Source organism: Peromyscus maniculatus, chromosome 5 (genome assembly GCF_049852395.1).
Source record: "Peromyscus maniculatus bairdii isolate BWxNUB_F1_BW_parent chromosome 5, HU_Pman_BW_mat_3.1, whole genome shotgun sequence".
Classification (NCBI taxonomy): Eukaryota; Metazoa; Chordata; class Mammalia; order Rodentia; family Cricetidae; genus Peromyscus; species Peromyscus maniculatus.
In genome coordinates this window covers 107549135-107621223 of record NC_134856.1, presented here as the reverse complement: position 1 = coordinate 107621223, position 72089 = coordinate 107549135, and the positions used below count along the sequence as shown (strand labels likewise).

The window sequence follows — 72089 nt, the reverse complement described above, 5'->3', positions numbered from 1 at the left end:
CTTCTTGCTTACTGCCTCAATATCACCAGGGATACCCCTCTGCACCCAGGAAAAGGAGTCTCTTCCTCTTGCCATCAGACTCTACCCTTTTGTGCCACCTCTTCCTTGTTGGTTGAGGACATCTGTCTCTGAAAGAAGTACAAGTGTCCAATCTTACAACCTGAATCTCTTGTTTATTAGTGTCTATGGAAGCTTCCTAGCAACTGACACCAAGAGGAATGCAGAGAGGCAAGAATCACCTTCCTACCCAAGCCATGGTTCCCAGGGTGATGACCCACACATCACAAACTCCTTCCTCAACTGACCCTGCTGCCCACCTATTGAACACATAATTTTTGTCATAGTGTGATTTCTATTGATGTGATCAAACATTGACCCAAAACAACTTGTGAAAGAAGGAGGTTATTTGACTTACAGGTACATAAACCATTAACAAGGGAAATCAGGACAGAAACACAAGGCAACAACCTGGAAGCAGGAACTGTAGCAAATCTTGAAGTGCTGCTTATTGGCTTGGTCTCTATGTCTTTTTTAGCTTGCTGTTTTACACAACCAAAGACTATCACACAGGAGTGATACTACTCAAGGTGGGCGTGGCCCTTCCACATCAATCATTAATCAAGAAAATGTTCCACAGATGTGCTCACAAGCCAATTTTATGGACACAATTCCACAACTCAAGTTCACTCTTCCCATGTGACTTTAGTTTGTGTCAACTTGACAAAAACTAATGAGCACACCTTCTTTAAGACACATGAGAACCTTCATGAGATTCTGTACTCAATGAAATAACAGCCTGATCTCCTGGAGTTTCATTATTTGTTTTGTTTGAGTGGTTTAAAAAAGTATTCCTGTATCACATTGAGAAAAGAGAATACAGCATAGGACTGGAGTGTCAACAACTCTTTGGAAGCCACACCTGAAATCAGATTATTGCTGAACAATACTAAACAGTCAATAACAACTTTATATGTTAAATTTTTAGTGTATTTTATGCTCAGTATCTTGAGCCTTACATTTTCAGGATAGGTGACATTTATAGTGTAATGGAATTGCAAGAAAGACAGAAAGAGTATTGACACAGATATAATTTTATGAAACAGCAGGGTATTTCAAAATAATTAAAAAAATATTGAAAATGAGGATTTATGTTTGTTATGTTTGTTTTTTCATGTTTCAAGTAAGAATTTCTGATGTCAATAATGAGAATACCATGGTAAACAGAAACATGTGGACTCAGAGTTCTAAATAAGGATGATGAGATTATCTAGCTCTATAGTCATCATATCCATAGAAGCTTGCATGAAGACCAGTATTTTGTTAACTAAAGGGCAAGTTATTTATGCTATATTGTCACAGGACAGTCACCATGATAAACTAAGGATTCCAGCAAGCAATCATGTCCATAAAGAATGGAAGAAAATACAGAGCTTCATTTGAGACCTAAGCTAAGTTATGACATTACGACATGTACTACTTCCTTACTGCAGCAGACCGTTCCGTGGGTGGTACGTTAGTTACATTACTTATTATTATGACCAAATATCTGAAAGAAGCAACTCCAGGGAGCACAGCTTTTCTTTGGCATACAGTTTCAGAAGATACAGTCCAAAGCTAGAAAGATCTGATTACTAAGGTGACTAAGTATTATGTTGTGGGAGCATGAAGTGATGGTTCCCCACATCTTGGAGATCAAGAAGCAGAGCTACATTAGACCCAGAGGTCAATATAACTTTCAAAAGCTGACTGTCTGTGGCCTATACATGCCAACTAACCCCACTTTCCAAAGTTTACACAATGGACCAACACAGTGTCACCTGCTAGGGATGAAGTGTTCAAACACATGAGCCCGTGGGAGTCATTTAGCTTTCAAACCATAAGAAATAACAAGACAGCGTGGATTAAGCTAAACAGAACAACTCACGCAGCAAACAATTGTTTTGTAAGATTCAGTCCATATTTTTTTTGACACATGGGGTGGGAAACGCCTGCATTTCTCTCTGAAAATATATTATTTTATTGAATTTATGTCACATAAACCTAATTGCACCCAAACTTTCCTGTGCAGGGTCACTAAAATGTTATCACTCACTATCACAGAAAACCAAAATCAGTTGAAATGCAGAGTTGTGAAGCCCATCCCAATGGATACATTTACCAAACACTCCACACCCAATACTCAGGGAACATTTGCTAAAGAGCAGGAGAAAGATCATAAGAGCCAGAGGATGGGGGAGTTTGCTATGAGTTTGTCCACTTGTAACACCAGATGTTACACACTAAAGTCTCACCAGCCTGACTGCCCAACTGTGAGCAGAACAAGAAGAACACCAGTGAACACACAAAGCTGAGCTGGGAAAAGCCCACATGGCCTCACTCTGCATAAAGAAATGTAGGCAACTGGGGAAAGCTGGGAGTGGGAGAGGTATTCCTCCTCAGGGGAAGAACACACCAATTTGTTGCCAAGTGCCAAATGGTCAGCCCTGAAAACATGCACACATGTAACATTATAGAGACTGTACAATTTATATTTAGGAATACATATATATATATACAGATAATACATTTTTAGTGAAAAGAGAAGCCATACTTTGAAGGAGAAGTGAGTAAGGTAAATAGGAGACTTTGGAGAGAGGGAAGGGGAGGAAGAATGTAATTATATTATAATCTCACAAGAGGCATCTGTTTCCAGATGATTATAATATACTGGTTCAATTCTTTGTACAAAAATCTCATCTTTTCATCATGTTTATACTACTTTTGTATCCTTGAAAAACATAACAATGGGACGACTTTCTCCCGAAAGTATCACCTTTCATTTGACTGCTATGAGCAAGTATAGTGCTGTTCATGCCCTGTACATAAAAGTGGCGTGTCTAGACTCTGATTATTGGATAACCCATAGAGACTGTATTCCAGCCTTCACAGAGTTTATCATTGCCTAGAAACTGAGTCAATTTTTTTTCTTGGACAACTAGTATAAACATTTGAGCCTTGACATTCACTATTCTCATATTTGGTGGTTTATTGAATCTGTTTGGAAATGAAGAGCGTTCACACTAAATTGTATTTTAATTGACATGGAGAGATGGGTTCACCAGAGTGGCTTCCTCTGGTTAATAGTATAGGAGGCTAATTAACAAATGTGACTCTACCCCCACACAAGAACCTTTACAATGGGCTGACTGGAGAAATAAAAAATGGCCACCCAGTGTTCCAATCCGGCCCTCCCTGTTAAAATACTTATACTTGTCAATAGTCAGTTATAATCATATGTAGTGGCTAATTGGAAGCACTTAGTTCCAATGCTGGCTTCTTGCTGTGATAAATATTTAATCACAGAGGGGCAAGCTCCTTTCTGAAAGCAAACTGCAGTCTGTGACTCTTAAAAAACAGAACAAAGGACTGTGTCACCCAGAATGAGCCTTCTCCCTCTAGTACAGGGTGGACAAAGGTGCCCCTAATTACCTTTGCTGAGAAGCAGTCTTTTGCTTCACTCTGTCTGACATTTAGATGTTTCTCCTCTCACCTCTCCCTGTCTGTGTAAAAAGGAACTGAATACAAAAGGGAAGTCCACTTTGCTAGCACATGTTCTCCCCATCACAATGCTAAGCCACCGTGATGCGGTCTGTCACTCTAACAGTGTCATTTTTCTCTCCAATTAAAAATAATAGATGATATTGGCCTGTCAGTATCTGGGGTTCCTGAAGGAAGAAAACTAGCTGGTATGTAGAAAGAGCCACTGTCCACTAATTTGAAGTTCAAGGATGGATGGCAAGCCATCTCCGAGTGTCTTTTCCACCTGTGTGTCACCAAGAATTGGCGCTTCCCAGGGTGATACTCTGACAGCTACCATGGTAGCTGACCCCCGCCCCCTTTTGTATTCGAGAACAGTTTTCGTGCAGCCTGGAAATGAAGAAATAGGGCTGCATTCTGGGGCTGCTCTACGGTGTCTCCTGCTGAAATGTCTGTGTCAGAAGCTGCCTTGTCACCAGGATGGCAACAAATTGTACCCACTAATTTCCCATAACAAACTCATTTTGAATAAAATTCAACAAGATGAATCTCTTCCCATGTCAAGCATTTGAACATAATAAAATACAGATAACCTTCAGTGGATGATGAAAATGAGTTATTTTACTTATTTATGCCCATTCATTTTCACAAGTCAATTCCAATTCAGAGGTAGACATTTAAGATTTTTTTTTATATTTACCCTTTTTAAAAAGTATAGATTGCCAACTTTTAGTGGAATAAATCTTGATAATCTAAATATTGGATAGAATAGTTCAAGAAGTGTGAACTACATTCAGTTAAATCCTTTAACCAGAAATAAACCTTAATAGATTAAAAAAAAAATCCATCCTCAACAGTTATTCCTATCTAGCCTTCAGGCTCTTCTCTTCCAAAGGTAATGCAGCTGCTGACAGATGTTCTTAAAGAAATGATGCAATGATGCACTGGGTTATAACTGAAAGCAATTTTCATTAACGTATGAAAGCCACCACTATAGCCTCATATCTGAAATAGCAAAATGATGGAAAAGGAAAATAAACAAAAAATACTATTCAACCCCCAAAGGATTTAAAAAAAAAAAAACAACAAACATTAACAGCAAACATCACCAGGCTATGGTACAGGTGTGACACTCTGGAGGGGAAAATGCCGACTGTTAAGCTAAGTGAAGTGAGATTGTTAACCTTTATGTTGGGCAGTGTTTTCGCACCATGTCTCAGTGCTTCCAGCTATCAGCCACAATAACTACAAGTAAGAAATACAATTAGAAGTAGACTTTCAAGATATAAAAAAAATCACAAACCAATTTAAATATTTATTTTAATATTTAAATATCTAAAACCATATTTAATGTATCTATAAAATTATGGCCAACTATTCAGACAGTTGTACCATGCTTCAATTTATTTAAAGATTATATTTTTAACATTTCTCACTCCTAGGGCTTCTTATGTTTATTTTAAGCATTTCCTAAAAGTTCACTTTGACTCATCCATTAATTTCCATTTTTCATAAGTCTCTTTAACTTTATAGTAAATATTAATATACCTGTGTCACATATATTTTCACAAAAATAATGAAAATTCAGGTTCATATTATAATGTACAAAGTAGTGAATTGAAAATATATGTTTTTATTTTAACTCTTGAAAACAATATTGCTTTGGAGATTAGAGGCTTAATCCCTAACTAACACTTCTGAGAAAATATACAGAAGTGTGACTTGATAAGAAGAGGACAGTATGTGGAACAGTTGCTTAGGGTAGTATTTCTTTTTTTTTCTTTTCTTTTTTTCTATTTTTTTTTACTATTTTCAATAGTTTTAATTAGAAAATATCCTGCGTGAAATCAAATTAAGCAACATTTCAAATCATTCATGTTTTTCATGAATTCCATGATGGATCTTGTCAGCTTGACTGGATTTGAAATCCAGAGGACCTCTTGACATGGCTATAAGGCTGTTTCCAGAAAGGTTTAACTGAGACCCATCCTGATGTTGGTGACACCAGCCCACGGGCTGAGGTTAGAGCTGAATACAAGTGTGAAACCAGTGGAACACCAGCATCCCTCTCTCTCCTCTGTCTCTCTCTCAACTGTAGATGCCGAGGGACCAGCTGCCACCTGCTCCTGGCACAACTCCTTCCCTGCACACACAAGCCTAAATGGACCATTCCTTCTTAAAGCTTCTTTGGCTGGGTATTCTGTCACAGCAACAGGAAAATTAACTTTACAAGCACCATATTTAGGCTCCCCACACCAAATAATGGGCAACATCCTGCACTAGTAAACTCCCTATATTGCTTGGCTCACTCTGAATTAAGACCCAGCTAAAGGAAGAGCCTTGTTAGAAATGTGTTTCATGAATCCCAGTTCATTAGTCTTTTTGTCTAGACTATATTTCTTCTTAACAGAGGTCAAATAAGTTAATTTCTTGGAAGAAATACTATGTTTTTAATTGTGCTTACAAGAAAGCTGTGAAGACCAGGCCTTACACTGAATCTTTAATGTAACACTATTATCAGATATGGAACAATGGCACAGATAATGCCTTTCTATCATCTTTCAATTTATTAGCAGTCACACTGGAAGCAGAATGCATCAGCACTGGGGTTCCACAATAGATCTTTGAATTGTATCCAAGGAAAAGGAATGGGAGGGAAGAACAATTTTTTCTTAGCATTTGAGAAAACAACCTAGCCATTCATCAGCCAGGAAAGGATAAACTGACTCAGTGAGGGTACCTCTTGGAGACGATCGGAAGTGTAGGAGAAGATGCTGCAAAGGAAGTAGAGCAGCCCCATCTCACTGCAAAGCCAAGAACAGAAGAGGGATTTAAAATGGAGCAGGTAAAACTTAAATGAGACATAAAAAATACAGTGTAATGCATTTGAAACACAACCTCACATTATTTTAATGTGCTGTGAAAATGTTTTCCCAGGAGATTGAAGAAATGCAAAAAGATAGAGGCAATATCTGTCTAGAGCATTAATGTTGATGTCTACATAAAGATAAGTTAGTGAATTCTGAATTTCCTCTCCAATCCTATAATACAGATTTTCAGGGGCTGAAATTGCAAAACCTTCAGGCTAAGCACGTCTCTCTTAAGATAAGACTTCACACGTTTAAACAAAGAGCAATAAATCATATGTAGGATCCATACAAAGTCAGTTAATTCAAACAGAAATAGAGTGGCCTCTCTTCCTCTGGAAACTAGTCAGAACAGAACCACAAAGGAATTTAATGTACAAAGTGAGAGACAGATACAAGAAAAATGACTTTTGGAATGTGTTGATTTTCATGACACATGTATTTAGTGGATACATCAATAACAACAACAAAACAACCACTTTGGAACAACACTTACTTTTACTTTAGTAAATCATGGTATTGCATTTTTACTCTGTAAAAAGAAAAAAACAACAAACTTATTCCTTTAGAATTAGACTCTAAATTTCTTTCAATTTTTAAATTGACCTTTATGTGATAAAGTTACAGGTCAGTGGCATGATATGATTGTCACATATTTGTTGACACAAATGCTAATGGGGAAGGTATAAAAATTAACTTTACCTTACACTGAGCTCTGTAGTTCATTCAATGAGCAAATAGAATTATTTTCAAAATAAAACAAACAAAACAAGAATCAGACTCTAATTTTTTTAGATGAAATCAAATTTAGGTGACATCTTATGTGCTGTCGATCCACTCTTAAGATTCATGGTTTTAAAGGGTTATAAAAATTAAAGTATGTGAAGGCAAGGCACTGATGATATGATGTTCTTTTATTCAAACACCATTCTCTTCCTTTCTCAGTTTCTGGAGAAGTCTCATTATTTAATACTTTCCCCTTGGAACAGCAATGGTATAATCCTGGTTCTTCTCATATGTGTTATTCTAACCTATATTAATGTACCCTCTTCTTTTTTATTAAGTACCCCTGTGATTACATTGACAGATACTGGAAAATCCTGGATAATCATCCTTAGATACAGTAATTATAAATTTTAATTCCATTTGTAACTTCCAGTGACCTCCATATATCACAGACACTTCTCTTTCTTTCAACAGAAAAAAAGGAAAAGTCAATGTTGGCTCGTGGCTCATGGGTGTTTCCCTATGATTGCTTGTCCTTGTTGCTTTGAGCCTTGTAGGGACTTTGTGACGTAGCAATGGCTCTTTTTGTGGCAACTTGGAAGTAGTCATATGTGTATTGACTTCAATACATTAGATGCATTAGAAAATGATGGTGTGGACAAGATGAGAAATGGACAAGATCTCTCTGTGGTATTTTTGCAGCAGTGAAGTATTTGTCATGATAGGGAAATGGTTCCATATGAACTTAAAGGGCATCAGGTCTCTCTGAATTAATACATCCATACTCAGCACAAAGAGACCTAACTGAAAGACATCTGGATTCAATTAAAGGGTTAGGCAACATCATTCAAAGCTATTGTCTCTATGTGAACAAATGGCCAAGGTGTGATTCACGGCAGAAGAGCTATAGAGTAATAATTTTTTTTTTTTTTGCAGAGACAAAAAAATAATGAAACTTGTTATAAATTATTTTCTTGCTTCTTTTATTGGTTATTCCTCAGGAGCTAATCTGCATTACTGTGTGTATTGAAAGGAAATCTTTAAGTACCTCTTAATTGAATTTTAGTTGACTAGCTACCTCATGTCACATAGGACAATGTTCAGTTTGGACCTTCTGGGACCCAAAGTTATTCATTTACAAATCACAGAGGATCTGCCAAAGTCAAATGTCACATTTTGTGTTCTTCAGAAGAAGAAGGTTTAACCAAATACTGAGACACTGAGGGTTCTACCAGTAATTTATAAAAACTAGAGTTAGGTGTGTTGCCTCATTGCTGAAAGGAATCTCAGCATTTGGGAGACAGAGGTGGAAGGATGTCTATGAGTTCAAAGACATCCTAGGCTACAGAGTGAGCCTATGTCTCAAAATAAAACAATAAAACAACTAGGCTTTGAAGAAAACATTCTGTGTAATTCAGAATGGTAAAGACTTCCTACAGGAAATGTGCACAATGCCAGAATGTCACACATGGCACTTGTTAGCATCCTAAAGTCCAGATTCAGATGCATCATCCAGCAGTTGCTATAAAAGCAGTACAGCCATTAAGAAATGCCTGTAGGCACTAGGAAACTAGGTAGATTTGTGTTCAGAGCTTTCTGTACTTCTATCTAAGGAAGGATCCAGTTATGCCAAACAATTTAGGTGCTTCCCTTGTTTTATAATCTGCAAGGGAGATACTGTTTCTATAGTGACCTAGAGTTATTTCCAATTATGCATTTCTCATATTCTTTTTATCATATCCAACATGTTTGTAGGATGATTGTCTTCAAATGTGTAATGCTTTGTATAAATATCAGCAACAAAATTTGATACTGAAATCACTTTGACACATAATGTATGGAATATTGAAGATTACGATGTCCAGACAAAAGTCATGGGTTTGTACTATGAGTAACAATTTTGAACATGATATATTTTGCAAACTACAAAGTTTAAATCCTTGTACAAACATTATATTCATTAATCCTTCTTCTTCTTCTTCTTCTTCTTCTTCTTCTTCTTCTTCTTCTTCTTCTTCTTCTTCTTCTTCTTCTTCCTCCTCCTCCTCCTCCTCCTCCTCCTCCTCCTCCTCCTCCTCCTCTTCTCCTTCTTCTCTCTCTCTCTTTATCTCTCTTTCTGTTTTTACCTGTTTCTTTTTTCTTTATAATATAAAAACTATTCAAGCTGCTTTGACCACCAGAAACATGCCAAATTACAGCAAGGCTACATTTACAAAATTGTATTTTGTTTTCTTTAACACATAATGAAAATGGCTTGACATTTAAGCAAGGCAAACTGATAAAATTAATAGTGACTTCAATATTTAGCATTTGATGAAGATATGATTCTATTTCTTAAATGTACTGAAAGGAGTCTTAAATCAGGGTTTTCTACTTTCTAGGCACAAAGGCTCCTCTTCTTTTAATAAAAGATGTAATTAGTCATATTGAAAGTTACTGAAGGGCCAAGATATACTCTGTATACTTCCTATTGAATAGCAAATTGTTCATCACATCCTCACCCATCTAGAACATTAAGGATACAGCTATAAGGATTGTGGATGGTACTTAACTATATCTTCATCACTCATGGATTTATATTTGGAAAAACAATAATCTTTAACATCTTAGGCATTAATACTTGGATCAAGTCTGAGCAGGAATAGTGGACCAGTGCAAATGGAAGCAGGAGGATCTCAGAACAGGACACCTCAACTAGAAGAAAAATGAGATGCAGACACACTCACAGCGTGTTCAGAGATCAGCTGATTGATTATATTGTATGTAGCAATGAGCCTTCTTGTCTACATTTTAAATGTCAGTGTGTTCAGTCCCACTTACTGAATTTTCAATGAGGTTCCCTCTACCTACCCATGAAGAGATAATAGCAGATACCACACCTTGTTCTAGTTTGGGAATATTAAAGAGTGTGGAGATGGAAAAATGGAGAGAAACTGAGATAGAGAGAGATAACCGAGGCAAAGTTCAAAATGTAATCAATGCATTTTCAGAATTTAGAGTTGTCAGATCATTTACACACACACACACACACACACACACACACACACACACACACGCACACACACACGCACACACACACGCGCACACACACACACACACACACACACACACACACACACACACACACACACACACACACACGTTAGCTGTAAGTTCCATTCAGTGGCTTTTTCTATTAACCCTCTGATCTTTGACCAGATTTCTGACTAGCTAAAGATGATGTCTCTCCTGGTAGTACAAGGATAACTCTTTTTAACATATCTGATCTTCTCTGAGATAAAGGAATGCTTTTCTGGACGGATGTCTGATACATACGAACTTGGATGGGTAATTATTTATTTTAAAGTTCTGGTGGTAAAAGGCAAATAATTTATCATTGAGCTATTCCTTCAGCCCCCAAATATGGAAAATAAGTACACTAAGATGGGAAACTATTTGTACATGCAATTTGAATTGTGTAATTGGATAACAATTGAAGACAGGTATGGTGGAATACATCAGTAACTCCAGTGAAAGGTGAGGCAGGAAAATCTCAGGAACCTTGAGGTTGAGGCCATCTTGGGCTACATATCAAGACAAGACCTTGTTTTGTAAAGGCTTAGTAAAAAAAAATGTAGACTATTTAAAGTTGAGCTTGCAAATTGTATGAAGTATTCTAAACAGTGAGAAGAGTGCAACAACTACTAAACTGCATTCTTTATCAAGCTATCTGTCTGTCTAACACCCCGGGCATCTCTGAATTTAGCTACATGATGCTTAGTTGTTGATAGGGGTCAGCCATGATGTGCTTAGATTCAGCTATATAAGAATATCTTAACTTTACAACAACCTTGAAATAATGCCACATAGCAAAGGGAAAGAAGATGCAAATGCTTTTGCCATGATCTGATGAGAGCCACGTGCATCCCACAAGGGGTTTCTTGGACAGCACAAAGAAAGAGTAAAGTAAGTACACTTCTAAATTTACCTGGACTTTAAGCCCTTTATGGGAAAACCATTTTTTAAACCTATACTAATCTTGATTAGCTTTTACAGTCAACCAAAATCCACAGGATAACTGTCCACTAATTCCTATGTGTGTTTTGCTTGGGCTAAATAGCCTAGGGAAATATGCTGTAAGAAATATTCTCTTGTAAAAATGCACAAATAAAAAGAATCTCTTATCCTCCTACTCCTCAAATGGAGAAAAATGGTGTCTTTGGTATGGACACACTCTCACTATGCCATTGTTCCTAGACCACCTTGAAGTAAAGATGCAAGAAAGGTTCATTTGCTGTAAGACTACAGCAATACACAGACTTAAATGGCTTTTCTGTGTTATTGCATTCACAGCAGATTTCTTACTGTGTGATATAACATGATACATTCAAGCAAAGAAAAGAATTCCCAGCCTGGCTTATCTGTTCTCTGGAACGTTAAGCTGTATTATGTTTTACTGCTTGTCTTGGCTTTTTATTGTTTTGATACACTTCAATGGAAATGGCATGCTATTGTTCTTTCCTGGCTTGTTTTTTAATCTTAACCCAAAGTAAAAGGAATAGTGGTCATTTGTAAGTCTTATCAGAACCACTCAGCCAATTCAAATGGATTTGGAAGACATTCGTTCATTTCCATACTCTTTATTACTTGGTCTGTGCTTTTCTGACTCTTTATTACAAATGAAATTAAACCTAGAAAAAAATGCTGTGGAAATGTATCATTTCCGCATGAATCAGTTGGGAAATCCTCATGAATATTTCATTAAAAATTACTACTCTTTTCAAAATAAAAACAACATAAACTATCAAATATCATTTTTATACTTACTAAAATATTTTTCTCAAGCTAAACTGTCAAACCGCATTTTAGACCTTTAAAGAAAAAGCATCGCTAAAAAGCACATTTAGTTTAAATCAACACAGGCCACATTGGTCTTGGAAACCATTTCAATGAAGGTGATCAATAGTACATAATCCTCAATAAATTTAAGTTAAAGTCTTGCTTCCATGATATATTTTTAAACTTTAATTATTGTCTCCATTTTTCAGCCTATTTTGATTGTTTGGAGGGTGCAAGAGTAATTGTGCTAATAAAAATAGCAGGCTGTGTATAAGGTTGCTGTCCTCTGCAGTGGGTTTGCTTATATAAATCCAGAAATGCTGGGCTCCGGGGATTAGCACCACAAGCCATCAGTCTTCAAGTGGAAACAACTGACAGAACAATGCCCAGCCCCACCTTCCTGAATCAGTGTTCTTGAATAGGAGGGTGGTACTCCATCCACTACTCTGCCTAAGAAAAACCTCTGCAGCTAGCGCTGAGCAGTTGGGAATGATGAACTACAAGCTGCTGCCTCCAAACACAGCATTTTTCATTTTCAGGGGATCATAAAATACGGTTTGTGATTTTCAGCAATGGGCAATGGGAATTTATCCCAGTGCACTGCATGCAACAATAACCAGGAAGTAACAAATCATTTGAAGAATTTTGACCAAACCACAGTGTTACCATACTTCTTAGACCCCAACAAAATGTCTTAAAACACCCCTAGGCTTTGAAGAAGGATAGAAATGAAGTCTTTTGAACTGGCATAAACACAGAAGTGCAGACTCATGTCCTGTGTCTGCTTGTCAAATTACCCAGCCTAGTGGGGTTGGGGAGTTAAAAAAAAAAAGGAAAGTTTGAAGAATAATCAAAAGATAACTAAAGATTGGTGCTAGAAATATGGCTCATTGCTTATGAGCACAGCTGCTCTTTGGTTCAATTCCTAGCACCCACATGGCAACTTACAACTTTCTGTAATTCTAGTTCTAGGGAATCCAGCAGCCTTCTCAGATACCTCCACAGGAACCAGGCACATTAGTGATATATATATACATACATATATATATATATATATATATATGTATGTATATATATCACTAATATATATATATATGTATATATGTGTGTGTGAATGTGTGTGTGTGTGTGTGTATATATATATATATATATATATATACATTCAAGTACAACACTCTCATGCATAAAAGTAATAATAATAAATACTTCAAAACATAATTAAAGATCAAACAAATGAGTTGGCAGGTACCAAAGAAACAAAGCAAAAGAGACTCAATTCAGGAAGGAGACAATGGAAGAAGAAATCAGTGGATGAATCAGGGCACAACAAATTCATCTTCTGCATGTCAGCTGTGCAAAGGGGAGATGAACACTCTACAGGCATGTGTTCACATGACTGTGGGTACAAGGCGAAGATGTTCTGAGTCTTCTAATTAGGAGCTTGGATGGAAGAGATGCTTTCATTTCCTAAGCATGAACCAGCAGTGCTAGCTATGAACAGATGAACAAATGTCATAGAGAATATGACATCTGTCAGTGAGGACAACAGGGCTGTGACTGCCCTGTCAAGTCACCCTGTCTTGGAGTCCCTTACCACTATCTGCTACCATTGTCCAAGCCCTACATTTGGAATCTGACACTTATAGACAGGACTGGGTAAAAGGAAGAACATGACAGAAGTATCCGTGCGTGCATGGTTTTGTACCCTACTCCTTATGGTTCATTTGATGATAAGATCATATATAAGAAGCTATAGTCTCCAGGGTTAGGAGTGGGTCAGCAAATAACTGTTGAAGTTCATCCATAGTACACTGATTTTAAAATCTATCATTTGTGGAAAGGGCAACTTATGACCCCATAAGTTATTAGAGCTCTTGGGTCAAGCCCAGAGTCTTAATGCCCAGGAACCCATAGAGGAAGAAGTTCTCTTCTTAAGAATTTTGTCTGTCTTGCACACTGTACAAATCTTTCTTTTATCCTGTTGTTTAACTATGTTTCCTTCTATTATTACAGTTTTAACACACAGTGTTCCTACTCTATGGAGAGTTCCCGAACTGCCTCCCTTGCTTTCCTGGGCAGGTCTTGTTTCATCTATTAACTATTTGAACACCTTATCTTTTAGTTCAAGTGCTGAGAACTTTGAGGAGATCTCATGAGTGCATCCCTGGAGAGGCCTGAATCCTCTGAATTTAATTTCCCATTCCTTCTTTGTAGACCATCTTGATGCACCAGATGCATTGAATAGGGTGCATATGATTGAGGCTGAGAATGTGTAATTCAAACTGTGAAAGGTAAACAAAATTGTATGAATGAGTGGGTAGGTACAGGTAGATATAAGATTGCTAGATGTCAAGGAATGAAAAGCCAGCTTAAGGTAAGTCACTTTTGTGATAGCTCATTCAGAAGTATGATGTTGATAGTTTTGTACAGAAAATCAATTAGCAAGGAGTCCAAATCATGAAGAATTGAAGACATTTGAGGATTTTAAGTGGGGGTGTGCATACAAAAGCAGAGGCTTATTTGCTATTTGCTGATGGTAGGAGAATGTATGGTGAGCAGTTACATAAAAAAAGAGGAGCAGTGGTACAAGAATGGAGACAAGATGTAAAGAAGACTCGGGATATTAGAAGCGCTGAGAAAGTGTAGGGAAATTTGTTATCTGAGGGTAGTCAGCTTTCCATGAGATTAAGACTAACTGAATGTTCAGAGAAGAAAGGTGTGCTATCAATATTGTATTAGAGTCCCGGGAGTTTAGGAACTGGATTAACAGACTAGGGTTGTATGAATGAATAACTGGAAGATAAAGTCTAGGTGGGGCAGGGTTAGAAGAAATAACATGTGATTTACACTCCAAGTGTCCTTTAGTATTCCACAAAACAAGGGAACACAACTGATGAAGTAACACTGGACAAGCTTCACAGTGCTCAGGTTGTAAGTGTGGAGGGTAGGGAGAGCTGCAGAATCATTCATAGAGAGGAAGTAAGTATCCTCAGGCACATAGCTGCCATTTGGGGTGAGGATTCCCAAGAAATGGCTAAGCATGCAATGCATGGACAAGCTGGACTCCAGTCAACAGCGGTGTGCAGAGCCCCTTCTAAATATGCCAGTGCTATCCTCAGTGGGTAGTGAGGTCTTATTTTGGGTCGCAGACTCTCTATTAACTGTTTCTGTTGGCAGCTTTCAGGCTAGTGATGGTCCCATAAGCGGGAATTATTACTAGTCTATTTTACGGTCTGTCAGCTCAATGGCTGACTTCATGATTTCCAAAACACTTTACTGTGTCTTCTGTGTTAAGACCCTAAATTGAATTTGCCAGATTCCATCCAAGAGTAATAAGAAAAACATCTTTTTTATTAGTAGACTATTTTAGTCTGACAACTTGCAACCTCCCTGGGTTTCTACCTGCTGTTTATTGTCACACACATTCTGTAACTGGGATTTTTGCTCTTGTACTGTGAATTGCTTCCATGTATGCCCTCTCTGAATTCGGCTTTGTGTTTGGTTATTTTGTTAAGTCTTTTGACTTGGTTTTTAATTAGACAACACTGACTATGGTCTGGCAACCTCCCTATCAGCTACTCTTGGGTTTGATCCATTAATGCTCTCTCCCCTGCAGTGACAGAAGAGTAAAAAAAAGCCTGCATATTCTGTTCTGTGGAAATCAGCTGATCCCAGCCCATCTGTGATGCAAAACACGTTTTACTCAAAGAGCTCTTCCTTGAATATAATAGACCACCACTGTTTTGTGCAGTGATACACATTTGTTTTCAGGGCTACTGTCTAACAAACGCACCACACAGGCCATTCGTCTTCAACAACAAAGCAAGAGCAACAAAGCCTAGGAGGTCATTTTGTGTAGTTACTTTATGTTTGTGACAGTGGCAAATGAATACAGGAATTGTGTTTGCTGAGTTGACCACAAAGTTATAGCTTCTCTCTTACTTCTTAATGTTACTGTATTTATCTGCATTTGCTGCCATCTTTTTATGTATAGAATTTACTTGTTCTTTAAGAATTTGTTACATTTATAAAAAGAAGTAAAATATTACTGATTTCAAATTGTTGGTCCTGGAAACATCTTAAGTAGTTTAAACAGCCCACCTGCATTGGTGGCCTGTACTATCTAAGGATTTAATATAAAAGATATATTAATAACTTACTTTAGTTATGTATATTATTTTTAAATAAATTTTGAGATCTAATGTCTAAAATCTGTTTATTCTTTAGGTATTTTATTATTTATCCATAACTTTCTAGAATCTTCAAATCTATTTCTTTTACTTTTTCTTTTGGAAAGTCTGGTTATATAGCCTCAAACTCATTATGTAATCTGGGCTGGCCTTAGCCTCCTTTGTGCTGCATTAGAGGTATAAGCCACTATACACAACCATTCAGGTTGATTTAGATAGTTTAATAAAGATACTAATCTCTAGTTTTTCTTAGTTTCCATTTTTTCCTTACTCAAATGTCTAAAATTCATATTGATTACAGGAAACAAATATCACAGAAAAGAAAAAAATGAGTTTAACTGTGTGGGTATTCTAGATATTGGGGAAATTATGCCAAAGGCTCTCTTCTCCATAATCTTTGCCTCTTTCAGTCCCAGCACCTTATTCACCAATGAGAATTGGAGTATGTATTGGTGTGGAGAAAGGGCAGGCGAACAATGCTATTTCTGAACCAGAACCTATTAGTTCATTTATTCAACAGATGTGCCTAGAACAAGTGCTATGAAAACATTCATCCTTCAAACCTCCACCACCAGTTAAGAAATAGACACTCTCCAGATGTTGGAGGTACAGTGATACATAGTCACAGGACACTGTTTTCTATTAAGAATCTTGAAGTCTAGAGAAGGCACAGAAAAATTAAGTGATCACAGAACAGTTAAACACTGTGAAGGTATATTAGACTTTTCTGTTAGAGTACTTAATTGACTCTTCCCTCTAACTTACATAGAAGAGGGATTACTAAGAGGATTTTTACTTAAAAATATTTTCTTGGTTAATTAAGAAAGAGTCCCCCACACAGCATATGCTGGCCTGGAACTTACTATATACCCCAGGCTGAAATTATAGCAATCCTTCTGCTCATACTCCGTAGTTCTAGGATCACAGGCAGATACCACTATATCTGATGACTGAAGAATATGTGAGCAGAGCTATCAGAGATTTAATACGGATTAGCCAAGAAAAGGAAAAAGGGGTTATAATAATTCTGTTGTGAAAGAAAGTAAAAAATGAAAATTTTGACTCATTGCCTATACTTTTTAACTATAAAAACAGATTGACATTCATTTACTCATTCAATAAATCCTTTTTTGAGTGGCTGCTTTGTACTGTACTAGTCATGGTCTTAGCCTATTGAAAAATATCAAATTTAATAGAAGAATGAAAAACATGGGTTTCTAATATTATAGACAAATGTGGAAATATTACTATGATAAGACAACCTTGTGATGGTTTATAGAGAGTCACTGCATACTCTGGATATATTTAGTAGAGGTTCCAGGTCTATTCAAAGATGGCAGAGGAAGTGATGACTTTGTGGATATTGAAACAGGACAAATATAAAGGAGACTGAGGAATGGAAACAAGAGATCAGTATGTGACAATGGGAAAAAAGAAGAAAGAAAGAACAAACACCAGGATGCCATTTTAAGGAGGAGAAACCCACCATGAGGCTTTATAGAACCAAGAGACTCTGCCTCTTTATGTTCAAAGAGCAACAATCTTTTACAGATACATGTTTCTTTTTTTATTTTATAATTAATTACAATTTACATATCAGCCATGGATTCCCCTGTCCTCCCTCCCCCCACCCCCCACAGACCCCCACCCCCAGTCTTTCTCTCCAAACCTCCCCCTCATTCCCACCTCCTCCAAGGCAAGTTCTCCCCTTTGGATTCAGCTTGGCCTTGTAAATTCAGTTGAGGCAGGTCCAGTCCCCTCCTCCCTGCACCAAGGCTGAACAAAATGTCTCAGCATAGGCCCTAAGGTTCCAGAAAGCCAGCTCATGCACGAAGGACAGGTCCCGGTCCAACTGCCAGGGGGGCCTCCTAAATAGTTCAAGCTAATCAACTGTCTCACTTATCCAGAGGGCCTAATCCAGTTGGGGGCTCCTCAGTTATTGGTTCATGGCTCATGTGTTTTCACTAGTTTGGCTTTTGTCCCTGCTCTTTTTCCAGTCATGGTCTCAATATCTCTCGCTCATAGAATCCCTCCTCTCTCTCGCCGATTGGACTCCTGGAGCTCCACCTGGGGCTTGGCCATGGATCTCTGCAACTGCTTTCATCAGTCACTGGATGAGAGTTCTATCATGACAGTTAGGGTGTTTGGCCATCTGATCATCAGAGTAGATCATCTCAGGCACTCTCTCGACCATTGCCAGCAGTCTATAGTGGAGGTATCTTTGTTGATTTCTGGAGACCTCTCTAGCACTCTGCTTCTTCCTATTCCCATGGGGTCTTCATTTATCATGATGTCTCTTTCCTTGTTCTCCCACTCTGTTCCTGATCCATCTGGGACCTCCCGCTCCCCTAAGCTCACTTTCCCCTGACACTTGCCCTCCATTAACGCCCTCATCCCCAGTTTGCTCATGTTAATCTCATCCATTTCTCTGTTGCTGGGTAATCCCTATGTCTTTCTTAGGGTCCTCTTTACTAGGTAGCCTCCCTGGAGTTGTGAGTTGCAGTCTGGTTATCCTTTGCTTTACATCTAGTATCCACTTACGAGTGAGTACATACCATGTTTGTCTTTCTGAGTCTGGGTTACCTCACTCAGGATAATTTTTTCTAGTTCCATCCATTTGCCTGCAAACCTCATGATGTCATTGCTTTTCTATGCTGATAGTACTACACTGTGTATATGTACCACATTTTATTTATCCATTCTTCAGTTGAAGGGCATCTAGGTTGTTTCTAGGTTCTGGCTATTACACATAATGCTTACATTACAAATATGAACATAGTTGAGCATGTGTCGTTGTGGTATGACTGAGCATTCCTTGAACTGTTTAGAAGGTCCCCAGGCAGTGGGACCAGGACCTGTCCTTGGTGCCTGAGCTGGCTTTTTGGAACCTAGGGCCTATGCTGAGACACTTTGCTCAGCCTTGGTGCAGGGAGGAGGGGACTGGACCTGCCTCAACTGAATCTACCAGGCTGGGCTGAATCTCCAGGGGAGACCTTGCCTTGGAGGAGGTGGGAATGGTGGGTGGTTTGGGGGGAGAAGGCTGGGGGATGGGAGGAGGGAGGACAGTGGAATCCATGGCTGATATGCAAAATTAAATTAATCATAAAATAAAAATATTTATAAAAAATAAATAAAAGTATTAAATAAAAAAAGAAATTATTGTGATTTTTTTTAAAAAAGGCATATAAACTACAGTTTTAAAACACAACATCAGCTTTCATTATTCCTATGTATATACAACTTCACTAGCTCTCTGCCTTATACCTTCAGGCAGGAAGAAAGAGACACAATATTGGCAGAAGAAAGTCCCTAGACTTGGCTGGGAGTGATGTGTTCCTGGCACTCTCGGATACTTAACACCTTCAGAGTAGAGGGAGGGTAAGTTGCTTTGACAACTTTTCAGCGAGGCACACGTGGAACAAGCTCCTGATTGAGGCAGGCTGTCAGCACCATTTGTCACTGTTGCTCCCTCACCCTATCCCATCCCTGTATGTACCATGTGATTCTCTCATTTAAGATCAAAAGTCTAAAATTTCATCAAAGTTTCTTCTGTGCCTCAAACTTATCTGCACAATGGTCTATAAAAAGAGTTTCTCTCAAAACAAATATACACAGATGAGTGTGGAATCACATTCATATTCAATTTAGCTGGTGAAGACCATATAGCACACTAGAAAGATATCAGGAATAATAGCTTTAAAAATTAGGTTCAAATAAAACAAGATGTTTCCCTAAGCTCAACCAGGTTCACAGTATTATCTCCTTTAAATAACTATCCTATAAGAACATAATATTTTATTATAGCAAAATCTTTATTGAGTTTCAGTACATATGCAATTAATAAAAAAAAATAATCAGAGCTGAAATCCAGTAGGTTGATCTCACTAATCAAGCTGGGACATATTTTGCTAAAATTATTCATCTGGAGTATGGCAAGCATGAGCTCAGATTCAATCAGATAGATAGAGTCCAAATCTTTAATGCCAAACTTTTTGGAAAATGATAAACAGATGGGAGCAATCAAATAAGACTAGATACAAGTTGGATCTATTCGGATGATGAGCTCAGTAAAGACTAGATACAAGTTGGATCTATTCAGATGTACAGTGAAAAGGCTTTTGCATATGGAATTAGCATATATGATATAGGTTTGAGGTTTGCTTTATTGGTTAGATGCTTAATTACTTAAGCATTCAATTCTCTAACCCTCAATGAATCCCAATATTCCTGACAGCAACCTGGAAACAACTTAGATATTCCTCAACAGATGAATGGATAAAGAAAATGTGGTATATTTACATAATGGTGTATTACTCAGCTATTAAAAACAAGGACACCAGGAAATTTGAAGGCAAATGGATAGAACTAGAAAAAAATTATCCTGAGTGAGACAACTCAGACCAAGAAAGACAAACATGGTATATACTCACTCCTAAGTGGATGTTAGCTGTAAAATAAAGGATAACTATGTTACAATCCACAGACCCAGAGAGACTAAGTAACAAGGATGTTTCATAGGAGGACACCCAGACCTCCCTGGGAAGGGGAAATAAAAAAGATTTCGAGAGTGGACTGAGGGCAGGTGGGGACGGGAACATGAGCGATCAAGTTGAGGAGAGGGGAATGGATGAAGGGAGAGAATACGGAAAGAGACTACTTACTGGAAACGGGGTGGGGCGTGGGGAGTGGGAGGGGGCAGGCACTTCAGAGTCAGGTAAAAACCTCCCTCAAGGCAATTTTCCAGGAATCTACAAGAATGACTGCAGCTAAGACTCCTAGCAATAGCAGATACATGGCGGGAACTGGCCGTCTCCTATGACCCAATTGGTGCCTAGTCCGATTTTAATGAGAGAGACTCCATCCAGTGGAAACAGACGCAGAGACCCACAACCAAACATTAGCTGGAGTTTGGGGGAATCTTGCAGAAGAGGGGGAGAAAGGAATGTAGGAGCCAGAAGGGTGAAGAACTCCACAATAAAACTCACAGAATTAACTAAGCTGGGCTCATAGGGGCTCAAAGAGACTGAACCGACAACCAGGGAGCCTGCATAGGACTAACCGAAGCACTCTGCGTATATGTTACAGTTATGTAGCTTGGTCCTTTTGTGGGTCTCCTAACAGTGGAAACAGGGGCTGTATCTGACACTTTTACAGGGTTTGGGGATCCTACTCCTTGGGAGATACTTAATCTTACTGCATTACTTGATATGCCATGTTTCGTTGATACTCATGGAAGACTTGATCTTATCTGAACAGAAATGGAGTGGATTGTAGGATGGATCAGAGGAAGGATGGGGGAGGGACTGGGAGGAAAGGAGGGAGGGGAAACTGTGGCCAGGGTGTTTAGAGTTCAAGGCCAGCCTGGTCTCCAAAGCGAGTTCCAGAAAAGGCGCAAAGCTACACAGAGAAACCCTGTCTCAATAAATAAATAAATAAATAAATAAATAAATAAATAAATAAATAAATAAATAAATAAATTTATTTTTTAATGGTAAATTAATACCTAGATCAGAGTTTTGATGGTTTGAAGTTTTGCTTTTTGTTTTAAAACATATATCCCAGGCTGGTCTAGAGCTCATTGTAGAGTGGAGAATGAACTTCAACTTATGGTTATTCTTTCTACATCCCAAATGCTAGGATTACAGGCATGTAATGCCAAGCCCAGTTTATGTAGTGTTGAGGTGTTGATCCCATAGCTCCATTCATGATAGGTCAACCTTCAGCTACATCACAACTTGAAGCTTTGAAGGGCACTGAGGATTAATTGTTTTAGCACAGTGAAGTGCTTATCAAGTACTTACTATATATAGGGCAAGTTTTCAATAATCATTGTTGCCAAAGAGAATTACTTCAACTGGGATACTGGGAAGTAAGTTTTTGTTTTTGTTTTTTTACCAGATAAAAATAATATGTGATAAGGTGTAAAACCTGAGGATCATTGGGTCAGTTGAAGTGTGCAGAGGGTAGTCAGCCTGTAATAAGCACTGTACTGAATTACTGATATGAAATCTATAGACTGCCCTCCACATTTTAGAAAAAGTTGGTATCTGACCAGGCCACTCAGGGGCCAAGAAAATCTGCGTGACTCTTGCACCGTGTTGTCTCAGTAACCACAAGGATAGCACCTTCAGAAAGGTGAAAGCACAGGCTGCTACTCCACAGCTACACCAACTGCACTCCACTCTCATAAGCAGTATTATGGTACAGCTGTACTGAGCATGAATAAATGTCATCAACGTATAGCATGATGTCATACAATGTAGCTAGAGTTTTCCTGCCTTGCCCACAGTCTGGGCAAATCTTTGTCACCAGCCAGTCCCACGGCCCCTCAGACCCAACCAAGTAAACACAGAGACTTATATTGCTTACAAACTGTATGGCCGTGGCAGGCTTCTTGCTAACTGTTCTTACAGCTTAAATTAATCCATTTCCATAAATCTATACCTTGCCACGTGGCTCGTGGCTTACTGGCGTCTTCAAATGTTGCTTTGTCATGGTGGCAGCTGGCAGTGACTCCTTCCGCCTTCCTGTTCTTTCTTTTCTCCTCTCTGTTAATGCCATCTATACTTCCTGCCTAGCCACTGGCCAATCGGTGTTTTATCTATTGACCAATCAGAGCAATTTGACATACAGACCATCAATACAAGGCAATGCAATGTCAAGTTAAGTGCATGAGAAAACCACAATAGGCAAGGGACAGCAGGTCAGAGATGAGAATTACTGAGAACAGTAGAGATTTTTACTACATTTTACAATTTAAGAATAAGGATCTATGAAGATAGAGAATTCCAAAGTATTAGAACTTAGAGTCTGGAGGAAGGAAGTAAAAGTATCACATCACAGAACATACTTTTTGTAAAGTATTTGCCATGTGGCTTTAGTGTTCCAAGTGTCTCCAATTACTCCATTTATCATTTTCCTTCTTAATGATTTTCACTAAAAGCTCCAAGACAAGAAACACCCACTTCTTCTCCAGCTCATCTTCATACCAACAGAAGCAACTATTCATTAAAGATAATTAGCTGAAAATCACATGCAGGCTATACAAAAAAAAAAACTGCTAGAGTGAAAGGAGGCATGAAATTTTTCCAAGCCAATGTTTCTTTGTATGTGGAGGAGATTTGGGATAAAGAGGTGGAAGCTGTGAATAGATAGAATGTTTTTATTGTGGTCTATTAGCATCTGATTGGTTCTCCAGGACTTACTTCGCCCTGTGCTGATGGGAGGTAGCTTCTTCTGAAAGAAGGTGGTAAGCTATGTGATAATAAAGTCACTGGGAGTTCAAAAAATTTGTTCCAAATATTTGTTTATTTGTTTATTTTTGAGGCATTGTCTCATGTAGCTGAGGCCGGGCTCAAACACTCTAAGTAGCCAAGGTTAACCTTGAGCTTCTGATCCTCCTGTTTCTGCACAGAGAACACTGAAATTACAGGTTTATGACATCATGCATAGTTTTATATCATGTTGGAAACTGAGCTTAGAACCAGATGCATGCTAGACAAGTACTCTCCCAATTGATCTCATACAAATCTGTTCTCAGCAATTTTAAACCATAAAAGTCCATGCTGTTTTAGTTATTATTTCAGTGAAATCGATTCCATTTCGAGGTGAGGACAGGGATGTAATAGCGACCATGGCACCTCAAATATCATGAATGCTGTGGTTTGGGTGCTACAGGGATAGGAGTGATACCACAGAGTGCCATTTGCTCACAGAGCACTGGATGGTAATATAGTCATACCTCTCCAATAGTAAGTTTTAGTTTATTTGGGCTTTATTGTTTGTTCTTCATCTTAGCATTCATTGATGTCCTTAATATACTGTCACATTTCTTTGAGAGTAGACTGCTTGAGGGTTCTGGGTGAACTGCCAGGAAGTGTCAAAAGCATGAATAAATGTGCTCCATGTGTTCTTAGTTGGAAAGGTGAGAAAGGTGTACTTACATACAAATGTCCTATCTAACACAACACTACATTTACTACAGTATTCCCCACACCCTTGACTGAGCTGAGGGCGTGATATCACTGCAGTGGAAATGGAAAGCTTATTTCTTCAGTGTCTGCCTTTCAAATCAAGAGACATGAAGCTTTCAAGTGGATGAGGTAAGAGGTAACCATGAGTTTTGAGTCAAAGAGCATATCCTAAAATATATGTAAGAAATATTATTGCACAGAAGCATAAATTCCTAAAAGTCTGTCCAAAAGCGTGACTTTAATAAAAGAGAAAAGTCATTACAGGAGGTTATATGGGATTACAGCCCAATCTGACAACTCAGATCTCAGATTTTGCTCTCCCCCTTCCCCTGTTCTTCCCTCTTTCTCCTCTGGCTATTCTGCCTCCTCTTTCTCCCCATCCTCCTCCTTCTCCTCTTCATCTATTTCCTTTTTCTCTTTCTTCCCCTTCTTAGTGTTCTTCATTTTCTTCCTTCTTTGTCTATTGACAATAGTCTCTCTCTGAAAAGAAGAGAAGCTGGTGTAGGTGATTTGAAATTACAGCCCAGCAAAGAGTTTACACTTGTATTGCAGTAGAGCTGTGAAAAGCATTCTGCATTTAGACTCTATTTCATTCTACCAACCTGATTTAAAAAAAAAATAGTCTGTATGCCTTACAGACTTTCTGAAGTATGGAAAATGTGTGCCAATTCACAGGAAATTGCAAACGCCGTACAGTGTTGATACAGTCCATTTTTAACAAATGCTGTTGAGGTTTGCTGAAGCAGCTGTGTGAAGCTCACGGATTTAATCCCATGTGAATAAAAGGCCCTCAGAAAAGATCATGGAAAATGTTTAGCTGGTTCAGGAGGGTGCTGGGTAGAGCAGGGATTTTATGCGCAGATTCTTAAATCTTGCTAGTGGTTGGTGTTCCTGTTTCAGGATGAAGTCAGGATAGAATTTTCTGTCTCATTGGAAAATAAAATAGTAATGTTCTTAGATGGTAGACATGGCTCTCCCTCATGAGGTTTGAAATGATGTTGTCATTATTAGTTGTTACTTGCTCCCTTTACAATCAAAGGTATACAATATTATTAAGAAACATCCAAGTTCAATAAGATACATATTATAAGCTAAGCATATCTCCCATTCACAAATTGAGTAAAGCAGCTAGTGGCTGTTTTTCCAATGGACAGTCTCAATTCTTGTTGCCATTCTATGAGTGTAGCATCTCCAAGAGAAACTAAAATTTGGAGGGTTGTATATGAGTTTAATTCAAATGTTGTCCAACCATAGGTAACTTGTTTTTTTGATTCAAGTATAGAAGGCATCAGCATGAGCCTACTGGTGATTAAATGGAATGAAGTAAATGATATCATAACAATTGTGACTGTCAAGTATTGGCATGTCGTGGCCTCTATTTAGAAGTCAGTCATAGTTGCTTGCAAGGCACACAAGAGAGACAGTTGAAGCCGTCATAATTGAGCTCACTTCTTGCTAGACGATGCTTCAGGTGTTTGAGATACAGTATGGAAACCACAGTAAGAAGAGTTAACATTTATTTAAGAGTGTTATACTGATCACATTACATCATCGACTTCAGAGATCTGCGCAATATTAGAGATGCACATACGAAAATATAAGCAGACATCCTGTGGTTGGATACAAAAGATGAACTATAACCAGCTTAATGGCAAGAGATGACCTCACTGTCTGAATTTTGAAAGAACACACACACACACACACACACACACACACACACCAAACACACCAACAAACAAAATCTTACTGGTGAGAAGAGATAACATATGTAATCCCTAAAAAAAAAAAATTGTCGTGTGTGTGTGTGTGTGTGTGTGTGTGTGTGTGTGTGTGTGTGTGTGTGTGGTGGAACTGGATGAAGTAAAGACATAGAAGGCTCAGGGCTGGTCTGACTTCATAAGGAAATATTGTGATCTCTAAGTCAAATCAACACGACTGTGAGGAGAGATGTTCTACTGGCTGTGGGCATGGTAACATATGCATTGGACAATTCCATGAAAGACTGACTGTCTGTCCCTGGAGCAAATCCCACCAAATCACTCGGCCTTGATGAACAAGCTAATAAACAAGTGTTTACAACAGATTACACTCCCAATCCATGATTCTTTGTGTATGCCTTCAGCCCTGTCCTTGCCTCCAAATCTTGATAGTTAGCTTCACTCAATTTGGGCAAACAGCTCTTGCTAGAAATATAGGCTTGAAGTGTTTTGGTGGAGTTTGCCTTGTCAGTAGTTCTACCAGCCAAGAGAAGAGTGTACCCCACATAACTCCTCACACTGGAGTGAAACATATGTGAAAGAATCTGGAAACGTGCTTGAAGTACACCTATCAAAATTAACACAGAGACCTGTCTACAGATTCAGATTAATTGGGAACAGCATTCTGTAGTGTCACATGTGTCATTAGTATAGTTGATACAAGGAGAACTAGCTTCAGATGCAAGCTGCCTTGAATAGAACCTGCCATCAACCACTTTCTAGCCAATAACTCTAGTTACATTTTTATTTGCACATAGCAAAGTATTTCCTTTGTAAAGTAGTGAGGCTTAAGCTTCTCCAGTATCTGTAAAACAGTGAATTGCTTGAAAAATTAGGCTTTGTTACATGTTTACAACGTTTCTACATCTACACTGAGTGAAAATTCCAGAAATTTTCACCCAACCTTCATCTTTAGTCAATTTTCTATAGGTGTTTTCTTTCTTTCTTTTCTTTTTTTTTTTTTTGTGAACACTATGACTTTCATTACCTCTGAATGGTAGTATCCTAAAGAAGAGCTAGGATTCCTACTTGTTCACTTTGGTGTGTTTGTAGATATCTAAACACAAGGCAAACACAACAGCCAGATATTCATCATCTCCTCGATAATTTTACTTTATTCAATAAACAATGTGAAAATTAAAGACAGACACTTTAAAAGACAATGATCTGGAAGAGTGATCAACAACTGCTGCTTTAGAAATTCTTCAAAGGAGAACACAGAGATTTCTCCAACAGAAAAATGACTTCCTGGCAAATATGCTCTTAAATTGCATAGGGACATTTAACTCATGAACTGTTAGAAAGAAATAGTGTTATCTCACTTGGCCCTCCAGAAGAAAATGTTTTATCTTGGATTAGGTGTCTTGATGCTCACAGCTTTTATCAAGGTTGATTCATAGGCAGTCCCAAGTCAATGCTGTCACAACACAAGCAGGTAGGTTGCAGAAACACAGGAGTTTTATGGTAAGGATGCTGTCTTCATAAAGTAACATTTCTGAAACATTCACTGGTTAATCCATGATCTACTAAGTCCATGGGTTAATGAGTCTAAAATATATACCACATATACAATAGTGCTTCCTCTATGGGAAAAATAGATATATGCTGCTATTATTTCCCTGAATGTCATGATGATCAAGAAGAAAATAACATGTTTACACACACACACACACACACACACACACACACACACACACACACACACACACCTGTTTTCCTTTTCCTTTCACCACAGTAATCAAAATGAATTATAACTATTATTACAGAAGAAATGACACTTTTCAAATTCTTTCATAGCTTGCAATGTGGTAACGTTGCAACAGTCCCTCCAATTCCAAATATATTTAAACCACAAATAGAACTCTTTGTTTATTAATTCAGTTATAGAGTAGTAATCCTTACTTTGATGAAAAAAATACAGTAGTGGAACAGTTGGTTGTAGTGTGAATACATGTCATCTTTGGTGTCACACTCTCACCAGTGAATACTCCTTCTGAGGGCATCAGAGTGAAGGTATTTTAAGTGCAAACATGTGAACACATGCACAATGCTCTCCAAGGCTGAAACTCTTCCTCTGTGGAAAGTGAGCTTGGCCACAAGTCAGCTGCAATCGAATTTCTAGGTATCTGCTTTGCTTTCATTGACTCGTGTTATTTTAGTCTGTTCCATCTGATCATCTTCATTGACTTCTCAACTCTTATTTAGGGTGAAATTTGTTCACTTATTCATGTTTTCTGTTTTTAAATAATAATTTTATTATTTTAAACTTTTACATTTATAGAAGGTATTTTGGTCATAGCCAGCTACCACTACAGCTTTCCCTAGTGGCCCCAACCCCTCTTCTCTCTCAACTTCATGTTCTTCATTTTGGTTGTAGTTATTAATCACCACTTCTTCTCCCCCGCCCCCCACGCAGCTCAATTAGTGTGTTTCATATGGGCCTGGATATGGGATAATCCACTGGAGTATCAGCAGCCTACCAGTGGCCATTTCGCACAGGGAGAATACCTCTTTTTGTTTGTTTGTTTGTTTGTTTGTTTGTTTTGGTTTTTTGAGACCGAATTTCTCTGTGTAGCTTTGTGCCTTTCCTGGAACTCATTCTGTAGCCCAGGCTGGCCTTGAACTCACAGAGGTCCACCTGCCTCTGCCTCTCAAGTGCTGGGATTAAAGGCGTGTGCCACTATCGCCCAGCTGGGAGAATACCTCTTACTCAACAACAATTAACTGACAATAGCTCTCGGCCATGAGGAAGGCCTCAGAGATCACTCCCCCATCCATGCTGAAATTTTGAACAGATTGATATTAAATAGATGTAGACATTTCGTATCTCCCTTTAATTTATTTTTTCTGTAATGGAGAAAAAATAGAAAATATGCCTTTTTTATTGTTTGTTTTCTTGAGACAAGGTTTCTCTATGTAGCCCTGACTGTCCTGGAGCTCATTTCATGACCAGGCTGGCCTCAAACTCAGAGATCTTCCTGACTCTGCCTCCCAAGTGCTGGGATTAAAGGCATGCACCACCACTGCCTGGCTGAAAATATGACATACTTTAGAAATATTACATTAACTACATCCAACAAATGAAGGCATGCCTTATTTTATTTTCATCTACTTGAAATTCATAAATACTGTGAAATTTTTTCTTTGCTCCATTAGTTACTTAATGGGCATTATTTGATTGCCCAATGCTAGATGATATTTAGGGGGTTTTGTTATTGTTTCTGATATTGGTTTCTAATTTAATTTCATTACAGTCACAAAACACAGTTTTGTGGTTACATGACAACCATTTTTTTAATATATTGACACTTTTATGGCCAAGTATATGGTTTATCTTGCTAAGAATTTATACTTTAAAGTATAGCTGTTCATAGGTGACCATAGTATTTGAATTTTGGTTTTTGAGCAAATGTTATTTCCCTATATAGCATTAATTGACACATTCAGATAAAATGGAAAAATATAGAGTGTCTCTGGGGGAAAATGAATCCTACAACTTTAGTGGAAGACAATTCTTATTTTAAAGAGAGAATCCCTAGCTTATGTTTTGGCCTGCTGATAATGGGTAGATGGAGATAATAATTCATCCTCAGTTGTAGTGAGGGTTAGAGATGTATTAAAGAGATCTTCATATGTAGTGAAAGTCAGGAATAGGTTAGACAAAGCTTGATAGAAAGGCATTGGAAACCGCAATGAATGTTTAAAAGTAGTTTTATTAGATATGCTATACAATTTCTTTTGTTACTATAATGAATTAACACAAATATATCTAGCTTGCCTATGCATTTTAATAAAAACATGAGGAAAATTATTTAATGTATGTAGTTTCTTCATATAATTTATGTATTGAGATTCACATTCTTTCTATGCACTAAAATAATTAGAATCATTCATAACAACTGGACAATGCCTATTAAAAGAGAATGGTTATCAGTTGTCTACCAAAGGAATATCCACTTGCTGGGGGATGCTTGGATTGGGAAATTTGTTCTTGCTGTTAAGTGCTATTCTAACTATATGCAAATAGAAATCTGTACCTATTACCCAGTGCCTCATGTGGTTCTCATGTTCCAGGAATGACAGTCTGACTGCCGGTTTCCATCTGGCCTCTCAATTAGAGCTCAACAGGACAAGTGCTTTTCTGCTTTTGTATGATAAGGCAATCAGTTGTATATTTCCATTCATTAAAACTTTATTTGATTATGAAATACTTTAATTTTTATGGCCACTTTAGTATGCACTGGGCTATTTTATGTTTACTATCTTTATCTCACATGCCAGTCTCATATCCCCTAACACAAGGCTAGAGACAATTTTCTGAATGATCAAGCGCTAGCACAAAAAATAAATATATTTGTTTTCATTGTGGGCTAAAACCAGATGGCTGAATAAACAGTGTTGAAAGGACATTGCCTTACATAATAATATAAATTGATTTTCTATACTTTAATATGAAGCATAACTACATGTTAAAAATGCTAATTTGTTACAAATTACTTTTGTTTTGTAAGATTCTTTAGACAGTACATAAAAGCATCATGCAAGTTTAAGAAGTAGTTGGCAAACTCAAACCAATAAAAACAGAGTCTCTATTTAATCTCTTACTATGTTGTTCAATGGACCACTAAGATCTTGCCACAGGTAAATACAGAGAAGGAGAGAGGGAGATAAGTCACTGATGATGGGTTAGTATATTTTAAAGAATATAGATCAGTCATCATAGCACATACCTATAACCCTAGCACTCAGAAGGTAAAGGTGGGGGAATCAAAAGTTCAAGGCCATCCTCATCTGTATAAAAATTCAAGAACAGTCTGGGTTGCATTGAACCTAGTCTCTAAAAAAATAAAAACTAAACAGTACAACAAGAAAAAATTATTAAACCAATTACAGAAACAAGATATCATGTTCTTAAAATATCTTTTCCTACTTCAAGAAAACCAACAGTGGACTTTGAGACTAATAAATTTATATAAGAATCTGAAGCCTCAGTCCAACAGGTAAGGTGAGATGAGCATAGTTAATATACTTGGTAAAGTAGACATAAATTGCCACTGTTCTTGGTCACCCACCAGGACTACATTGCTGTGGGATGTCTTTCTGTATGCAGTGAACATATGTGTTGCTCCCATTGGCTAATAAATAAGCCATCTTTGGCCTATGGCAAGGCAGCTTAGAGGCAGGTGAGAAATCCAAGCAAAGATACAGAAAGAAGAAGAGCAGAGTTGGGGAAGACACCAGCCCACCTTTCAAGCCATCCAAGGAGTAACATGTAATGGGATACAGGTAAAGTCATGGAACATGGGGAAATACATAGATTAATAATGGGTTGAGTTAAGTTATAAGAGCTAGCTAGCAAGAAGCTTGAGCCATAGGCCATACAGTTTGTAATTAATATTAAGCCTCTGAGTGATTATTTTATAACCAGCTGCAGGACCATGGTGGGAAAGATTCGTCCGGACCACGGGGCCAGGCAGGATCAGAGAAACTAGCAGCTATAGTACACGGTAAAATCCTATTGCTGAAGACACCACCACACACATGGGATATAGCATGTAGCACACAGATGAACCAAGCCAGAGCTATGCTATAATCCTCTATTCTTTTTTTTTTTTCCGGTTTTTCGAGACACTCTATTCTATTGGTTAGTACTCAGAGTGACATAAGGTTCTATAGAGGCTGTTGGAGAAGAAAAAAACATAATCAGATTTGCCAAGCTATGGATCATGATTACTATAATAATGGCATGTTAGCTAAGATGCACCCACTGGTACAACAATGGTACAGTTGTTTTGTGGGTAACCAACTACTTTCTAATTAAATTTGAGGCCTACTTGACAAGCAGCAGTATGTGCCTTGTATTCTAAACCTGGAAGAAAGCCTATAGCTGAAGATGTCACAGTAGGGCCTAACAATATTGTTAAGCTGAGAATATACATAGCCAATCTGTTTTCTAAATATTTACAATTATATTCTTAGACTATCATCATTCTCCTCCTTGGCCATGAAACTATATTTTTCAGCAGCTGATGGTAAATATTCACTGAAAATGAATGACGAGTGAGTGTTCAGCCCTAAAAAAGACATCCATACAACCCCTTTCAAAGACCAGGGAACATCAAAGAAAATGAGATAAAAAGATTGTTAAGAGCTGGCCAGTGCAGAGGAGTTCTGTGAAACACTGTCCTTCGGATAGGACAGGGACAATTGAATCCTGAACAAATAACTCTTACATCTACTTACACAAGACAAAAAATGTGATATGCAAGACAAAGAAAGAATAAATGGAAAGAAAAATAAGCTCTTTAGACATAGGAAGGGACACAAGAGGGTAATGAAGGAGTGGGATGTGAGTATGCACAAAACACATTGTATACATGCATGAAATTGTAAAAATTAAATAAGATATAGGTAAGCCAATATAAACACACAGAATTTTATTAAATTGATTGATTCTAGCCAATTGGCTAGAAAAATAGAATGACTGTGTACAAACATATACATTTTTTCCTCAGAGATCTAATACACTTACTTTCAGAGTATAATTAGGGATGTGTGTGTGTGTGTATATGTGTGTGTATGCATGTGTCTACTGAAACAACCAAAAGTTTTCCACTGTTAATTCTTAATGATATAAAAAGTATTCATGTATTTTAAATGAAATTAGATATATCTGTTTTGGATAACAAAGTCAATCTTTCATATGGCTTCTCAATAGAATATGATGAGACTCAGTCAAATACAGATATATGTTCTATGATGTCAATAGCTACTATCATTGAAGTGGATAGAATGTCCTGCTCTTAGACTTCTTATGCTCCCAAGTCCTGCTCAATGTAAATCATGGATAAAGATGGTTCTCCCTGATTTATATAGCAGCATCACTAAAAACAAGTCCATATAGCCTAGAATCAATATTAAGTCAAATGAAGTATGCACAAGAAATTGGACAGACAAGCATCTTGGATCCATCTTCAGGAGCAAATAGAATAAAATAACATTGTATATATAAATATAATCACAAATACATGTAGAATGTAACCACCATGAGTCCTCTTAACTCATCTCATGTGCCAGTGTGTTTGTACTCAAATATGGTAAATGGAGAGATTCTAACATTCCTGAGGCCAATTATGGACTGTGTCTATAAACTGTCAATTTACCAGGATACTAACTTGCTCTACTTCCCGGTTTTAAAAGGAGATGTTATGTGCTTTCCAGTCAAGCCTAAAATAGGTCACACTGAAAGTTTAATGAGATTTCTTCTCATGAGGAATCTCTCTTTAAAGACTCCAAGGACACTCTTCAAACCAAGCTGCAAGGATTGTACTTTATGTCCAATGATACAGCATCACCTTCTCAATAAATCACTTATCCAGATATTTTCTACATGAGGCCAACTATCTAAATGCCACTACCTTTCTTATGCTTCATCTCACATGAGTAAAGTAATTTCACGAGCCTGTGTGGGTCTAGACTTGTGAGTAGGCTCATGGTTTAAATAAACCTTTAAAGTTTCTTTCCCCAAGTGGAGCTTTAATAGTTGTCCAAGTCTATGCTGATCTTTGGATCTTCACTAACATTTACTGGAAAAAAAAATGTAAGAGGGCTAGATTTTGACTCTTTGCTTTTGGGAAAACAAAACAAACATCCTGGGCAAATCAAGCCCAAGAAAGTCATGTTCAATCATGCATGATTACATTTAGGAAGTCTGGAATTTAAATAGTTTGAAAACTAATGTGTGCAATCAAATAATTTTGCAAATTAACAATATCCTCTGAATTACCTCCTAAAGTAATTGTAACATTTATAATCAAATAAATGTGCAGATTTCCCATGTTGCTGTCTGATAACTCTTCCAAAGCCAAAGTTTGCCTACAACAGGAAGTCAGAATGTCACAGTCTATGACTCTTCAAGTTTCTGATTTTAGTGTAGGAAAAAACTTTAAAGATTTCATATTTTTGTTTTTTTACTAATTAGTTTTTCTCTTAGTATCTTTGCATATTTATTAACTAAAAGCAGACATGTCATAGCCTAACAAAAAAAAACTTAAATGCAGTAAAGAATTATGAGGATGTAAATGTCCAGTTAAAAATCACTGATCAATGCTGTGGTCTTCGTATTTATTTAGCTTGATTATTTTTTATGAACTTTGCACCTGAAAAGAAATAAAAGGACATTTCAGAAATAGTATAAGTTTGTTATCAGAGAATTGATAAAATATCAACTCAGTGGTTCCTAAATCCTAACAATGACTCATCCACTCAGGGACACAAGAATCCTTATAAAAGAGCAAATGCCAGCTACGGACATATGTGGGATAACCAGATGCCCTTAGGAAACAAAGTATCTGAGCATATATTATGTGCCAACTATTTAGTGGCGAACCTACAATCACAACAGTCATATGTATCTTGAGAAATAGTTCAGATAGTAGTGCCCTAAATGTCTGTGGCTCTTTCCTCAAGACTACAATGTCTTGTTGGTTATTCTGACCCTTGGTACAGATAACTGAAGGAGTCCATTGCTCTAGAGCTTGGGGAATAGACATTTTTTGCTTCCTTCATGGTTTAAATATTGAACCTACTCTTTATTTACTGTAACCTATTCCATCTACTGCATCTCTCTGTTATTTATTTTCCTGATCTATAAAATGACTGGTAGCACCTATTTTGCTTCAAGGACTAACTGAAATAGCATGATTCTTTAGTGCTTTAATGACTGTGATCTAATATAAATGTCAACTGATTATTCTGGCCATAGGATTAGAATCCATCTCTGGTGCATGGGAGGGCTTTGTGGAGTCCACTGCCTATGATGGGACACCTCCTGCAGCCTTGGGGTAGGGAGAAGGGCTTGGACTTGCCTCTGCTGAATGTGCTTCCCCATGGGAGGCCTTGCCTTCTTGTGGGAGGGAGTAGGAGTGGGTTGGGAGGGGAGGCTGGGGGAGGGGCGGGAGGAAGGAAGAGGGGATCTTTGGTGTGTAAAATGAATGAAAATTTTTTCTTACTTAAAAAAACATACCTAAAAAAGAGATAGAGAAAAAAATAAAAGGGCCAAAAGAAGCTAAAGGTGCCCTTGAACTCCCTTTTCCTGATTATTCCCTCCATCCTACTCCATTTAACTCTGTTGGACCTGGCAGTCTCTAATGTATCACCTCCTTCATTTCCTTCTCCAGTACTCTCTAACACGCCACACCATTTCCGTACCCTGGTACTAACATACCACATTCATTTTTTCCACTAATAATTTGTCGTTTTCTCTCTCAGACACTGCATCACATAGAATGGGTATTGAGCGCAAAGGACTCTGTGTCTTTTAGTCTAGAGAGGTGCTTTGTATAATCTAGATACTTAAAAATGATTTGTATAATCAAATAATAAATGAGAATGAGTTTTCCTCTTTTTTTTTTTCCACTTTCCTTTTGCCTGACTTGGTTTTTTTTTTTTTTTGTTTTTTGGGTTTTTTTTTGTTTTTTTTTTTTGTTTTGTTTTGTTTTCTTTTTTTTGTCATCTGTCCTTCTTTCTATTGCAGGACCCTTCATGGGGCAGGTTAATCACTCTTCCCAAAGAGATGCAGCCAGGTTGAGAGCCTAGGCAGCCTCTGGGTACTTCCGAACATAATCACTCCCCATCTCTCTGCTGCTACAAAATAGCTGCACAGCAGTATGCCTTTGAGTGAGCATCCAAGAATCTCTGAAGAACACTGTTTTCTTTGTAGTGTTGTTGTGGGGGGGGGGCGTACCTCCACCCAACTCAGTCTTGCCAAGTGCTATGATTTCTCTCCTTTTCATGCTCTGCAATATAGTGTCAGCTCAAGATCCACTTTTCAGGCATTGCTGGCAGTGTCTGGCTTCCTGTCCATCTATCAGACACTGGAACCATTCTCTGTGGAACCATACTAGATTAAGTCTAGTATGTTATGTAGTGTCCAGCTTAATTGGTGCTAATGAGTTAGAAAGAGGCTTTCCACAGCCACACAAATGCCTCCTAGTACATTAAAACAAGGAAAATGTTAGGAGAGGGGATTAAATAGTGAAGTTTAAAAGGTTCTTATACATACATATATGCAAATGTACCTAGCACACATATTTACTCTATAAAAAAGTGTCTATAATTCACACTTCCCTCCTTTTTCTTTCTCTTATAAAGAAATATAAGGAGACTCAACAAAGTTAACAAGGAAAATAAATGGGTCCAGAGAGAAAACATGAACAACAGTTGTTTGTTTTCATTTGGGCAACAGGATGACAAAGCTCACATCACAGAATGTGTGGGACAGATATGATTGCTAACAGATGATTTATTATATTCTAATATACTGTGGGATAATACCTTTGTACACTGATTTAATAAAACACTGATTGGCCAGTAGCCAGGCAGGAAGTATAGGTGGGGTGAGCAGACTAAAGGAATGCTGGGAAAAAGAAGAGAGGAGTCAGGAGTCACCAGCCAGATACAGAGGAAGCAAGATGATAAGGCAGAACTGAGAAAAGGTACCAAGGCATGTGACTAAACATAGATAATAATTATGGGTTAATTTTAAGTGTAAGAGCTAGTCAGTAATAAGACTGAGCTAATGGAGGAGAAGTTATAATTGATATAAGCCTCTGTGTGTTTACTAGGGGAACATGAGTGGGAGAGATTTGTCCTGACTGTCAGCCATCTGGGACACAGAAAATCTTCTAACTATATTTTGGTGCCCAAGAAGAAAAGGAGATAGTATAGATATGATAGGATGAAAGGGTAGATTATTGAACCTACTTTTAAAGAGCAACAACTTGTTTAAAAATGTTTAACATTGCTATGGATTTTAGTTTATTGATACAAATTTAAAGTTAATTTTGTGATACTGTATGTATATTTCTATTCTTGTTTAAAGTATTTTGTTTGTGTAACTCATTTGAAATTGTAGTGTATAGCTGAGAAATACACATTAATAGTCATCTATGATAATCAAACTTATAGTCATGTTAGTTTTCTAGATATACATAGATATATTTAAATTAGGTAGGTGATCTTCAAACACTTCAAAGACCTACTGAATATGGTATTTTAAATGTTTTAAAAACTCAGACTTTTCTGGACAGTGAAACGCATCTGCTCCTGGCAGCACCCATTTACTTCAAAGAGGAAGATTGGTGTCAAACAAATTCTATATGGAGTTTATCTTCTTGGCACAAAATGGCCATTGGACAAGAAACTGTTCTTGTCTGGGCTGTTTGACAGGATGTTATATAAACTAGATATGCAGGACCCATGGGAAGGTGATCACTAAACTTTGCAAGGCGAGATGGTCCTTCAGATTCCTGCTTCATAGAAGAAACTGCCAGACATTCTACAGGACATAGAGAGAAGCGACTGAGAGACTCTAGGCCTATAGACTGAAGAAGGATTCCCCAACGTTGCAGAGGAACTTTGGATGACTGTCCAGGTAGCCAGCTGTCTCTGTCATTCTAGATTTTTGTAAGTTGCTTACAATGCATTTCCTGTTTACTTAGGCAATATTACATCCTTCTTGGGTCTTTGATGTAGTTGAAAACTAGATAGCTATAATTTTCCTTGGTTATGATAAAGATAAGTTAAATATGAAACTTCAGACTCACAAATATAAGATAGATGATAGAATATTTTCTTTAAATTTGCCAAATATAAATAGACTAGATATTGTAACTGTAATTCTTGTTTGATAACTGTTCTATTATATGTAACTTTACTATGTTAAAGTTAAAACCTTCCTTTTTGTTTAGACAGAAAAGGGTAAATGCTGTGGGATAATGCTTTTGTATACTGGTTTAATAAAATGCTAATTGGCCAGTAGCAAGGCAGGAAGTATAGGTGGGGTGAGAAGACTAAAGGAATGCTGAGAAGAAGAAGAGTGGAGTCAGGAGTCACCAGCTAGACACAGAGAAGGCAAGATGACAAGGCAGAACTGAGAAAAAGTACCAAGGCATGTGGTTAAACATAGATAATAATTATGGGTTAATTTAAATGTAAGAGCTGGTCAATAATAAGCCTGCGCTACTGGCAGGGGCAGTTATAATTGATATAAGCTTCTGTGTGTTTTCTTGGGGGACATGAGTGGTAGATATTTGTCCTGACTGCCAAGAGGCCAAGACATAGGAAATCTTCTGACGTTACTAATAAGCTCCTATTCAATTAGAATAAGTGGACCCACAATGGTACTATCTGGCAATTCTTTTATAAAGAAGAGGAGAACAAACAAAGTAACATTATCAACTAATTCTTAGAAAGGATATTGTTACTTTACCATTTTAATAAATTTAAAGTCAGGAACTGTCACAGGAAAGAACTTCATGTAGGTACTTGGATGACCCCTTTCATATTTAAATATTTCCATGTTTTGTGTGCTTATGTGATGACTAGTTTGTGCATCTGCTTGCCTGAAACTCTGGTATCTGCTTGTTTCTGGGTGGCTTTGTTTATTAAGAGAGAGTATCTTGAATGAGATAGCATTTAGATCACCTGACTCAGTAAAACAGGAAGCTTTTCACAATGCGAGTGGTCACCACCTGATATATTCAAAATATGAGGGCACAAAACACAGAAATAAGTGTCCATTAGTTTGCTAGCTGCCAATTTGAGCTGGATCATAGTTCCCTGCATCTCGTGCTTTCTCAGAGCACATTGTGGATCTTCTGTTTCCATAATCATACAAACCAAATCTCTTAATAAGTCATATATATAACCATATATATGTGCTACTGGTTCTATTTTAGATCTCTGCTTTTCTATTAGATTTGCTCTTAAATTAAAAGTGTATTTCTTATAAATTTCAAACTCTTTATCTAATACACTAGGGCTTTCACTGTACAATACTTACCACTGTCAGTAATAAAGATGATACATCAATGTAGGTAAATTAATATGCTACGTGCATATGTGTATTATATGTCTTCACATTTTGTAGCCTTGTTTGTCAGCATTTTGCAGAGACCTGAAATGTAGATGGCAATCTGTGTCAGCTAGGATAGTAGGCTCAATGTCCTCCAAATGCCCATGAAAGATTTCCAGAGCAGAATGGATACAGCAGGAGCTTTCAGTTTTCCTCCAAGCAAGCTAGATGCCCTGTTGTGATGTGGATCACAGATGTGTAGTCCTGACAACAGGGCTGTGTTATATTTCTGAATTAGATGCTCATTAAGGGATAGGGGTTTACATGAGCTTTAGATTAGGAGTTTAACTCTTATGCTTTTTAAACCCACAGGAATCTTCTCCACTTTTTTTTTTCTCTACTGACATTCATAGACATGAAGCAAGCCCTTGAAAGTGAGAGCTCAGTCTTATATCTCACTGCATCATTGGATATAATTTCTGTATCACCTCTGAGCTTGAGGCAGAATGAATTCACACAACTTATTAATATAGTATGTATTCATTTGCCATGAACACAGGTGTATATTTCAAGAAAAAAATGAAGTTCTGTGGATGATTGATTGATAAATAAAACACTGATTGGCCAGTTGCCAGGCAGGAAATATAGGTGGGACTAGCAGAGAGGAGAATTGAGAGAACAGAAAGGTGGAGAGGAGGAGACACCAGCCTGCTGTCTAGGGAGCATGATGAAAGGCAGCAGGTAAAGCCACAGAACACATGGCAACATATAGATTAACAGAAATGGGCTGAGTATAAGAGTAAGATCTAGACAATGGTAGGCCTGAGCTAATGGCCTAGCAGCTTAAATAATATGTGTCTGTGTGTTTATTTTATAAGTGGGCTAAGGGACTGCTGGGGCTTGGCGAGACCCAGATAGAAAAACTCTAGCTACAAATGGCACACCACATTAAGCACCAGAAATTGGTGAAATTATTATGGCCACTCCAAGTAGTTATAAGGGAGGTCTATTTTGTGGAGTAACTTACAAGTGAAGGGATAGTTTACAGGGCCTGGGAAAAGTGTAGTACAGTCCAGCGGTGTTCTCTGGAGAACTCTGCTCGGTCTACCTCCAGTATCCAAGGTCCAGGAACCAAGAGAGCCCACGCATCTGGATCTTGGGTCTTCAGCGTCCTCTCTCAGGCCTGCCTTGTAGGCGTGACCATTACTGAAGCCTCAATGGGGGTTGGAACTTCCAGGTCAAAGCTGGAATGGCTACCCACTACAATGAAGGATATTGGAATAAGGCTTTCTCACCTATCTATCTATCTATCTATCTATCTATCTATCTATCTATCTATCTATCCCTAATGTGCTGACACTGTGCTTTGGTAGGCAGGCAAGAGAACTAAGAGCCCAGAGGCAAACTCTTGAATGTTCCAGAGTCTTTGTTGCTCTCTTGCCTTGTAGAAATTGTGAAGGGATGGCTGACACAGCCTCCTCTATTTACAAGCCTAGGTTCCAGTTTGAAACCATAAGTCAAAAAAAACCAAGGTGGATGGCTCCTGAGCAGCTACACCAGTGCTGAACTCAGGCCTCCATGCATACATGCATAGCTACAGTCTCCACAGCCTCATAAAAGAGGTAGTGGATGATATTGCAGGATGACTGTGACAAGCAGCTAACCATGACCTCATCATAGAAAGGTATTATCCACATCATGAATAACATGATGATGTAGCCTGAGACCTGGACACTCTTGGGATTATTATCATACTCTGGTGGTGTCCTTATTGCTACTAAGATTCAGGTAAGCAAATCTTGACTGGAGTGAAAAGCCCTTCTAGACTATCAGAATTGACTTACCACATTTTTAAGGGCAAAACCAATGATATGTTATTGTGTCACACAACTTGATACATGTGCCAAGTGGGTCAAGAAAACTCAGAGGTCTACTGCAAAACAGTATGGTGAGACAGACTTGAGCCTTAAAAATCTTCTTACCATGAACATCCGATACCTTTAAAAGTGGCTCTTGAATAGTACCATCTGGTAGAGAAGATTAGTAGCCCTCTACTCCAGTGTCTCCTAGACTGTAAAGCTAAAGAGTTTCTTTCTGGGTCTCACCAAGCCCAGGCAGTCCCATAGCCCACTTGTAAAATAAACACACAGATGCTTATGTTATTTAAACTGCTCAGCCATTAGCTCATGCCACCATTGTCTAGTTTTTACACTTAAACTCAGCCCATTTCTGTTAATCTAAATGTTGCCACATGTTCCTTGGCTTTACCTGTTGTCTTTACATGCTGCTCCCTGGATGGCAGGCTGGCATCTCCTCCAGCTCCCACCTCCCAGCCTCTCTTCTCTGTCCCGCCTATTTTATACTTCCTGCCTGGCTACTGGCCAATCAGTGTTTTATTTATCAATCGGTCATAGCAACATATATTCACAACATACAGGACATCCCACAACAAGACTGTCTGTACAGAACAGATCCAGGGCTGACTGCTAATTTATGCACATTCATCACCAGGAAGCAAGGGTAGACTTATGAGCTGAAGATACAAATACTCTTAAGGAATAAAGAAAAGTTGGGATGGAGAACTATGTCTTACTTGAGTTTGTAACACCTTAATTCTTTATATATGACTTTTGTGAACAAGTTTTTAATTGAATTGTAATTTATTTTGTTCTGTAAGGCTGGAAGGTGGTTAGTGGTGTGCGATGTTCTTTTTGTTTTTCCTGGAAGATAGACCAAGAATCTGGAAAGAGATTGGAACTGAAGTCCCAGCTTTATGGACTCTGTACTGTCTAAAAAGGAAAAGGAGATTATTATTCCAATTTCATGTGTAAAAAAATGAGACATAAATATTAACATCTACCTATGCCTATGAGGATTAAGTGTAATGAATTTGGGTCTCCATTTTGAAGCTTTTTTTTCTGAGCAGCAATGGATTAGGGAATTTTAAAATATTAAGTGCATCTATCGAAATGTGTGATTAAATTTTTTTCAAAGATACAGTATGATATTTACAGCCAGATAAGAATGTGTTTTAAATTGATCCTTGATCTTATTTTCATTCTTTTAAACTTGTTCTGCCTCATTTTCTCTGTGATAATAACTGTAATTACATCCATCCCTCACCATAAAGCTGTTCCTTTATCTTTTCTGACATTCTGCAGCTCCTGACTAATGACGGTGAAGCTATCCCTGCAATTATTTATAAAAGTCAGGAGACTGAGAGTGAATGGTACATGCAGTCCACAATTCCTGCTTTATTCTAATTTCTTACCTCCAAGATCATTTTTTTTCTGGATGACTGTTTACGCCCATTTCAACACGTGTCACCTTCCCAGAATCAAGTCAAATTTTCCTGTCCAATTATGCCAATGTGTCACCTGTTCTTAACATATCAGAGTAAATCTATCACCCACTAACCTTCCTAGTTATTAAAATGTCATTTTCAAGATTTTTTTCTTTGTCTTTACTTATCTTGAAGTCCTCAGTAGAGATTTTAGTAGAAACCAAACTCTTTGGAGTCTAAATTAAAATTATAGCTGTGTGTGTGGCACTTACCTTTCATTCTAATACTTCTGAGACAGAGATATGTAGATCTTCCTGCATTCAAAACCAGTCTGGTATAGATACCCTGTCTCAAAACAAACATGATTCTGTTCGAGTGAGTGTGATATATGCATTTTCTGCATATGTGCTAGTATATGTGAGTGAGAATATTTGATGTCCTGTTCTGTCACTTGCTGCCTTATTTCCCTGAGACAGGGCCTTTCCCCAAATGGGGAACTAGGCTGGTGGAGCCGAGTGATCTTGTCTCAACCTTTGACATGCATAAAGCACGTGGCCACTCTACATTTTTACATGGGTGCTGGGGATTCAAGTTCAGGTTCTCATGCTTGTATAGCAAGTGGTCATACCCACTGTATCATCTTACAGCATCTAAAATTGAAGTCTCCATTGAAAGTCTAAAATAATTTACATATGCTGTGGAACAATCCTCTTATACGCTGTAAAGATTTGTCACTCGAATTGGTTTAATAAAAATGCTGATTGGCAGGAAATATAGGCTGGGCACCAAACCAAGAATGCTGGGAAGAGGAAGGGTTGGAATCAGGAGTCACAAGCCAGATGGAGAGTAAACAAGATGAGAATGCCATACCATGAAAAGGTACCAAGTCACATGATTAAACATAGATAAGAATTATGGGTCAATTTAAGTGTAAGAGCTAGTTAGTAATAAGCCAGAGCTACTGGCTGAGCATTTATAATTAATATAAGCCTATGTGTGGTAATTTGGGAAGCAGCTGCTGGGTATTTGGGAGTTGCTGGTAGGACAGAAACTTCAATTTATGTTCATACTTAATGCTCTGAGCAATAGTTCTGTTAATTATAGGAAAACAGTCAAATCTGCATAAGGAGAGGTCACTATGATTTGTTCTATCACCTGCTATGAACTGCCTGTTAGAGATGACCTTGAACCTTCTGACATCTTTCAAGTGACTGCTTTTAGAAGAACAATCCTGTGTCCTTAAATTAGTTTATCAGAATGTATCTCAGTGCTGGACTCTTAGTCACTGTCCTATGAAGAGACATCTTGACCAAGGCAACTCTAATTTAAAGAAAACAGTTAATTGGAAGGCTTGATTACAGGTTCAGAGGCTTTGTGCATTATCATCATGGCAGGGAGCATGACAGCATGCAAGAAGACATGCTTCTCTAAAACTAACAAAGAGTTCTGCACCCTGGCTTACATGTCAGAGAGAGAGAGAGAGAGAGAGAGAGAGAGAGAGAGAGAGAGGCATGACCTTTTGAAACCTCAAAGCCCACCTCCAGTGACACACTTTTTCAACAAGGCTACACCTCCTAATCCTTGCAATCCTTTCAAACAATTCCACTCCCTGGTGACCAAGTATTCAAATACAGGAGCCTGTGGGGGCCATTCTTACTCAAACCACCACAATGACTGGATTGAGTTTTTTTTTCTCTCTCTTTACAACGCTAATGTTCCTGTACTTCAGTAATTGTCTAGTTCATGATAAACAATCCACTTTGTGTTTTTCAATTACTTCAAAGAGAAAGCAATTCCAGGGGAAATTTTTGGTATTTTTATACACATTGAAAACTTAAAATATGTTTCACCTTCTTGCATTTCTTCCATGTGTAGTTCACATCAACAACCCCTGTCCCCTGTTTACTGAGGGGAGTCACAGCTTGCTTTTGCAGTCTCTACTGTTACCATATATTTTTATATCTTATTTTCTTTAATCATTTCTTTTAGTCATTGGAGATCAGCATTGAGGATATGGATCTGTCATGCTCAATGTTGTAGATCACATGACTTTCACTACATATCTAATGATGTATAGACAGATAAATGCCACCTAATTTTTATTTATATTTGAAACTTAATCTTAATATATTAGTATTATCTTGATTCTTTTATTTCTCAACAATATCAATAAAATGGCAACAACTAGCTTATCTGTAGACAAACATGTCTAATTTGGGCAATGAAAGAATGACCTCAAAAAATAGAACTAATAGCAAAATGTAAGTACTAGAGAGATCATCTGAATCATTCTTCAAAACATTCATAATGGGTAGAGTATGGTAGCCTGTGTTTATTATCTAATGATCTGGTAGAGACAGGAGGATCGGGTGCTCAATGTCAGTCTCAACTATATATCAAGTATTAGGTCATCCTGAGTTGTCTAAAAACCAAACAACTAACAAAATAAAACGTTCATAATGGAATTTATTTAGACTGGCCTGTATTTAAGTACCCAAAAAAGACAGGCAGAATATTAATTTAATGTATTCATTCCCTAAAAGAAGAGATAGATATAAACCACTGAGTTTTCACATCTAAATTTATACTTATAAGACTTAAATCTGGTTCAGCTTAGTGATGACGTATATTAACATAGAAAACAATTACATTTGAACAACTTATTTTACTTGTTTCTGGTTCCCATAAATCTGATATCCTTGGTAATTCTATATTCATTCACATAAGCCTCCATGCCACATTGCCCAGCAAAGGTAAACCAGAGTAAACCATAGTTCCAACTATAAATTGCTTTGGAACACAATGGTACTGTGATGTTTAGTCCCCTATATTTAGTTAAAAATGGTTATAATGACCTCCCAGGCTATACCTTAAGCCAGTCCTTTTTTCCCTTATTGCCTGACCTTATTCCCTTATATAAATTCCTATTCCTTTTTATGTTATATGCTTGACTGACTGACCTCATTGGCCTATACAAACAATATAAAGGCATTGGGTCTCAGCTTTTCATTCTGAGGACAAGGTCAATGGCTTTGTCTACCAGGGAATAAAATGACCAGAAATGAATGCTACTTAGCAGACTCCAGCACAGATTGCTTGGATCAGCTATGCTGTGTTGAATGCAGAAAGTGGTCAATCAAGCTTTCATACATCACAGTTCAATTACATATAGAGACTTAAAGAAAGCAGACTAAATGCAATCATGATATCACATTGCATTTTCCATCAGCCTTCATAGAAACGGTCAGGAATATTAGTACACATCCTCAAAAAGACTAGATTTTATCTTTTAACACCAAATATATTCTCTGCTTAAAACTTTGGTTGCTTAACTTTTTTATTTTCTTTAAAAATGATTTTTTTGATAAAAAGGAAATGCATACTTTGAAATAAACAGTATATTTTTCTATGCAAGCTCTGCTGCTGCAAAAAAAAAACAGTATAAGAGAACAAAAGATACATAATAAAAACCCATTCTTTTAAAAGAGATTTTTGACTATTTGTAAATATATGCACATACACATTCAATTTGAAATACAACAAGAGTGGGTACTTGGGAGGGTTTGGTGGGAAGAAAGGGAAGGGGAGAATGATGTAATTATATAATATGAAAAACAACTTTGAGTAGCTTGAAGGTAATTCACTAAATGGTTTTTGCTTTCCTTCAATTTCAATTGGATCTTTATATTTGTGAAAGCAACAGGCTGTGAACTGAAGCCAGAGATGGCCCCACAGCTGCCACATCTCTTAAGATTTATCTTCTGTGAGTTCTTTGAGGCCACATAAATGCAGTTAGTAATGGAATATTCTTATCCTTGCCTTTGGCTGAAATACACGACTCAAATTAGCCAAAGAAGCTATACAATGGTAAGAGCCAATAAGTGATGAAGTCTAGGGCCATTTGACACCTCCTTAGGAAACAGCAGCCATTAAGGAAATGCATCAGGCAGAACTTCTCTGCAGATAACATTTGACACTCAAGAGTCAGCTTGAGTTTTCAGTGCAATGCTTTCTTGTTTAAAGTATAAACTCTAGTTCAGAGAGAAAGAGGATGTTAGCATTCTGTGGAGTAGCTGCTTAGCTCATTCCCATGATGGCTGTGACCTTTAGCACAATCCAGAGAAATTTATTTTCTTTCTCTTGCCTTTGTTTGGCCTATTGCACAAAGGAAATCTGCAAATTTTCATAATTATGAAAAATGTAGGACCTATTTTCCAATAGCAAAATGAAAATAAATTCAATTCATAATCATGTTTTATTTCACTATGTATCAAAATTTAACTGGAAACAAGACGAGAAATCTTTCAAAGTAAAACTCCAAAAGACAACAAAATGAGAATAAAATATGATATATACTGAGCTTTACATCATTGTCTCAAATTAAAGTTTATCATTCACAGCAACCAACAAAAAAGAAAGAAAAACAAAATAAAATAAAACAGAGAAAGAAAACAAGAAAGGAGTAGTGATGCCATTCCTAAAATTTCACATCTAGCAACAACATGCTACATCCTCATACCATGTATTCTCACTGAAACTGAGGAATAGATAACTACTACTTCAGGTAGCATGAGTTCAGGAGAAACCAACATTAAGGACATTTAAAAATGACAATGAAAGCACGTGGAGGGACCAGAGAGAAGACAGAGAAGTTGGGCAGTGGATCATCATTAACAATGTCAATGATTCAATTACTACAATCATCTACCGTACCAGCTTTCTTTCCTTTATCTAGGCATGGTTACGCAGAAGTTCAATGTTAATTTCTGTTTTAGTTGATAGCGTTTTGGAATAGACACCTGCTGTGGGATGTTCTGTATGTCCTGTGGGAGCCCATTCTCAGGTTCTTTGTGGCGTTACCCAGCAGGTCCGTATAGAGGATGATTAGGACCATGGGCCTGAGTGCAGGTGTTTGAGATGGTCTGCACTTGGCTGTGCTGGGGGATGGTCTGTATGTCAAGTTGCTCTGATTGGTTAATAAATAAAACCTGATCGGCCGTGGCTAGGCAGGATAAAAGGACAGAAAGGCAGAAGGAGACGCTGCAGCCGCCACCATGACCAGAGACGCTGCAGCCGCCGCCATGACCAGAGACGCTGCAGCCGCCGCCATGACCAGCAGCATGTGAAGATGCCAGTAAGCCACCAGCCACATGGCAAGGTATAGATGTATGGAAATGGATCAATTTAAGATAAAAGCACAGTTAGCAAGATAAGGACAGTTAGCAGGAAGCCTGCCACGGCCATACAGTTTGAAAGCAATATAAGTCTCTGTTTTTATTTGGTTGGGTCTGAGCGGCTGTGGGACTGGCGGGTGACAAAGATTTGTCCTGACTGTGGGCAAGGCGAAAAACTCAAGCTACATTGATATAGATGTAACCAACCATTTTATTAAATAAGAAACACAGAAATAATGCAAAAGAGAAAGCCGAGAGGTCAGAGCTCAGAGCCAAAATCTCACCCTTCCGCCTGCGGTGTCCTAGCTTCCCGAATGAGGGCCCCTTTTCCTGTCTGTTAGTCTATTTAAAGAGAGAGAACAAGCCACAGCTATCTCACCTCACCAGTTCCTTAGCTGGTCCTGTTTCCTCAGACTGGAAGCTTCTGTGTCCTCATCCCAATAGCTCTCAGCTGAACTGTGTTGCTCCAAAACCTGAAAGCTTAACCAGCCAAATGCTTCTAGTTTCTGGTCCTCACGCCTTATATATCTTTTTGCTTTCTACCACCACTCCCTGGGATAAAAGGCTGGCTTTCTGGGATAAAAGGCATGTGCCACCACCGCCACACTTTTGCTATGGCTCTAATAGCTCTGACCCCCGGACAACTTTATTTATTAACATACAATCAAAATCACATTTCAGTATAATTAGATTACCACCACATTTCCCCTTTTCTATTTTAATAAAAAAAAAGCAAAAGGTTATGACTAACAAAAGAAAAACTATATACAAAAGTACAATAACTATATACAATATATACAAATAATAAATACCTAAACAGGTATTTGACAAATCAGAGAAAATAATTCCATTATCTATCCTATTTTGGTAATTCCAAGATGTATCTAATGCACTTTCTATCCTAATTAATTTTTCAACTATAAGTAACTAATCTTCAACCATAAGTAACTAATCTTCAACTCCCTCAGAGACCCAAGAAGGAAATAATATTAGCTAACAAAAATAAAAAAACAGGAAGTGCATGCAAGCAACTTCCAAAAAATTTGTAAGTTGACAGAAACAGCCAGCTGCCTGGGCAGTCACCTGAGGTTTCTCCGCAGTGTTGGGGCATCATCTTCAGCCTATAGGCTTAGTGTATCTGACAGACTCATTTGTGAAGTAGGATGTACACAAGGTCAACAGTTCAATCTCACATTGGGTGAGAGCAGTCCATGTACCAGAAACACCTGAATTCCACTAGTGTCCTGTCATGATTCAGGATTTTAATTTCTGGAAATTGTTGATAGTTTTTTAATTCAGCTGTCCATTCTTCTTGGCTGTGTATATATGGCTTCATCTCAGCATCCTCTTCTTCTTCACATCCCTCTATTAAATGCCAGTCTACTTTTGAGAGGCATGAGCTTTCAGCTGCTGTTCCATTGTACAACAGAATCCATCGGCCCTCTGCCTGTTAAGCTGCCTTCGAAGAAAAGGGCACCGTACCTTTTCCGGATGCGAAGGCCACTTCAGGGATGGGGCCATATTGTCCTGGCCTCAGAAGATGCCTTTTGATAAAGCCATAACCACACTTGTTTTGGTAAGAATCAGTAGTCCATTGTTTCGTGTTCTGTCTGTCCATTTTGTCCTGTTGATTCGAGGATACTTTGTTGTCCAGTGGCTAACTTTTGCCACAAGGAAAGTTGACTCCATATGCAGTTTCTTCAATGCCCATATTTTCTCTGAAATAGATTAGTACTGCCAGGAGCTGACATGTCTCAAAAAGAAAAATTTTCTAAGTTATTAAAACATTTTAAATGCCATATTCTGTAGATCTCTGAAGGGTTTGAAGATGACCTGTCTAAAACATCTCTGCTCAATTTTTAAAACATATCTAATATGACTACAAGTTCTATTGAAATGTCTAACTACTAACTTTCATTTCTTTATATCCTAGTAGTTGGTAATAATAACATTCAAGGATCAGAAATTTGTATTACATTGTTAAATGAATGGTATAAATACAATTAGAAATATACATATAGCATTTTCTAACAATATCAGTTTCAAATTTGTATACAATGTAAAACAATTCAATCCAATGTAAAGTATTAGTGATTGTCTTTTTCTTTTCTTTCTTTCTTTCTTTCTCTCTCTTTTTTTTAAACAAGAACCTTAAATCTAATCTCCTTTGCTTAGCCTTTTTCTTAACCCTTGACAATAACTTGTAACCAGCCCCCCTAAATACTGAAAATTATCCCAGACCCAAAACCCATTAAAAAGACCAAAAAACCACCCACCCCACACCACCTCTTTGGGAATGTGGGCGATGTAGTCTTAAAATTGCTTCCTGCTGGGTATGGGCGAAGTTTTCTTTATCATGAAAGAATGCTCTGAGCACCTTGTAGTTCAAAGCTGATCTGTGGATGATGTTTGTCAGCTTAATGATATCATTATTGTCCACGTGGAATTGTTGTTGTTGTGGGGCCCCATCTTCTTTCTGGAGACTTCAGTTGATGTTAGGCCTGGCCATGATTTCCTGCAGAAAACTGATAAGAGACTCGAACACAAAAACATATATATGCAGCTAGCCTTTTTTCTAGAATTAGTTAGTACTCTATATGACCATTCATATCTTAACAAAGTCTAAAATGTATATATATCTATATATCTTTATATGTTAATCTTATAAATTTTGATATAAAATTCATACTTTAAGAAAAGTTTAAAGAATCAGAATAGAATCAAAGAGTTGAGATTAGTAATAGAATAGTCCCTTAATTAATTTTGTTTTGTCCTGTACCATAGCAGAAGATGGCTCTTATTCTGGCATGATACAGGGAGTTTGCATTTTCCTTTTAACAACATGCTTGATTTTAAAGAAGGAGAGAGCCATTCTCCAACTCCAAAGTCAGCTTTAAATTTTAATTGAACTGGGACTATTAGAAAACCAATAGTGTTAAATCTTTAGAGAAAAGCAGAAACAAACATTTAGGAAGACATAAAAATTTTTTAGATAATATATACCCATACACCGTTTCATTCTGTTTCTTGGGATAGATGATTTGTCCCTTTTCTTCAGTTGTCTCATTTGTCCAGTGTTCTTCAGATTCCTTAACCTTCATTCTCCTAAAAGACAAAAACAAAAAACCTTTCCCCAAGACTAATTTTGGGGATGTTTCCTTTTGACAAGTTATTATTTGATTAAATAAAAAGGCATGTGTTATTGATACCAGTTAGTTTAAATTAGATGTTCATGCTGGTTGATGAACTATCACCTCCTCTAATTAAGAGGTCTCTCTTGTTCAAATCGAACCTTTATCAATTTTGATGGTACCCACAGCTTATCTTCTCCTGTAGAAACAAAAGCAAAACCTCGTCCCCAATGTAATACATACCCTGGTTTCCATTCTGAGGTCAGCACATCCTTAAAGTATATAGGCTGATTTAATTCTGTAGTTTTTTCTATTATCCAATGTCTCTCTGCAGCTGTTGTTCCTTTCTCATTGGCATTCAGAAAATTCAAAGTTAGAAGAGCATTATGCAGTCTATTTCTGGGGGTTTTTGTTACCCATTTCTGTTTATTTAGCATATCCTTTAGAGTTCTGTTTGATCTTTCTATAACTGCTTGACCTGTAGGATTATGTGGTATGCCTGTAATATGTTTTATATTGTAATAAGCAAAAAACTGTTTCATTTTAACAGAGACATATGATGGAGCATTGTCAGTTTTGATTTGTGCAGGTATACCCATGATGGCCATAACTTCTAGCAAATGAGTGATTACAGAATCAGCTTTTTCAGAACTCAGAGCAGTTGCCCATTGAAATCCTGAATAAGTATCGATAGTGTGGTGTGCATATTTCAATTTTCCAAATTCTGCAAAGTGAAACACGTCCATCTGCCAGATTTCATTTCTCTGAGTACCCTTTGGGTTACATCCTGCTGGTAATGGCGTCTGATTGTAGAAGGAACAAGTAGGACATTTCTTTACTATTTCTTTGGCTTGTTGCCAGGTTATGGAAAAATCCTTTTTTAAACCTTTACTATTAACGTGATGTTTTTTATGAAATTCTGAGGCCTCCAGCACATTTCCTATCAATAATTTATCAATCTCATCATTGCCTTGTGCTAGAGGGCCTGGCAGACCAGTATGGGATCGAATGTGAGTTATATATAAAGGATGATTCCTTTTCCTGATTGTATCTTGTAATTGAATAAATAATGAAGTTAATTCTGAAGTATCAGGGATAAATTCTGCAGTCTCAATATGTAACACCACTCTTTCAGCATACTGAGAGTCAATTACTATGTTGAGGGGTTCTGAAAAATCTATTAATACCAACAGAATAGCATACAATTCTGATTTTTGAACTGAATTATACGGACTTTGAACCACTTTACTTAAATTTTCTGATTTGTATCCTGCCTTTCCTTCTTTGTTGGCATCTGTATAAAATGTACGAACTCCAGATATGGGTTTTTGCCGTACAATTCGAGGCAAAATCCAATCAGCTCTCTTTATAAGATCAATTCTATTGCTTTTGGGATATTTGCTGTTAATTTCTCCCAAAAAATTACTGCAAGCTCTTTGCCATGGTTCACTTTCTGTCCATAATTTTTCAATGTCCTCCTTAGTTAATGGTACGACAATTTCTGCTGGGTCTATGCCTGCTAATTGACGAAGTCTCAATTTTCCTTTGTAAATCAAGTCAGAGATTTTTTCCACATAAGTTTTTAATTTTTTATTTGGTTTATTTGGTAAAAATATCCATTCCAATATAATATCTTCCCTCTGCATTAATATTCCAGTAGGAGAACGCCTAGAAGGTAAAATAACCAAAATGCAATCCAGCTTTGGATCAATACGATCCACGTGTCCTTCATGCACTTTCTTTTCTACCAAGGCTAATTCTTTCTCAGCTTCAGGTGATAATTTTCTTGGACTATTTAAGTCCTTGTCACCTTCTAAAGTTTTAAACAAATTAGTCAGTTCATCATTTTTTACCCCAACAATAGTTCGTAAATGAGAAATATCTCCAAATAATCTTTGAAAGTCATTAAGAGTCTGTAATCTATCTCTCCGAATTTGCACCTTTTGGGGTCTAATTTTTTGTAGCTCTATTTTATATCCTAAATAATTAATAGAATCTCCTCTTTGTATCTTTTCAGGAGCAATTTGTAATCCCCAGCAAGGCAAAATTTTCTTTACTTCTTCAAATATTATTTCTAAAGTATCTGTATTTGAGTTAGCTAGTAAAATATCGTCCATATAATGATAAAGTATAGATTTAGGAAATTTTTTACGTATCACTTCCAATGGCTGTTGTACAAAGTATTGGCACAGAGTTGGGCTATTCAACATTCCCTGTGGGAGGACCCTCCATTGAAATCTTTTAACCGGTTGAGAATTATTATAAGTAGGCACTGTAAAAGCAAATCTTTCTCTGTCTTTTTCTTGTAAGGGTATTGAAAAGAAACAGTCTTTTAAATCAATAACTATGAGAGGCCATCCTTTTGGTAACAGAGTAGGCAACGGCATCCCTGATTGTAGAGAGCCCATTGGCTGAATTACTTTGTTAATCGCTCTAAGGTCTGTTACCATTCTCCATTTGCCAGATTTCTTTTTAACAACAAAGACAGGAGAATTCCAGGGGCTACTTGATTTTTCAATATGCTGAGCATTTAACTGTTCTTCTACTAGCTCTTCTAAAGCCTGGAGTTTCTCTGTTGTTAAAGGCCATTGTTGGACCCATACAGGCTTGTCTGTTAACCATTTTAAAGGTAGAGCTATTGGTGTCTTTGGAAGATCATCAGTTACTGTGCCCTGTTCTTGTATAATATGGATGGCTGGTGACCACTCATTAGAATAATATCTTCTAATATTTCTCTCAGTAACATGTGTTAGGTTATGATTTGTTTCTGAGATTGGAGGGATGTTAATCTGAGTATCCCATTGTTGCAACAAGTCTCGACCCCACAGGTTCATAGTTATGTTAGCCACATATGGTTTTAATTTTCCTCTCTGTCCTTCTGGACCTATACATTCAAGCCATCTTGCACTCTGTTTCACCTGAGATAATGTCCCAATTCCTAACAGTTGAACGTTTACCTCCTGAAGAGGCCAAGTTGGATGCCAAAATTCTGGTGCAATTATGGTAACGTCCGCACCTGTGTCTACCAGACCAGACAACAAAACACCATTTATTTTTATCATTAATTTTGGTCTTTGTTCATTAATAGAAGTTTGCCAAAAATTTTTCTTTATGTTTTCTCCTGAATTTTCTATTCTCTCTGTTTCATCAACCTGACCAGCATGATTTATTCCAATAGGCATTTGGTTATTTAATCGCTCTCCAGAGCAGGCATTTCCTCTATAGCTGCAGGAAAGGTTTGAACTGGATTTGCACTGGGGGCCTGCGCGAGGCCCCTCTGGGAGTTTCCCGAAGACTGAGGCAAAGGATTACCCTGTCTGTCCTTTGTTGATCTACATTCGTTGGTCCAGTGTTTTCCCTTACCACACCTTCTGCATACTCCAGAAGGAAGGGGCATTCTGTTGCCCTTGTTCCTTGAATAAACATTGCTTCTAGGAATGACCTGTTTACAGTCCCTTTTCAAATGTCCTTGCTTTCCACACCCAAAACATCTAACATTCCTCAAACCTTTTGAAATTACTTCTCCTACCCACGTATCATCATGCTCATCAACCTCAACATTAATTGTTTCTCTAATCCAATCTTCCATAGGTGCAGATCTTGCCCTTAATGGCCTGATTATTCTTTTGCATGCTGCATTCGCATTCTCAAAGGCCAAAGATTCAATTATTGCCTTACCAGCTTCTGAATCCGAGACCATTCTCTTTACTGCTGAAGCCAGTCTTTGTAAAAAATCTGTAAAAGACTCTTTTGGGCCTTGCCTCACCTTTGTAAATGACTCAGATTTTTTTCCTGGTTCCTCAACTCTGTCCCATGCATTCAAGGCTGCCGTTCGACATAAAATTAGGGTTTGGACATCATATAAACATTGTGTTTGTGCTGAAGCATATTGACCTTCTCCCATAAGCTGATCCTGGCAAACTTGTATTCCTTTATCCCTCCATTGTTTTTCTATATTTTTAGCCTCCTCCTTAAACCAAGTCAGAAATTGAAGTCTCTGGCTGGGTTCCAGAACACCTTGTGCAAGGTCCCGCCAGTCCTGTGGTATTATCCTATTATATGTTGACCAAGTGTTTAACATTTGCTTTACATATGGGGAATGCATGCCATAAGATACTATTGCCTCCTTAAACCTTTTTAAATCCAACATTTCAATTGGAGCCCAATTATTTTGTGTAGCCATCATTTGATCAGGCACCTGCTGTACAGTTACAGGATAAATTAAGGGTGACTGTGTGAAAACAGGCTTTCTTTCTACAACCTTATGATCCCAATTTGAAACAACTTCACTGTTAATTGGATAAATTAAGGGTGACTGTGTGAAAACAGGCTTTCTTTCTACAACCTTATGATCCCGACTTGAAACAACATCTTCTAAAGCTGTTATCCTGGCACTTAAATTGACTATCTTTTTAAATATTAAAATGTGGATTAGCATAGTGATAAGGTGCATAATTCCACCAATACTAATATTATATAGTTGTTCCATTGTCAGACTGCCTAATATTTCGAACAAAAACCAATTTTCTTCCAATGTACACATAAAGCCCATTTTTTTTTTAAATGTGGAAAAAAATTTTCTTTTAAATAGTTTCCTTTATGACTTACCAAATCTGCGTAGAACAGTAGAAATCCCAGTGAATTAAATCTGCGTAGAACAGTAGAAATCTGAGGGGATATTCAAAACAGCCACCTAGTGTCCCAGGTGTAAATCCAAAGAGAAAGAGAGAGAGAGAGAGAGAGAGAGAGAGAGAGAGAGAGAGAGAGAGAGAGAGAGAACAAGAAAGCGTAGCTGGCTAAAGTTTAAATGCAGCCACGTTTTCCCTCTTGTGCCGAGTCAAGGCTTGGGTCTGGCTTCCTTAAACTTTGACCACTTGCGTTGGCTTTACAGGCAGGGCCCTGTTCGGCAGGGCAGGTCTGAGTTGTTTGTAGCACCGGCTTTAAGCAAGTTGCTCACAGACCTAGGCCCGGGCCAGAAGCTGCCGCTCGAACTAGGAAGCCGGCAGCTCGGACTAGGTAGCCGGCAGCTCGGACTAGGAAGCCGGCCGCCCGGTCTGCCGCCCTTGCGGGAAAGCGGACCCGCCACCAAGCCAAGCGGTTTTCAATGGATTCTTGTCACGTTGGGCGCCAGATATAGATGTAACCAACCGTTTTATTAAATAAGAAACACAGAAATAATGCCAAAGAGAAAGCCGAGAGGTCAGAGCTCAGAGCCAAAATCTCACCCTTCCGCCTTCGGTGTCCTAGCTTCCCGAATGAGGGCTCCTTTTCCTGTCTGTTAGTCTATTTAAAGAGGCAGAACAAGCCACAGCTATCTCACCTCACCAGTTCCTCAGCTGGTCCTGTTTCCTCAGACTGGAAGCTTCTGTGTCCTCATCCCAATAGCTCTCAGCTGAACTGTGTTGCTCCAAAGCCTGAAAGCTTAACCAGCCAAATGCTTCTAGTTTCTGGTCCTCACGCCTTATATATCTTTTTGCTTTCTACCACCACTCCCTGGGATAAAAGGCTGGCTTTCTGGGATAAATGGCGTGTGCCACCACCGCCACACTTTTGCTATGGCTCTAATAGCTCTGATCCCCGGACAACTTTATTTATTAACATACAATCAAAATCACATTTCAGTATAATTAGATTACCACCACAGACACCTCCTTAATGATTTGGCTGAATAACCTAAGAGATCATGAGCTAGTATGAGAGGCATTGACTTGGAAGCCAACAGGCATGGTTCAAACCCTTAACATCATCCCACCATAAGCTCATAAGTCACAAGGCTTCTGACTATTTCTCCAGGTGACAGGATTTCCAAATACAAATGACTGACAGATGTGTGAGGTTCAGCCATTTGGCTCATGCAAAAGAAATGGAAGAAGCAAAGCTGTGCATGCGGGTGTTAGAAACATAGATTAAAATATAAGCATTGTCCCCCATCATCATCTGCCAGGTCTGTCACCAGGAAACCAAGTGTCATTGTGGATCTTCATTCTTCCAGTGAGCAAAATAGCTTTGCAGGGTAAAAGAAAAGGAAAAGTAAATCTTCACTGAATACAGTTCTTGTTTTTAAACTTGAGTCTGTGATAACTATTTGTCAAAATTGTTTTGTAGAGTGGTCCTGGATGGATGGAAAGAAAAGCTCCAGGCCTCTCCCAGGAGTGCTCTGTCCAAGTTGTACCAAATGGATTGCCACTGAAGAAAGGGCTGAACCTTCAAAGACCGCTAATATATTTAAGTGTGCTTCAGTGAAATGAGTCTCTGAAGGATAGAAACCCCAGTTTCCACATCTGTACCTCTGCCTCTCCTCCAGGACACACCCTCTTAATGGCTTCCAGTGGCAGAAATCCAAGATACAGTAATCCTCTTTGGTTGGTGACTAAATGTCCTTTTACGCTGGGAGGACCAATTCTAACAGTCAGACAAACTGAATTAGGGTCTAATGCCAAAACCAGAGCACTCTCTGGACTTTAAAGAGTAGTCTAAGTCATCAATATTTCCAGCCTAATTTGTGTCTCCCTAAAGGAAAAATCACTTTGTGTCACTTCAGTTGATTATGACAAACTTCAGGGAATATAATTGACTAAAAGGGCACTGAACTTAAAATGCATGTTGAGGCTCCTAAGAGCTAGGATCCATTTGTAGTTTAGAGGGAGGCCATACCTGATGTATGTTTTTCACATCATAAAAAAAGCAAGTGTTTTGGTCTGAATTGGCTTTAAATTGAATCAGAGTAATACATAAGCTTTTGAGGGGGGAGGGAGGAGTTGTCTGACCTTATTGTTAGCTTAGGGAAAATGATTAGGGTGTTTGTCTTGTTCAGAGCTTAGCTAGAATTCAGGATTGTGAAATCTTACTAATACTCAAGTCAATCTGCCATTCCAAACAAAAATAATAGAAAGAAATCCTTTTAGGGTGAATGTGATTTTACAAGGAGGTTTGAAATTGGGGGTTCTGTTTTTGAGAACTGCTTGGGCTTGTGAAGGATCAGGAACCTCATGATCTGTGGTAACAGTGGGAGAATTGGCAAAATGTGAGCCAAGTACAGAAGACAGTGTTGGGGGAGTCAGACAGACAATTTCTGTATCCAACCAAGTTTCATGTTCGTTTCTTCAGTTGAGTCCTGAGAAGACTTTTGAGATTTTTAAGGGGCAATGTTGAATGACATTATCCTCCCTGCCATTCTGAGGGGCAACACTCTGTAACATCAACTGGTATTTTGGTCAAATAGTTGAATTTTAAGTTATCATAGTTCTTCAAAGAGTAAGAACAATATATGTTCTTATTTTGTTTTATTATTAAAATTTTAGGTTAGTGTCCAAAGTGATGAGTTTCATTGTGGCATTTTTATGCATGTGTGTCATTATGCTTTATTTGATTTCATTCCTCTTCCCTGCCATCCTCCCCTTTGCTTCACGTCCCACTTTGAATGGTGCCCTTCCTTTCTTACATAGTCTGATCTCTCTCTCTCTCTCTCTCTCTCTCTCTCTCTCTCTCTCACACACACACACACACACACACACACACACACAACTTTCACGTCACACATATTCCATTTTTTAATTGAAAGATAAATATTTAAATAAAAATTTTTATCTTAGAAGCTTGGCTTTACTTTTCTCCTTAACATAGACTCTCCTCTAGTTACAAGAGAACTATCCAGCATTTATTCCCAAAGACCCCAAATTCCTCTGTTGTTAAAAAGGGTGGTACACATCTTGGCAACACTAAGTTGACCCAGAGGGTTAAAAAGAGAACTTATGAAGTTGGAAGAGGAAAGTTGGAGGTGAAAAGGGTAGTAATTAGAAGGAATAGGAAGTATATTTGATTAAAACACATTACATACACTTATGAAATTCATAGAATATGTTATTTATATTGAAAAATGGTAAATCACCATTTAAACATGTTCTGAATTAATCTAATATTCTTACTGAAACAAAATACAGGACAATTCAATCAACTTGGGACTCACATGCCAAACATAAAGTATGACCAGAAAGTCCTACCTTCCTCTCAACAGCCCAAGAGCCTCAACCCTCAGCATTGTACCTCATGCTATTTAGAGGTTGTATTGGCTTTCTCCAATCTTGCCAACTTCTCACCAAGCTTTGAATTATCATTATTTGTTCCTATTCTGAATAATTTGTTTATTTTTAAAATATGTGGGATATAAGATATTAAATCAGAATATTTTATGTAAGTATAACATTCATTCACAATTTGCTAATCTTTTGTTTAACTCCTACATCTTTATGAGTCATTGGCCTATGGTAATACAAAGGCTCCTATACATTACAGGCTATTACCATTGCTATTGTTTAGCCTCCAAAACTTGCCAATAAGACCCTATTGATGAATACACCACATACTAAGTCATCCAACATGGAAAAATCAAACTGTTGTTCAACTAGAAGTTTTACCCCTACTTAATAGTGATCATATTGTTGGAAGGTTGCAACTACCAAAGGAGAAATATAATCAGTCCCATTCAGATATGAACCTTGCACAGTATGATAGCAGCTTTCATGTAAGATATACCTACTGAGCATGATTATAGTGACACAAATTGATGGTGTAATCAACTACTTTTATATTAGGTTTAAGGTAAATTGTATAATGTAGAAACCATACCTGGCATGCTAATGAGGCCCAGAACTTGAGATTAGATAGGGCATGTTCCCTAGGATAAAACCTACTACAATTACTCTGATAAATGAACATAGCAATAAAATGAAGACATATTGCTATCCCCATAAATCAGTACATTGCTAAATACTCATCCCAGAAGCTTTTTCTTGCAACAGATGGGAATTAACATGAGAATCACAACTGAACAACGTGCAGAGATGAGAAACTTTGGAATACTAAGCCTAAATAAGATGTCTGTGTCACATTCCCCCTCTCAAAGCTCAGGGATGTATGTGGAAAAGAAGGCAGAGAGAATTAAGAGCAAGAGTTGGTAAACAACTTTGAGGAAATAGCATTTTCCAGACACAATGGGGATTTGCCCATATGAACTCACAGAGACTATGGCAGTATACATAAGATCTGTACAAGTTCAAACCAGACAAAATCCCATGATAGGTAAGGGGAGGTAGGCAGTTCCACATTTAGCCCAGAAGCTAATTACAACTGATAGACACTGGGAGAGGAGGGAAAATCAATTATCTACAATAGAAAAATTCGGAGTCTGTCAAACACACTCAAACCTAGGTACATGCTCTAGAAGAGTTGCTAACACAGAGTCCAGGTTTTTTGTTGTTGTTGTTGTTTTTTTTTTTAACTAGTTAGTTTTGTTTTGTGTGAGGGATTTCTCCCTCCCCAGGCCTCCCCCCTATGGTTTTTAATTGGCTTTGTGTTAGTTTTCATTTTTCAAGAGAGACAAAGAACATGGAGTCAGGTCGGTGGGAATGGTGGGATCTAGGAGAAATGGAGGAGGAGAAAGAACATAACTACAATAAATTGTATGAAATTTTTCAAAATAAAAAATGATAAATAAGTAAATAAATAGGCATATTTCAAATGGCCAAGTGTAATGTTTTTATTGTTACTTTAAAATTTTCCATCTATATTAGAATGCATATTATTTCACATGTATGCATTATTTCACATGCATTCACACACTAATTAGAAAAAAAATTGAACATATTTCTTTCCCTTTGGGAATGGGTGGGACAAAAGTTTGGAGAAGATGAAGACAAAAGTGCAGGGGTGCAATCTGGAGTTGTGTGCTTTCCTCCAAGGTGCAACAAATATCTTCATAAGTACATATGATTTAAAAAATATATGGATGTCATTTATTTATCAATTCTTCCAGTAGGAGACAAATCTCAAATAGTATATTCTTTGATTTATGTAATTTCTCTATTTCTCATAGGCATCTGGATCAATATTTATATTTATGTCTGGTTATAAAGGAACTTCTATCCATTCTCAATCAGGGTTTAATTAAATTAAAAGATATTTGCTTCTTCTTCTTTATTTATTACCTTTTAATCTAATTTATGCCTAAAGCTGAAATTAGCTGGCAGGTAGCACTAAAAATGCAGCTTTACTATACAGCAGAGTGAAAACTGATGACATGTTTGATAAAGAATTTAGCACACATGCACTTCTAAAGAAGGCAGGTGAATCTGGGTTACATCATTCAGGATGATTTTTTCTAGATCCATCCATTTGCCTGCAAAGCTCATGATGTCATGTTTTTCTGCTGAGTAGTACACCATTGCATATATGTACAATTATACATTCTTCAGTAGAAGGGCCTCTAGGTTGTTTTCACATTCTGGCTATGACAAATAATGCTGCTATGAACATAGCTGAACATGTGGTATGATTGAGCATTCCTTAGGTATATGCCCAAGAGTACTATAGCTGGGTCTTTGGAGAGATTGATTCCCAATTTTCTAAAACAACACCATATTGATTTCCAAAGTGGCTGTACAAGCTTGCATTCCCACCATCAGTAGAGGAGAGTTCCCCTTGCTCCACATCCTCTCCGACATAAGGTGTCTTCAGTGTTTTTGATCTTAGCCATTCTGACAGGTGTAACATGGTATCTCAGACTCATTTTGATTTGCATTTCCCTGATGATTAGGGATACTGAGCAATTCCTTAAACGTCTTTCAACCATTTGAGCTTCTTATGTTGAGAATTCTCTGTTTAGCTCTGTAGCCCATTTCTTAATTGGACTGTTGGGCATTTTGATGTCTAATTTCTTGAGTTCTTTATATATTCTGGATATCAGCCCTCTCTGAGATGTGGGGTTGGTGAAGATCTTTTCCCATTCTGTAGGCTGTTGCTTTGTCTTGTTGACTGTATCCTTTGCTCTACAAAAGCTTCTCAGTTTCAAGAGGTCCCATTGATTGTTTCTCTCAGTGTCTATGCTACTGGTGTTATATTTAAGAAGAGAACTCCTGTGTCAATGCATTCAAAACCACTTCCTACTTTCTCTACTATCAGGTTAGAGTAACTGGATTTATGTTGAGGTCTTAGATCCATTTGGACTTAAGTTTTGTACACGGTGAAAGATATGGATCTATTTGCAGCCTTCTACATGTTGACATCCAGTTATGCCAGCACCATTTGTTGAAGATGCTTTCTTTTTACCATTGTACAGTTTTGGATTGTAATCACTCATAGGTGGATACTAGAAAGCAAAGGATGACTAGACTGCTACTTACAACTCCAGGGAGGCTACCTAGTAAAGAGGACCCTAAGAAAGACACTGAGATCACCCAATGACAGAGAAATGAATGAGATCTACATGAGCAAACTGGACATGAGGGAGGGAAATGAAGGCCAAGGGTAGGGGGAAAGAGAACTTGGGGAACAGAAGATCCCAGCTGGATCCAAAACAGAGAGGGAGAATAAGGAAAGAGAGGCTGTGATAGATGAAGACCCCATGGGAATAGGAAAAAGCAAAGTGCTAGAGAGGTCCCCAGAAATCCACAAAGATACCTCTACAATAGAGAGGTCGAGAGAAATAGTCGAGAGAAAGCCCAAAGTGACCTACTCTGGTGATCGGATGGCCAAACACCCTAACTGTTTTGGTAGAACTATCATCCACTGACTCATGGAAGCATGGTCAGGCCCCAGGTGGAGCTTCAGGAGTCCAATCTGCAAGAAAGAGGAGGGACTGTATGAGAGAGAGAGAGATGTTCAGACAATGATTGGAAAAAGCACAGGGACAAATAGCCAAACTAGTGGAAACACATGAACTATAAATTAATAGCTGAGGAGTCTCCAATTGGATCAGGCCCTCTGGATAAGTGAAACAGTCGACTGTTTGGAACACCCCTAGGCAATGGGACCAGGACCTGCCTTAGTGCATGAGCTGGCTTTTTGTAGCTTGGGGCCTATACAGGGACACTTTGCTCAGCCTGAGTGAAGGGAGGAGGGGACTGGACCTGCCTCGACTGAATCTACCAATCTGAGCTGAATCCCTAGGGGAGTCCTGGTCCTGTAAGAGATGGGAATGGGGCATGAATTGGGGGGAGAATGGGTTGGGGTGGAAGAAGGGAGGACAGGGGAATCCATGGCTGATGTGTAAAATTAAATTCAATTACAAAATTAAAATAACAATACAAAGATATAATTGTTTATCAAGTTGACAAAAAAAAAAAGAAGAAGGCAGGTGAAGCCGTTGCCCCACAGCAATGCCTCACACAACGGGCTTCTTTCTTCTAAGGGGGTGACTATGGTACTTCATGAGGTTACTTCTGTTTTATTGCACAAACAATATTTTTTAATTTAATTTTATTATTAATAATTTTTAATTCATTTTACATATCAATCACAGATCCCCCTCTTCTCTCCTTCTGCCCCTCCACATTACCCTCCACAACCCACTCCCCATTCCCTCTTACAAGAAGGTAAGATCTCCCATGGGGAGTCAGCAGAGCCTGGCACATTCAGTTGAGACATGTCCAAGCCCTTACCCTTGTCTCAAGGCTGTGAAAGGTGTTCCACCTTAGGTAGTGGGCTCCAAAAAGCCAGCTCATACACCAGGGATGAATGTTGATCCTAATGCCAGGGTGCCTCTTAAGCAGATCAAGCTTTACAACTATCTCGCTTATGCAGAGGGCCTAGTCCACAGTCCTGTGGAGGCTCCACAGGTGTTGGTCTAAATTTTATAAGTTCCCACTAGTTTTATTTGGTTGTCTCTGTATATTGATCATGATCTTGATGCCCCTTATTCATAGAATCCCTCTTCTCTTTCTTCAACTGGACTCCTGAGCTTGGCCTGGTGTTTGGCTGTGACCTCCACATCTGCTTCCATCAGTTACTGGAGAAAGGCTCTATGATAACAGTTAGGGTATTCACCAATCTGATTACTGGAGTAAGCCTGTTCAGGCACCCTCTCCACTGTTGCTAGTAGTCTAAGCTGGAGTCATCCTTGTGGATTCCTGGGAACTTCCTTAGTGCCCAGTTTTTCCCCATCCCCATGATGTCTCCTTCTATCATGGTATCTCTTTCATTGCTCTCCCACTCCATCCCTGTTCTAACTCAACTATCTCATTCCCTTATGTTCTCATGCCCCATCCCCTACCCTCCATTGCCCTCCCTCACCCCCAGTTTACTCATGGAGATCTCATGAGTATTTTCTTATAGAATGGCCTTCTGTATTCTGCTTCTTAAGACATCTCACGCTTATAATCTCATCACTTAGGAGGCAGAGGCAGGCTGATCTCTGAGTTCGAGGCCAGCCTGATCTACAGAGAGAGTTCCACGACAACCAGGGCTACACAGAAAGACCCTGTCTTAAAAAAGGTGGCCTCATCAAAAGCATGCTTTATTTGTAACTAGCAGCTACAATTCAGAAATCGGGATAACTAACACTTAAGAATCCCAAATATTCAAATATTCGCCAATGATAAATATGGAATAGAAACAAAGAGACAAGTATTCAAGAACAGCTAAGACATATATGTTCAAATAATAATTCACAGTCTACATATTTTTACAGGTATTAAGTATAAAATGATGATTCTTACCAATTAGAATAACTAATACTATGAAGATTCTGAGATGCTCAACAGATCCAAATACTTCATTCTTGGATATGTGACCAGACACCTGAGCTTTGCTGAGAAAACATTCTTGACAAATGAACCAGGTCAATAAGGGGAGCTGGAGAAGGAGGAAGAGGAAAAGGGGAAAGAGGAAGAGAAGTAGGGGAGGGGAAAAGAGAAGAAGAGAAGGAGTTGGAGGAGAAGAGGAAGACAAGAAGACAAGAAAAAGGAAAGAAGAAGAAGAGAATAGCAGTATTATTATGAAGTGATTCTGGACTAGGTGAGTTCTTGATCATGTTCCTCAATGCTGGGACCCAAACATTTGCACTTCCTTCTTTAGTGGAGCAAAAACAAAAGAATAGAAGCCAAACTTGTCCTGGGAGAGGTGACAGTTACTCTGAGAAAAGCAAAAGAGAGAACTGAATTTCAGCATGCAGGGTATACCTTTACACAACTGTACACTTTTAGCCAATAAATATGAATTATTGAGGATGGCAAGGAATAAAACCCAAATGTTGGGAGAGAAAACTTCAGCTACTGTCACATTCTGTAGATGCCTTGTGTAACTACTGAGAAGATTCTAGAATGTTATTCACATGGTATTACTCTTTAAAATGTTAGGCTGTTCTTCCTGAATGGGACACCCAGGTAAAAAAATAATAGAATCTCATTTATTATTGTGAAAATTATAAGCAGAAGATTCTGATAAAGTTTATCTTTCAATAAATTGATATCCATTCAATGTGTGTTATACATTTTATTTTTCAATAAAATGTTGTGCTTTGTACATCATATAATGGGTTTTCTTTCAACCTGTTATGCATTTTTATGAATACTGATGCAGTGCCCTACAGGCAACATACTCAGTAATTGCATGCCACTCACTCCACACTTTAACTCCTGTTTTTTGGTGAAAGCTAAAAACCAACAATTATAGTTTTAAGCAATTCTGCATTTCTATTAAATAAAACTGACTTAAATCAGGCTCATTGTTTTATACAAAATAAAAGATAAAAGCTATTTCTTGTCTTTTTAAAAATTGTTCTTTCATATAATTTTTTTGATATTGTTGTTTTTGCAGTTGGGAAGAATTTTAACAAATAGACATAAACAATACTCTGGGGAATTTAAGAGTATAGTTATCCAATTCAAATTAAACTAAATAAAATTTAAATATTAAATATTTAATATACACATAGCAATAATAAGTGTACTTACTGTTAGAAGAAATACTTTGTCTCAGGAAATACTGTGTTAAAAATACACTAAAAACAAAGAGGTTGTATAATTTTCTTTTAATTTTATATACATACAGCATTTGTTACTTGTGTGTGATAATTATGAATTATTTGAGGATATGAATATATGCATGCATATGAGTGCTGTTTTATATATATATATGCATATATACATACATATCTGTTAAATGGTGCATTGTATACTTATAATTTCAACACAATGTTGCAATTGATAGAAGTTTTTCAAAGCTTTTAAATGAAGTATTTCTGAAAATCTGTGCTGTAAAACTGTTATGTTTGCCAGGTGTTCATCTACATAATTTGGGATGAAGCAAATGTGTTGATCTGACATGTTTATTTCATCCCAGCAGGTCTAATAAGGGAGCTGTGAAAGCTTGCAAGTCTTTGGTTTCCTCAATTTACTCTCTGTTTTTCATAGCTTGACACTGTCCTTCATTTGAAGGAGAGTTCCATTGAAATTATCTTTCTTTTAAAATATCCTGGCATCTTAGAAAAAAAGTTATTGCTATTTTTTTAAACATCAATAAGTACATAAAAATATCTTTGAGTGACTGAAATGACTTAAGCCATAATTACCCTTGACTTTCATGTTCTGGTAAAGTCACAGATTTAAATGTCTTGGAGATTTTTTTCAGACCCAAGTTCGTATTTCTTTTATTTTAAGTATCAAAGGAATGGCAAAGAAAGTCAAGAGCAAATACAGAAGTAAAGTTGAAAACAATACTGAGTGGATTTAAGGGGTCCCTATAACTAGTGACAATAACAGAAAGACCAATCTCCTGCATATTTTCTTCTGTGTGACATCAATTAGCATGTCATAAATTGGAGTGGCAATAGATTGTCACTTAACATTAATTAACTACTGATTTGATTTTCTGAAAGGTGCATGGATTTGGTAATGCATAAATGGACTATGTGCTTTCAACCTGAGTGAATTGGAACTTAGCTAATATTCATGCTATTACTGCACTTCTCGTTAGTTTGACTGCATTGAATATAAATTTTTTCATGTTGCTGGTCTAAGAGGATCTCAGCGAAACACTGCAATTATAAATTCATTTTAGAAGACTTTAAAGTGGCCCTTAAACTCCTGAAGTCCATATCCAAACACCATGGCTTCCCTGCCTCTGGTAATTATGATGCCTCACCTGGATTAATCTGTGAGTTCTTAAAAGCCACAGAAGTAAGGCCCTGACAGTGATGTTGGTGAGAGCTGGACATAGAAACTGGTCAGGTGGGGCAGTGATCCCACAGAAGCATGGCAAATGTTCTTACTGGAAGCCAGAAAGGAGAATTCTGTTTCCAGTCCCTGAATATCCCTTTCCCTTGTCAGAAGCTCTGCATGAGGACAGGACTGGGATAGACAGCAGCCACCTGAACACCTTGTGCTTAGACTAACTGGACTGACCGGCTCTCCCATGCCTCACGTCAGTTTCTGCCATAAGTCCATTGAGAAGTCTGCAGACCAACATCTTGGTGGTACTCCATCCCTGGAAACCTATTCCTGCTGAACAGAAACTCTGCTTTCTTTCCCTTCCTCCCTTTCTTAAGTTCCCAAATATATAATAACTTCTCTCTGAAACTCATCCTCTGTGGTCTGTACATTTCCTTCTTCCATTTCCAGATGCAAGAAAACCACTGGCTCTGGTGGCTTTGGTAGCCACTGGGTTTTTCAGTACCCCGCCTCTCGCCTGAGCTAAGTTCACCAATACTCAATAAAAATTCTGCTGCTCTTAGGGTACTCACAGGGTTCCATTTTCAAAGCCATCTCCCCTGATTTCTTTGCTCTAGCATCACATGAGAATATTAAGCTGTGTAGTGAGTTCTTAACACTTCACTGTGGTCATATTGTGTTCCCCAAAATATTGTGTACCTTTGTGTTTGACTTTATTAATAAGAACTTTGAAGATTCATGCTACACTTCACTTCATCTTGAGCTTTGTCTTTGAAAGCTGAATTATAGTTTGAAACAAAATGTCTACTTCCTAACTATGTTTCTCATCTGGCAAATAATTTTAAGGATAATACTTATTAACTGTACAGACGGAACTATAAATTTTACAGATGATAAAAGAATACTTACAACTTACATTAATTCAAATGTCAAATCATTCTTCTGTTTTTTGAGACAAGTTTTCACTACGTAGCCCTGGTTGATCTCAAACTTGCCTTCTAGGTCAAACTTGTTTTGAACTCTCTCACAAAGATGAGCACTCTATCTCCTGGGTGCGGGGATTAAAGGTGTGACCCAACAAATGTGGTGCTCTCTCTCTTTACATTAATTATTTTTTCAATTGAGCATATAAAGTAATCTTCATGCAAAAGTGAGATTATACTTTTATACTTGTATCCCCTCTGCCATTCCCTGTCCAAATGGTTCCAACTGTCCCCGCTGCCAGCTTCCTGCTTGACTCCAGTTAGTCCCCACTCCCGCTTTTACTTCTCATGAACTTGATTATTCTATTTCTTCCCTTTCTAAGATGTCTACCACCCTCCTTTATGATCCTCTCTCTAGTTTCATATCACACACACACACACACACACACACACACACACACACACACACTGAGATAAGGACACAGACAGATGCAGAGAAACCCTTGTGAGGACACAACAAGAAAACCATCATCTTAAAGCCAAGGTAAGTGGCCTTGTGGACAACTGACTCTACTGTACCCCAACTTCATGCTACAGCCTATGGGTCTGTGACATAATATTTTTATTACCTTAAGCCGCTTATGCTGTTGAGCATTGCAAAACAATGCAGCACAAATTATGAACCTATAGAAAGGCTGGGATAATTTCACTAAAGAATGACAAGTTTAAAAAATATACTACTGTAGCATATTCTGGAATACGAGACTGTGGAGAAAAAGGGGGAAAAAAGTCCCAGGTAAACTGTTCTTGGGAACATGTGTGATCACCATGGGAAAAACCATACAGAGTTACCAAAATTTTTAATATTGGACCTTTAATAGAATCCAGTAATCAAACTACTAAGTACAGAGCCTCCAAAAATTAAATCAATATATCAAAGAGACATTTGCTCTCCTTTGTTCAGTGAAGTACTACTCACAACATTCAAAAGTATAAACAACCTAAAGATGTATCAGCATCAGCTAATAACTAAATTTTAAAAAGTGATATATATATATATATATATATATATATATATATATATATATATATAAAACAATTTGTCCATAAAAAGAATGGAATCCCATCATTTACTACAGTGTGGATAATTCTTTATATTAAGTGAAATAAACCAAGCATAAAAAGAAAAGGAAAACATATTTTTTCTAAATATGTTTTAAAATTGTTTTCATATGGTATAAAATTGATTCACCCATCTCCTCCAAACACCTAACATTGTGTTTTATATCATTGTTTAAAAAAATTCAAAAACTGGAAAGCACACACACACACACACACACACACACACACACACACACGGGGGGGGAGGGAGGGAGAGAGAGAGAGAGAGAGAGAGAGAGAGAGAGAGAGAGAGAGAGAGAGAGAGAGAAATGGAGTCTATTCTCTGTTGGTCAACTACTCCTGAGCATCAGGTTTACCATGAAATTTAGTTGACACACCCAGTGATACTCTGTTGGAGGAAATTAATCTCCCACCTCCTAGAAGCTATCAATTGCAAAGAGCTTCTAGGTTAGGGGCTGGACTTTGTGCCCACTTCCCCTTTTTATGATGAGATTTTTTTTTTCTGGCTTGAATTTGTATATGTCCTATGTATGCTCTCACAGTTTCTGTGAATTCATATAGGTATCAGTACTGTTGTGTCTGGAAGACACTGTTTCCTTGGAGTCATCCACTACTTCTGGCTCTTATAATTCCTGAGACTTGAAGGGAAAATATGATAAAGATATCCCAGTTAGGATTGAGGGTTCCAAAATTTCTAAATCTCAACACATTGTCCAGTTGTGGGAGGCTTCAATATTCAAATCTCACCAATAATGAAGACAAAAGATAGTAGAGAAACTTTCAAGTTAAATAATATCATAAATCAAATGGACCTAACAAATATCTGCAACACATTCCACTTAAAAACAAAGAAAATATACTTTCATCTTAGCAGTCTATGGAAATTTCTCCAAAATTAACTATATTAGGACAAGTCTTAATAGATAGAGGAAAATTGAAGTTATAACCCTCCATGCTATCTGCACAGCATGGATTCAATCTGGATATCAACAACAGAAATAATGAGAAGTACACAAACTCATGGAAGCTATAAAACTCACTACTGAAATAAAATTGGGTCAAGACAGATATGAAGAAGGAAATTTAATTTTTTTGGATTGAGTAAAACTGAAAGTATAACATACTCAAACCTATGGGACACAATGAAAACCATTTGAAGAGGATTTTTCATGTCACTAAGTACCTATCAAAACATGAAGAGATCTCATATTAATAACATACTGATAAACTTCAAACCTTCAGAAAAAAAAACAACACCAAATAATGGGCGGAATAATCAAACTCAATGAAATAGAAGCAAACAAAAATAATATTCAGAATCAGTGAAATAAAGAGTTGGTTCTTTGAAAACAATCAAAGATCAACAAATTTTAAGCCAAACAAACCAAAAGAGAAGACAAAGGATCCAAAGAAGAGGAGATGTAGGAACCAAATGAATAAAATTAGAACCAGAAGGGATATTATTTCAGACTCTGAGGAAACTCAGAAAATAATAAGGACATACTTTAAAATCTATACTCTGTCAAACTGGAAAATTTAACAAAATGTATGAATTGCCTTATACATATAATCTCTCAAAATTAAATCAAGATGAAATAAAAAATGTAAACAAAACCCTAGGTAAGTAGAAGTAATAATTTAAAGTCTTCCAACTGAAAAAGGCCCAGGATTAGATGGACTCAGCACAGAACTCTACCAGACCTTCAAAGAGAACTAATGCCAATACTTCTCAAATTGTTCTGCAAAATAGAAATGGAAAGAACATTTCCAAATCCTTTTTGTTAAGCCAATGTTATCTTTTTTCTTTTTTGGTTTTTTGAGACAGGGTTTCTCTGTGTAGTTTTGGTGCCTATCCTAGACCTCACTCTGTAGACTATGCTGGCCTCAGACTCACAGAGATTCCCCCTGGCTCTGCCTCATGAGTGCTGGGATTAAAGGCGTGTGCCACCACCATCCAGCAAGCCAATGTTATCTTGATACCAAAATTACACAAATACACAATGAAAAAATTTAAATTATAGAATCATCCCTTAGTAACATAGATGTAAGAATTCTCAGTAAAATACATACAAATTGAATTCAAGAACACATCTAAAAGATTATTCACTGTCATCAAGATGGCTTCATCCCAGAAATGCAGGAATAGTTCAACATATATGAATCAATGATGTAATCTACCACTTAAATAGACTAAAACATAGAAACCACATGATCATCTCATTAGATGTCAAACAGGCCTTTGACAAAACCAAACATTCCCTCCTGATGAAAGTCCTGGAGAGAGCATGGGTAAGCGTGACATAAATAAACATAATAAAGGCAATTTACAACAAGCCTACAGCAAACATCATCCTAGATGAAGAAATACTGATAAAAATTCCACTAAAGTCAGTAACAAGACAAGAAAATCCACTTTCTTAATTCCTGTTCAATATACTTGAAGTGTTAGCTGAACTAATAAGACAACCGAAGGAGATCAATAGAATACGAATAAGAAAACAAAAATTTGAAGTATCTTTATTTAAAGACAATATAATTTTATATATAAGAGGTACTAAAGACTTCATTGGGAAACTTTTACAGCTGATAAATACTTTCAGCAAAGTATACATATATATACAAAAGACTGAGAAAGAAATCACAATAGCCTCAAGTAAATAAACAAATCTCAGGACAACACTAACCAAGAAAGTAAAAGAATTGTATAATAAAAAAATTAAGACATTAAAAAATGGGATTTATTTTATTTTTAATTATGTGAGTATGTGTATCTGTGTCATAGTATTGGTGCCAGAAATGTCAGATCCCTGCAGTTGTGTGTCACCCAAATTGGCTCCTAGGACCTCTGCAAGAGCAGTTGGTGTTCTTAACCAGTGAGCCATCTCTCTAGCCTTAAAGTATGATCTTACTCATGAATGCAATAATGATTTCATGAAAGTGTGTACAATAGTGATTACTAGAGGCCATTGGGAACAGGATAGGACATTTCAAAAAACAAGAAGAAATTATGTTGCATGTTCTTACTCTAAAAAGTGATAAATGACTTTGAGGATGAATATTCTTAACAGATTTAAGCATTATTCAGTGTATTTATGTATAGAGATAAAGCACAATGCTCTGCTAACTTGTTCCTTAGTAAATATAATTCAGCATCTTGAGACTCTTAATAAAATTGTCACTATAATCTGAGTCATTCCATGAGTTAAGAAGACCTTCAATTTATTTTATTTTGACTCCATGATCCTGGAAATAATTGTCAGACAGAATAAGGCTTCTCTATTTATTGTAGCTAATATTTATCCAGCCTTTTGTTCAGCTTTTGGTAGTTTCTACAGAGCCTGACATGATATGCATTAGTGAATTACTCTGAGCAAAGTAACTTCCGCAATGCAAAAGAAGTTAGGATACCTGCCATGAAATCAAAGGAAGACATTGATACGTGCTCTTGGCAGGATGAGTTGAAAATTGAATAATAAGAGAAAATAAAATCTCCTGACCCTGAACAAATAGAAATTGATTTAATTTACTGAAAAAGGTGCACCTCTTCATGTGAGGACTCAAAAAATACAGATCTTGCTAACTACCAGGAAAGAACAAATTAGAATTAGAAGAATATGTGAGGATTTGGACTCTGAATTACTACAGTACTATTCTGGTAAATTTCCCATTTTACATAAAACATTAAGTAACATTTCAGAGAATCATGATTTTTTCCCACAATAAAATGTTTTTTAAATATTTCTCTTTGTCTCTTAAAAAAAAGATTATATTCTATCTTACAGATACATACCCTTGAATTTTGATAATGATGT

The 72089-nt window shown here is 37.6% G+C and overlaps 1 long non-coding RNA gene across 1 annotated transcript; it reads right to left on the bottom strand.

Annotated features, from left to right (window-relative positions):
- Positions 1-33901: 33901 nt before the first annotated feature.
- On the bottom strand, positions 33902-40223 carry LOC121829788 (uncharacterized). The gene is made up of 3 exons (XR_006072859.2): positions 39731-40223; positions 38692-38805; positions 33902-34006 (listed from the first exon to the last, which is right to left on the bottom strand). It is a non-coding gene; the product is annotated as an uncharacterized LOC121829788 (long non-coding RNA).
- Positions 40224-72089: the final 31866 nt, after the last annotated feature.